Genomic DNA, 71398 nt, shown 5'->3' with positions numbered 1-71398 from the left:
CATTTCTTTTTCTATTCTTTTTCTCTTCCTCTTCCTCTTCTTTGGTGATAAGTTTTCTTTAATTAATAAGTGATGATGAAACATCATTAAGTGGTTTAATTAACTTCTCTCATTTGATCTGAGAGAATAAATCACATATTTATGATTTTAAACACACATTCTTTATTGGGGAACATGATTTTATAAGCATTGTAGCTGTTTATTTATTGGTGTGGCAACACTATTTTTGAGAAATATCATTTTACAGGCCTTTCTAGTGCTTCCAACTTCGCAATCTCTAACTGTTTACAGAAGGTAAGGGAGGAGGCGGCAGAGCGGGGTTGGGGGGAGGTGTGGGGGCTCGCAAAGCTGCGTAAGGCCGGTGCGGCGGAGGCCGGAGAGCGCAAGGTCGACAACACGGCCGGAGCAGCACGAGACCCCGTGCCACGCTGTGCAGGGGTCGCAGCGCCGGGGCTAGTCGCACGCCCGCAGCCCAAGCAACGTGCGCAGCTCCAGCAGCCCCGCCGCCACCGTCGGAGACGACGACACCAACACCGACGCCAACGCCGGAGACGACGAGCAGAGGAGGAGGAGGAGGAGAGTGATAGTAAAGAGGGCGAGGGGACGGAGATGCGGACACGTGGCGGAGCGAACGGTGGAGATGCTGCGGCGGCGGCGGGAGGGTGACCCGCATCCGCGGTGAACCCGATGGGTTCGGGCATGGGCATGGGCATAGGGATGAGGAGGGCGCGCGGGTGACGGAGGAAGAAGAAGAATAAGAGGAAGAGAAAGAGATAAAGAAGAGAAATAGTGCAAAATTTTTCTAAATAGTGTAACTTTGGCCTAAAGAGTGTAAAATTTATCCTAAAAGAGTGTAATTTCTATATCAAATAGTGCAACTTTAATTAAAACAGTGCAATTTTTTTAAAACAGTGTAATCTTATTTTAACAGTGTAATTTTATCATCTTCTTTCTTCTTCTATATTTTTTATCTTTTCTGCAGAAAAAAATATATTTTTTATTTTTTTTTATTTTTTTTTTGTCACCACCTCTCTCTTGCTCTCTATCGCAACCACCACGACCTCGTTGGAGGCTGTAAGACTCGCCTCCGACGACGTCGCAGCATTCTAACATGCGGTGGAGGAGAAGAGCCTGCGCCTCGACGTCGCCGTGCCCTAGTAGAGAAAGAGGGTCGCGGCGCGGCTTCAGCAGGGTCGGAGGTGAGGAGGGCAGGGGGTGCATGGGCGAGGGCGAGGACGTGCAGGGCAGAGGCGAGGAGGGCTGTTTCCGCCTCCGCCTCCACTGCCTTCTTCGGAGAGAGAAAAAAAAGAACGAGAGAAAAAAAAAGAGTTGAGAGAAAAAATAATAATGGTATTTTGGTCAGTTTGCTGAAAAAGCGGACCGAATCTGCAAAAACGAAAAAGGTGGTCCGNCAATTTTGCAAAAGCCCAACATTAGTGGATTTTTTATGCAAAAAGGCCCTATAATTAAGTTTTGTAATCTAATTTAACTAACTAAATATTAATATACTACTAATATAGAAATAATGTAGTAGTATTGTAATCGATTACACGATAATGATTAAAATATCACATTATTTTTGTATCTGCAAATGTCAACGTTTAGTCAACTAAATTGACGTATGTGACTTAAATAAAATAATTTATAAAGTTCAAACTAGAAATTGTAAGAATTAAAGATTCGAAAATCAAAGTGTCGCGCTCCTTATAATTTGAGAACCAAAAGTGTACTTTAGCCTTTCTTATATTTGATCATATTAATTAAATCTTATCTGAATATGATTTAATAAAATAATTTTATATTTTTGGCATAAAAAAATATTTTATAATGGAACCTTAATGGATCACTAACGATGGGGGCTAAAGTGAACATTTGTCATTTTACAAGGGGGTAAAGTGTAGGTTTTTAAATGACAAGAGGGGAAAGTAAAAAATCAGGTTTTGACAGGGAGGTTTTCTGTAATTTAGCCTATATTTTTATCATTTTGAAGGATATTTTTTTTGTATAAATTATAAGAAACTGATGAAATAGTAATGGAACCATAACGGAGGGGGGACTAAATATAATAACTTAAAATTTTAAGGAGGTAAAATTTAGATTTTTGAAGGCTATGGAGGAAAAGCAAAAAAACGAATATTTATAAAAAGATTTTCTATAATTTAGCCTCTCTTTTTAAACATACAAGAGGTAGAAACTCTACGTCTCCTAGGTTAAATGCTCATGCGTCATCTTGACCCACTAGATCTCCTAACATAAAACTAAATTATCTTTCAGCTCAATTATTAACTATAATACATGCTAATAATCCAATAAATTTTTATTGGTTACCTTCTCTTTTTTATGAAGAGAATGGATTTTTTTACTGAAGGATCGAAAAACAGAAAGGGTGATCAACTACTTTTCGGCGATATCCCCTAAAAATAGAATGGTTTATTTAGGATGTGAAAAGAATTTATATAGAAGTTCTATAATAGGACATAAACCCCCTAATATTTTATATTTACAACGAGACAATCCTCAGCTTTTACGCTAGATTTTGAGAGCTTGCCCAATCTTTCAAGCACCCGAAGTTCACGGAGCAGCGCTAGTTCGAACATTTGGACACCCGCTCAGTCCCATCCAAAACATGTTTCGAGCGCTCGAAGGGGAAACTGGGCATCTGAATATTTATTCCCTTGTACAATCAGCTTTCTCAAGTTGAGCGTCGAAAACCTATTCAGACGCCTGCAGGGAACCGTCAGAAAGTTGTCCCGACACCTGTGAGACAATTCGAACACCCAAATCTTTTAATCCTGCATGCACCCCAGTCCTTGAGTTGGGAGTTCGAATGTGGTCGAAACACTCGCAAAGTGAGGTCTGAAACCTATTCAGACGTCCGAATTCAGACACTCGAATGTTGGCCTCCTCATCAACTTGCTTTCAGAAAGAGCATCCGAATGGTTGGGCCACTCTGCCAGACTGTTCAAATCCATTCTGGGCGCCCGATACCTGGTTCTGGGCATTCGAAAAGTTTCGATATGAATTAATTTCAATTTGATCTGAACTTAGTCTAAGCTTCTCCAAAGTTATTTTAACATGTCTAGCATTACTTAGTTCATATATTGTCAATTTAGCTAAAGTTTAGTGCATTACGGTTCGGTTATGCATATGACCAAACATGTTGGAGAGATGAAATAGTTTCATCTTTTGAGTTGTTTTGCAAGATTTTTTTTTTTTTTTTTTTTTTTTCCAGGTGGTGTTAGTGTGTTGTTGTTGGGCAATAGAGGTTGTTCTTGTCCTTATTGTCGGATGGGGTGTACAAAAAAGTTGACTCGACACAAAGCGACCAACATATACATTTGCTTTTGGATAACCTAGAAAGATATTTTGTCATATTTTTACTTACATTTCCCCCCCCTTTTTTTTTCATTTTTGTTGATTACTTTTCGTGGATAATTTGTTGCCTTTTGCATATGTACCTAATTTCCACCTAGGGCACGTTGGTTTCCCTGAAAAGTGAGGAAGGAGCGAACACATTTTCAGTCGTGAATGTCCACTTTTTTTTTGTTGATTTATCGTAAATTAAATTTGCTCGTAATTTTACTTTTTTTCAAAATACCGTAATTGGCTTCGTCCTGTGTTGTGCCGACATTTAAAAGTATAGTTATNTATGAATCAACTAAGATTCGAACTTGGGTCTCAGGTACTAACCACCAAGCCCTTTGCCACTTGCTCTAGGGACGGTTGGTAAAAATGAAAAAAGAAAAAAAAGAAAAAAAAGAAAAAAAGATGTGTCCCATTTCTAGCTAGATGTGTCCCATTTCTAGCTAGAAAGTTGATTATTACTTATGAATTCCTTGCAACTTGTCTTTAGATGTGTCCCATGTATTATCTTGGATTAAGGCCATATTTAGCCTAGTGGATGCAGGCAAAGCGTTTAGAGAGAGCTCTAAAATTGAAGCTTTCTCAAACAGGGTTTGGCCTTGCAGTTACATGCAGCAAAGGCAGGCGCAATCTCAAGGCCAAACAGGCACTACGAGTAGACTCAATCTACCCAACTTACATTCTATCGAAATGTCTACTTCAAAATAGCCTAAAGTAAACCTTATTAACAGCACAAATGTATATATCTAATACATATCATTAAATTTGTATAATAGAAGCATCAAAACTAAAATTAATTCAATTTTTTAATATTTTAATATTATTTATAAATTTTAAATATATTCGTTAATATAAAATTATATTTTTGTCATTAGGCTTGTGGTGCATCTGGTATACTAATAAAATAGACACGTGTCCACAAACAATGACCTCTCTTTATTGGAAATTATTGCATGCAATTGGTTTATATTTATATTTCATATGCCCTAATAATTTATTCGATAGAGATATCAAAAATAAAATATAATTAATTTAATTTATTTTTATAGTATTATAAATGTCAATATATTACAGTTATAAAATTTAAATATATCTATTAAAATAAATTATATTTTTTTATTGGATCTATGGTGTATTGGGTGCACCGAATGTGTGAACAGGACATATGTCAACATACAGAGAGAGCTGCATTGTTGGACGTCCTTTATTTGTACTAGTAGTAGTATACAGTAATTGATAATTGATTGAAAATTGATCATAATTCGATTGATTGATGTCAAAAATCTATTTTATTGTAACATATAGAATGATAAAAAATTTAGGCCAATTTGCATAAAAAATCCACTAATTTTGGGATTTTGCAAAAGTGGGCCATCTTTTTCATTTTTGCAGATTAGGTCTGATTTTTCAGCAAACTGACTAAAATACCCTTATACCTTTTTCTCTCTTCTCTTTTTTTTTTCTCTCGTTCTTTTTTTCTTTCTCTTCCCAGAGAGCGGCGGAGGCAGAAACGCCACCCCCTGCCCCGACGAAGTCGCCCTCGCCCGCTCCGACAACGTCGCTGGCAACGAGCCCGCCTCCCCTGCCTTGGCTTGAATCCTCCGACCCTGCTGAGGCCGCGTCACCACCCTCTTCTCCACTAGGACACGGCGACGTTGAGACGCAGGCTCTTCTTCTCCACCACGCGTCGGAACGCCGAGACGTCGTCGGAGGGGGCAAGATCACCTCCGACGACGTTGCGGTGGTTGCGATAGAAAGCAAGGGAGGGAGAAGTGGTGACAAAAAAAAATTATAAAAAAAAAGAATAATAAAAATAAAAATAAAAAAAAATTTTCCTACAGAAAAGATTAAAAAATATAGGGGAAGGAAGAAGATGATGAGAATTGCACTCTTAGAATAAAATTACACTGTTTTTAAAAAAATTTGCACTGTTTTAATGAAAATTGCACTATTTGATATAAAAATTACACTTTTTTAAAATAAATTTTACACTCTTTAGGCCAAGGTTGCACCATTTAGAAAAATTTTACATTATTTCTTTTCTTCTTCTTTTTTTCCTCTTTCTCTTCTTCTTCTCTTCCTGCAGAAGTAGCTTTTTTTATTTTTTTCCTCTTCTTCTTCTTCTTCTTCTTCTTCTTCTTCTTCTTTCTACAGGAGCAGCTTTCTTCTTTTTTTTTTCCTCTTTCTCTTCTTCTTCTTCTTCCTGCAGGAACACCACCCACCCGCGGGCTCTGGAGGCGGAGGCGGAGGCGATGAGGGTGTTGGTGATGGTGGGGGTGGGGGAGGAGGAGGCGGCGGCTGTGGCGGATTGGCCGGAGTGGGTGCGGCGGCTGGGGAGGGCGATGGCGCTCGCCGTGCGCATCTCGCCCTAGAACGCCGATACCGAGAAGCGCCCTGCGACGTCGTCGGAGGCGTCATTAATTAAGAAAAAACAAAAAAAAAGAAATGGTAGAGATCTAATTTCAATAGCAAATAATCGGATCAAAATAATTTAATTAGTAATGAGGAGTCGTTAATTAAGAAGAAGAAAGAAAGAGAGTTAATTAATTACCGACGAGGCGAGGTGCATGTGGCGGAGGCGATTAATGATGGTGAGCTCGGCGCGCGCGCCACTGCCCTCCCAAGCCACCGCACCCACTCCAACCGATCCGCCACCGCCGCCACCTTCTCCTCCCCCACCCCCACCATCGCCAACACCCCCATCGCCTCTGCCTTTGCCTCCAGAGCCGGCGGGTGGGTGCTGCTCCTGCAGGAAGAAGAAGAAGAAGAAGAAGAAAAAGAAAAGGAGGGAAAAAAAAAAAAACCTGCTCCTGCAGGAAGAAGAAGAAGAAGAAAAAGAAGAAGAAGAAGAGGAGAAAGAGGAAAAAAAAAGAAAAGAAAAGAAAGCTGCTCCTGCAGGAAGAGGAAGAAGAAANAAAATGGTGCAACCTTGGCCTAAAGAGTGTAAAATTTATTTCAAAAGAGTGTAATTTTTATATCAAATAGTGCAATTTTCATTAAAACAGTGCAAATTTTTTTAAAATAGTGTAATTTTATTCTAAGAGTGCAATTCTCATCATCTTCTTCCTTCCACTATATTTTTTAATCTTTTCTGTAGGAAAAAAAAATTTTATTTTTATTTTTATTATTCTTATTTTTTTCTTTTTTTTTTTTGTCACCACCTCTCCCTCTCTTGCTTTCTATCGCAACCACCGCAACGTCGTCGGAGGTGATCTCGCCGCCTCCGACGACGTCTCGACGTTCTGATGCGTGGTGGAGAAGAAGAGCTTGTGTCTCAAAGTCGCAGTGCCCTAGTGGAGAAGAAGGGTGGCGGCGCGGCCTTAGCAGGGTAGGAGGATTTGAGCCGAAGCAAGGGAGGCGAGCTCGTTGCCGGCGACGTCGCCTGGGCAAGGGGGTGGCGTTTCCGCCTCCGCCGCTCTCTGGGAAGAGAAAGAAAAAAGAACGAGAGAAAAAAAAAGGAGAGAGAAAAAGGTATAATGGTATTTTGGTCAGTTTGCTGAAAAATCGGACCGAATCTGCAAAATGAAAAAGGTGGCCCACTTTTGCAAAAACCCAAAATTAGTGGATTTTTTATGCAAATTGGCCAAAAATTTAATTAAGAATAAACTAATAGTTTTATAAAAAAAAGAATGAGAGAAAAAAAGAGAGGAAAAGGACGCAGCCTACTCTCTTTACTGTCACAAAGAAAAACAGTGGCTTGTCAACATATCTATAGAGCATCGGAACGAGTAACAGTCGTTTTGGCGGGAAATAGACGCGAAAACGGACTAAGAGTTGTGAGAGTAGAAGTTCAAATACTGAAATCTGCAAAAGCAGGATTTTGAGTGTTGTGTACTCGTACCTGAGAGGTGTATCGGTACCCTAGAGAGATTACACGAAAGGGGAGCTCTCGGGTTTGTGCATCTTTGTGTTGAGTACCGGTACCTGTTGGTGAGTACCGGAACTGGGATTGAGTACCGGTATTGCTTCGGGCTAGTACCGGTACCCAGCGTGCGGGTTTATTGGCTGAGTGCCGAGTACCGGTACCCAAATTGAGTACTGGTACTCCAAGTGGCAAATTGAGTTTGTAAGGAGTCTTTTGGTCATTTTTGTTGTCGATAAATCCCAACCGACCCCTGTTACTCTCTCAATTGTGTTTGGAACTTGGAGAACACAGGTAGGGTGACTGCCTTTCTCTCTCTAGCTTCTTTCCTCGATCCCTTTGGGAATGTGAGGAACAATCTTATTTTTTCGTTCGCTTTGTCTTTGGAGGTTTGCTCGCGTATCGGTTGAGCCGTTGGAGGTCGAGCTAGCGCGGGGTTTCTCCTATCGACTTCTAGCCGGTGTTGGACGAGCGTTTGAGGTGGGTTAATGTTTATCGAAATCGTCGGAATTTCTTCTAAGTCGTAGCAATGTCAGCATGTATTTTCTTGTTCGATCATCATGTTTAGTAGCTCGAATTCATGGATTTGTATGTTTATATGAAATCTAAATTTGGAGCATAATCTAAGAATTTTAGATAAGTTATATATGTTGAACTGATATTTGACTTAGGAGAAAACGAATTAAACCTACACCTCCGCATGTTAACAGATTTAGCTTTGTAGAACGCAACGGAAGTATTCGTTCATACCTTTTTGCGGAAGCGATTCGTGCTACAACGCAATGAGCCCGGATCGTAGAGGTTGATTCACATGTCCTTGGATCGTCCTTTAAGGTCTTCTAACGCTCCGAACTCGCGGTGGATCGAACTACAAACGAGCACGATCGCAAATCCACCGTTCAAGTCCCTCTAGAATAATAGGTTAATGGAAGATGTGGTTTCTCTCTTCTGTTTTCTTAATTCTCTTTCTTTTTTTTCGTTCTATTATTTTATGTGGGATTGTCTGTATATTTATAAGGGATTCCAAAACCCTAATAGCATAAGAGATAAGGCCAAATTGGTTATTAATTGTTATCCTAATATGATTAGAGAGGATTAATTGTTTTCTTAATCTCGCTTTTAAATTAGAGAGGATTAATCTCGCTTTTAAATTGGAAAGCTAATTAGAGATAAATCCTAATCATGTTTAAATGTGGGATTAATCCTTTCCAATTTAAAAGCGAGATTAATCCTCTCTAATTTAAAAGCGAGATAAATCCTAATCATATTAGGATAACAATTAATAACCGATTTGGCCTTATCTCTTATGCTATTAGGATTTTGGAATCCCTTATAAATATACGGGCGATCCCACATAAAATAATAGAACGAAAAAAAAAAGAAAGAGAATTAAGAAAATAAAAGAGAGAAACCACATCCTCCATTAACCTATTATTCTAGAGGGACTTGAACGGTGGATTTGCGATCGTGCTCATTTGTAGTTCGATCCACCGCGAGTTCGGAGCGTTAGAAGACCTTAAGGGACGATCCAAGGACACGTGAATCAACCTCTACGATCTGGGCTCATCGCGTTGTAGCGCGAATCGCTTCCATAAAAAGGTACGAACGAATACTTCCGCTGCGTTCTACATTGGTATCAGAGCCTTATTAGGTTGATTTCGTGCCCTATATCAACTCTTTAACGAGATTGCATGCCTAGATTTAAATCTATAATTGTTTAGATTTTTTCTTGCATGCTTGTGGGCATTAATGGCGGTTTTTTTCAAAAGTGGATATTTTTACATGTTTTTCTCACATCTTAAAGCACCTATGTTGTAGATTAAATCTATAAAGTTTGATTTAATATGGTTTTGTATTTTAAGAGAAAAACGAAACCCTAAATCGAAACTTTGGGGATTTGCTTGTTTGATGTGTGATGCAGCATCGTTTGCTTGTGAAAATTGCATGATTTGAAGAGTCCTCAAAGCTTTCCATCGATATTTTTCTAATTTTGGAGTTTTAAATCTCAAGAATTGATCTTTTGGAAAGTTTATCTATCTTAAATAAAAAAAAAAAACGGTTCCCGTGCGCGGGGGCCACAGCGGACCGCCGCAGGCTCGGCCACAGGCGCAAGCCTGCTCGGCTGTGCGGCTGCGCGCAGGCCACGAGCGCGCGCGCAGGCCGCACGGGCCGCCCGAGCAGGCTGCTGCGAAGGCCAGCAGGCCGGGGCGCGCCAACGTTAGCAGGCCGAAGCCGCGTGCGGGGCCGCAGTCACTCGAACCTGCAGAGTTTTTTTTTTTTGGTTTTTTGTTTCAATTTTTGCACCATTTTTTTAAATTAAATAAAATTCTTGTTCGATGATTAATATGCTTTTGTGATATATAATGCATGCATTTATCATGATATTTATTATAATGCCTTCTTATGATGTATAGATAAAATCTTTTGGCATAATATAATTTTTTATGCATGCCTCATCTAGTGAGAATTTTTTATTTTTTGGTAGAGTAAATTATATACTTTTACTCCCAAATATTTTGTGCATCTTAATTAAATAATTAAAAATTTTAACATATGGTGTGTGATGTGATTATGAGCATAGCGAAATTTTTCTTTACGCATTTATGATCTAATTTTTAATCTATTTAATTAGAGATGCAGCAAAATTGAATACATGTATCGTGTGCTAATTTTAAAATATCTTTTTCTGTGCATTACATGAACTTAGTGAGATTAAATGGCCTCCAAACAAATTATTGCGCATATGATCAAGGGCGAGAAATTGGATGGTGACAATTATGATATTTGGCACCGTAAAATTCAATATGTTCTCGCTGAACAAGAGGTTTTAGAAAACTTGAGTAATAAAATGGACTAGCCCACAGAGGGCACCAGTGCCCAGGCTCGCCGAGATATGGAAGCCTATAATAATTGGCTTAAAAAGGATCGCATTGCTCGCATCACGTTGCTGAGCAGTATGCAGAATGATCTCTTGTGCGAGTATGAGCAGTATCCGACTGCGTATGACATGTAGTAGGCTCTCAAAGCAAAATTTGGTGTGACTTCGACCACAAGGTTGCGTAGTCTGACTATGCGGTTTGACAGTTATAAGAAGCGTGCTGATCAGACTATGAAACAGCACGTGAGAATAATGTCAAACATGATTCGTGAGTTAAAGTCGGCTGGCGGCACCTTAACTGATGAGCAGCACATCCAAGCTATGATTCGCTCACTTCCTAATTCGTGGGAACATATGCGAGTAAATCTGACCCATAATGAAAATATTAAAACTTTTGAGGATGTTGCACGGCATTTGGAGTTGGAGGAGGAGCGCCTTGAGGCTGTTAAAACTCCAACTGCCAATGCTGCTAAGTCAAATTTTCGCAGAGCATTTGTGTTCAAGCGAAAGAGGACTACAGGGCCTCAAAATCGTACTGGATCCACGCTTAGGAACGCGAAGAACACTAAAAGAAAGAGAAGCAAACGAGGTGGCAAGAAGGACAAGTCGAAGATGACATGCTTTAATTGTAACCAGCTGGGACACTTCGCTCGTAATTGCACTGAGCTGAAGAAGGTATTTCTCTATCCTAATTCTCGCTCTTTTGTTTCTTCTAACATATTTGTTGCTGAATCTCTCCCTGTGTGGATTGTAGACTCAGGAGCAACAGACCACGTAGCGAGGGATCAGATGGGATTCGTCAAGTACCGTTGTGTGCCTGCTGGGAGCAGAAGAGTATACATGGGGAACGATTCTAGTGTCGATGTATTAGGCGTTGGCACATACAAGTTGATCATGTAAGGTGGTCGAACTTTGTATCTACATGATGTACTTTATGCTCTAGGAATTCGGCGGAACTTGTTTTCTATTCTTGATATGCTATAGTTAGGCCTTTCTTTTCGTTTTGAGAATGATGTAGTTAAGATTCATCTTGGAACTATTTATTATGGAAGAGATTTTATTTCAAATGGTTTTATGATTTTGGACATTGATTATAATATTAATGATAGTGGTTCTTTTTCTTTGCTATCTTCTGTTGAGAATTATCACAATGTTTTAATTAAATGGCATGCACGTCTTGGTCATATTGGGCAGGATAGAATGAATAGATTAGTGAAAGACGGGCTATTGAGCTCGCTTACTAAAGTTGACCTACCCACTTGTGAACATTGTTTAGCGAGAAAAGCGACCCGAAAACCATTTAATAAATCTTCTAGGGCAGATTTTTCTTTACAATTGATCCATTCCGACATTTGTGGCCCAATGAGTGTGAGGGCAAGACATGGTGCTTTTTACTTCATCACATTTATAGATGACCATACGCGCTTCGGTCATGTTTATCTGATCTCCCATAAGTCTGAAGCATTGGATTGTTTTAGATGTTATATTAATAAGGTTGAGAATCAGTTAAATATAAAAATTAAAACCTTAAGAACTGATTGAGGCTGCGAGTATCTATCTGAACAATTCAAGAAATTGTGTGATGAAAAGGGAATAATCAGATAGCTGACAATTCCTAGCACTCCGCAGCAAAATGGTGTAGTGGAGAGAAGAAATCGCACCTTACTTGACATGATTAGGTGAATGATGGCACAAACAAATTTGCCTATCTCCTTTTGGGGAGACGCATTGTTAACTGATGCCTACATTCTTAATCGTGTACCCTCCAAAATAATACCTTCCATCCCTTAAGAATTATGGACAGGCAGGAAACCAAATTTGGAGCACCTGCGTCCTTGGGGTTCGGCAGCTTATGTACACAACACTTCTCACAAGCATGAAAAGTTGGGTCATAGAGGAAAGAAGTGTATCTTTATAAGATACCCTAAACACTCTAAGGGATATGTGTTCATCAGAAAGCAGCCAAATGGAAGTTTGACTGAGATTGAGTCACGAGATGTTGAATTCCTCGAGGAGGATTTTCCTTATAGAAGTGAGGTTCGAAATGAAATTGAGTTTCATGAGATGGATAACTCTGACATCGGCGCTTCGATTCGTTGAGTCGAGGGAGAGGAGGCAACTCCGATACCTCCTGGGGATAGTGGGAGTAACTTGCCTTTAGATAAGGAGCCTCAACTTTGTAGGAGCGCACGTGTGGGCATTCCCCGTCGTCCTTTTAAGATGGAGGGGGAAACTTTCATGGTTCCTGCACATGATGATGATGAGCCTAGATCTTTCCAAGAGGCTCTCTCCTTACCTACTCATAAGAAATGGTTAGATGCAATGATGGAGGAAATAGAATCGATGAAGTCAAATCATGTCTGGGACTTGGTTGACTTGCCACCAGGGCGTAAAACAATTAGGAATAAATAGGTTCTCAAGATTAAGCGCAAGGCAGACGGTTCAATCGATAGGTACAAGGCTCGCCTGGTAGCAAAGGGTTTTACCCAACGAGAAGACATTGATTACGAGGAAACCTTTTCTCCTATCGTAAGGTTTGCTTCGATCCGCCTAATCTTGGCCATTGTCGCATATTTGGATTTGAAACTTTACCAAATGGACGTTAAAACTGTATTTCTCAATGAAGAACTGGATGAGGAGATCTATATGGTTCATCCTGCTGGCTTCTCTGTAAAAGGGTGAGGAGCATAAAATTTGTAAGCTCCGACGATCCATTTATGGATTGAAGCAGTCCTCTAGACAGTGGTATATTTGATTTCATCAAGCCATCACTGAAAATGGATTTACGATGATTGAAGAAGATCACTGTGTGTATGTTAAACGGTCGAAAGAATTTTTTCTAATCCTTTTCTTATATGTTGATGACATCCTATTGGCCGAGAATAATAAGGAGATGATTGTCGCCACTCAGACGTGGTTGTCCTCTAATTTTGAAATGAAGGACATGGGTGAAGAGAATTATGTGCTCGGAGTTAAGATCCTACAAGATCGTTCAAAGAAACTTTTAGGTCTGTCTCAAGAGACTTACCTAAGAAAAGTTTTAGAACGATTTCAGATGCACAATTGCAAACCCATTGACACTCCTATTGCTAAAGGTGAGAGTCTGAACCTTAAACAGTGCTCTAAAACTTCTGAAGAAAAAGATAAGATGAATCGGATTCCATATGCTAGTGCGGTCGGGAGCCTAATGTATGCTATGATGTGTACTCGGCCTGATATATGCTATGTCGTGGGCCTGGTTAGCCGTTTTCAGTCCAATCCGGGATTGGACCACTGGAAGGCTGTTAAAAGAATACTTCGTTATCTCAGAGGTACGATAGATTATGTGCTGTGCTATCAAGGTACGGATTTATGTCTCATCGGTTATAGCGATGCGGATTGGGCTAGTGACCTAGATGGGCGTAAGTCAACCTCAGAATATACATTCTTACTTGACAATGGCGCCATATCTTGGAGTAGTAAGAAACAGACCTGCATAGCTCTTTCCACCATGGAGGCGGAGTTCGTGGCGTGTTCTGCAGCGGCTCAGGAGGCTATCTGGTTGAAGAGGTTCCTTCGAGATATTGGGATTGTCGCTTGTACTTCCGTTCCTGTGACGATCTATTGTGATAGTATGGCAGCAATTGAATACTCAAAGGATCCGAAATATCATGGCAAGACAAAGCACATCGACTTAAAGTATCACTTCGTTCGTGAGGCGATGGCGCAGAAGAAAATAATCCTGGAACATATCTCTACAAGTCGTATGGTTGCAGATCCGCTAACTAAGCCTATTGTTAGAGAATCCTTTTTGGCTCATGTTAAAGCTCTTGGACTTCGTAGGATTTGATTGTGTAGACGGTCGATTATTTTTTAGTCTTTTCCTTTTGTAATTTTTGGTTATTTAATTACAAATTATTTATTTTGGCAAAGATATTTGGTAAGATTAGTACACGTGCATATATTTTCTATATTGTTATTGAACGGATTGATAGTATGTCGCAGGCTGATTGGCCCTTTCACACGGGCAATCATTCTTTTTGGCGCTGTAGAAAGCGAGCGAAAATTGAGGCATTAATGGAAGCTGTTTTGGTTGGCACCAAGATGAGGTCATTAATGAGACCGCATACGAATAGTCCCACGATTCGTATGGCCTGTATATTAAGAGCCGGATGTGAGCTCACCGTTTGGCGCTTGAGATAGCGAGCAAATGGAGAACTCAGGTTAGACACTCCGGGAGTGACTGAGGTAAGATCCGTTTGACATTAAGAAAGACATACGCTTATTGAGATTCTCTGTCATAGCATGTATTTCATACTACATGTGCTAGGCGACCAAATAAAGAAGATAAGTGAATGGATCCCTGCTTCCTCATCGTGTGAGTTCTTACGGGTATTATTTTGAGACGATGTCCTATATGCCCTTAGTGACTTTTGATTATGTCATTAAGTGAAAGAATTGATGTTGTTACTTTGGCATGTTTCCTACGGCTATGAGTGATGCGGCTTTACGGGGCATTGCTGGGAAAGCAATCAGTTCTCAACTCGGTGGCATGAGGGCTCAAGGAAGACTAGTTGAATTACATTCAGACACTTTGACTCATTGTCGACAGGTTGTGTCGCTTCAGCATAGCGAAACAATCATCAGTATAGTGTCATAATGTGCGCAATAGAGGTTAGCATGGCTCTTTGAGGGATTAGAGATGTTGAATCTGATGTAATTCAATTGTCTAGGACATCACGAGTCTAACGTTTCTTTTTGAGGGTTGATGTCTTTATGCTGGCAGTATGCGGTTTCTAGTATAGATAAGGCCAAATCGGTTATTAATTGTTATCCTAATATGATTAGGATTTATCTCTAATTAGCTTTCCAATTTAAAAGTGAGATTAATCCTAATCCAATTAGATAACGTAATAACCGTCGGATCGAACCCATTCATGGGCGCACCCGATTCGATTTAACCGAATGCCAACAAGCTTCATGAGCTAATTTTTTTGTTGTATCACCGCTGTTAGTGTGTCGTGAATATTTAGATTAGTGTAGGTTGGGATTACACTCATGCTGAGGGGCCGAGCTCATTTTACAGTAGAGTTTGGATTGTTTCATACTGTCGAGTGCCGTCGGGGCGGACGGTGGACCTAGATGTTTACATCTTATATCAGATTGTGCCGAGGGCACGTGAGCCTTGCTTGTTAGATCAGTTTGACCTGTTTGCATTGACTATAGCCTGTGAAAGCCTGATTGAGCTCGACAGAGACACACTTGCATACTCAGTTGGATCGCTCCTATGAGTGCCGCTCCGGAGTGAGGCTTTAGTTGCGTTAATGTCGTAGCACTCCTGTTTGGACAGTGTTCTTGGACCGGCCACCCCCATGGGTGGTTTGCGGTGTAGCTTGGATACTGGCTGGACTGGCCAATTGGTGGTCCTTGAGATTAGGTCAGTGTGTAGCTAGTGATGTATTTTTATGTCTACATAGAGCAGTGTTTGGATAGCAGTAGTTTAGTGGCATGTAGCTGTAGAGTTTCTTCAAGCTTACTTTGCTATCCTTTGCATACCTTTGCTGTAGACTTAGTGGGTAGGCCGTTGGGGTCGGTGACGATATCCACTAAGGACTACTTTGTTTTGCAGTAGTTCTCATACCCAATTGTTGCCACCTTTTTGCAGAGCCGTCTGCTGCTGCCGCTGCTGTTGATTCTGACTTTGGCAAGGAAGTCGCGAGCTAAATCCCTACCTTCCTTGGTCACTGTGCTAGAGGAGTATCCCATTCAAAGGTAGTTTTGGGATGTTATCATGTACATACTGTTATGTTTTGTTGTACTCTTTGAGTCAAGGTTGTATTTTGGATATTGTATGTACAGTGGGCTTAGTATGTTTATATATATATGTGTGTGTGTGTGTGTGTGTGTGTGTGTACGTGTTTCAGTTTTAGCAGCTCTATACTTCTGGTTGTAGCTATGATTTGTTTACAGGTACAGCTATGGCTTCGTATATACGAAAAATTTCTATGTGTACAGTGGGTCTGTTGGCGTGCCCGGAAAAATGTGGTAATCAGGGACGTAACAATAGAGGCGGTGGAGGAAGGTTGGAGAGACAAAAAGAACAAGAGAAAGAAAAGAAGAAAAAAAAGAGAGTAAGAGTATTTTGGTCAGTTTTCTAAAAATTCGGTCCGAATCTGCAAAATTTAAAATGACGGTCTACTTTTGCAAAAACTCAAAAATAATAAATTTTTTATGCAAATTATCCAAAAAATAACTCTTTAATTAATAAATTTTTAAAAAACTTATGTTATTGTGCTCATGTATAATATGAAAGTCTATAACTAACTACTATTATTTTTATGTATAAATGTATAAAACTTATTTCAATTATCACCCATTTGGATTGACTATCTAACCCTTAAAAATTTTGGCTTTACCACCTCACATTTTAATTTAGGGAAAACTTCAAAAAAACCCCCTGTGGTTTCGTGCATTCTCACTTTGCTACCCTGTGGTTTAAAACGTATCAATTTACCCCCCTGTGGTTTCATTTTTATCTTTTCGGAAGCTTGTTCGTTAATATTTCGTTAAATTATATACAAAAAACTTCAGATAACCATCTATATTTATCGAATAGTCACTTTAGTATCCTTTAATTTTAACTTTGTCACTGATTTTAAAAAAAAATAATAATAAAATTGATAACAAAAAGATAAAAATGAAACCACAGGGGGGCAAATTGATACGTTTTAAACCACAGGGTAGCAAAGTGAGAATGCACGAAACCACAGGGGGGGTTTTTGAAGTTTCCCCTTTAATTTATTTGATTTAAGCTGATTAGTGATTTTTTAACTTTAAAATTTAAATGTATTGTTTATTTTTATGTGTTTAGCTAGTATATTTTATATAATTTATATAACTATAAATTTATTAAAATATGTAATTAATAAAATTTTGCATTCGCAGAACCTTTAAATTATGTAAATCAAATAATTGAAAGATTGGATACGAAAATTCAAATTTTAAAAGATTATATAGTCAAATTAAATAGCCTATAATATATATAATTTTTATACAATTTATAGATATATATGTGATGAAAGAAAAATCTCAGTTTGTGATCTTCCTCTCATGTCCCAAATGTTTGAAAAATCAGAAGAAAAAAAAGCACCTAAAAACGATAAAAATTCTACTTACACACTCCAAAAGAAGTGTAAATCTTATGTTCTTTATCTTAAAATGTATAAAATTCAAATAATTTTTAGTAAAAATAAAAAATTGATATAATAAACAAAGAATTAATGATTTTTAGATAGAGTTTAAAATGTACACTCTAATTTTTGGAAAGGGGAAGATTCGGGTGGAATTAGTGTACTCGTTACTAATCAGCAAGGTGTTTGCCTGTACGTTTCAAATTTTGCTGAAAATATTCATGATCAATTGAAATTGAAGTAGTATTGAAAGCAGCTAAATTTTTCTTGGATAGTTGGATACCTTCCTAAGAGAACGAATTTGAATATTTTCGGACTCATTATTAATTATTAAAGCTATCCACTTCAGATGTGAACAATCTGAATCGTTCACTTGCGACGCTAGAATGAAGCTCAAAACGCTTCAATCCTTCGTCGACGAATGTCACATCTACTCTTTTGGATGGAATTCTCGCTTCTCCGAGAATATTATGCAAGCTGATCAACTACCCAATTGGAATATGTCTAGCAAAAAATGTACTATGTGATTATCTTTGGAGAACTTTTTCAATTATGTATTGACTCATTTTATTTAAATAAATTTTCACTCTCTTTCTAAAAAAAAAAACCTAATAGTGTTGCTTAAAAAAAACAAAAACAATAACAAAAAAAAAGGGTAAACTTCAAATACCACCCCTATGGTTTCACATTCTTTCACTTTAGTACCTTGTGGTTTAAAGTGTATCAAATTAGTGTTCTGTGGTTTTATTTTTATCTTTTTATCAGCTTTTTCGTTAATATTTCGTTAAATTATATACAAAAAAACTTTAGATATCCTACTTAGGTTTATCGAATATTCACTTTAGTACTCTTTAATGTAACTTTGTCACTAATTTAACGAAAAAATTAGTAAAATCGATACTAAAAAGATAAAAATTAAACTACAAAATACTACTAAATTGATACACTTTAAACCATAAGATACTAAAGTGAGAAACTGTGAAACCATAAGGTGGTATTCGAAGTTTTCCGAAAAAAAAANTCTTCTCCTACAAAAAGAAACCCACGTGACCCACGCCCATGGCGGCCACTACGCTCCACCTCCTCTCGCCCCCAACGCTCTCCCTCTCCTCCTCCTCCTCCTCCTCCTCCTCTCTCCTCCTCCCTTTCCCCCACATGCCCCGTCCCCTCCCCCTCCGCCGCCTCCGCCGCCACCTCTCCGCCGTCGCCTCCGCCGTGCGCCACCACGACGCCGCCGCATCCCTCTGGACCCCGGCGCCCCTCGCCCTCGTCGCCCCCGCCTCCGCCGACGCCTCCCTCTTCCACGTCGCCCTCGACCTCTCCGACGCCCCCGACCTAGCCGCCGCCCACACCGCCCCCGGCCAGTACCTCCAGCTCCGCCTCCCCTCCGCCGCCTCCGCCGCCGCCGAGGCCAAGCCCACCTTCCTCGCCATCGCCTCCCCTCCCCCGATGATCCCCTCCTCCGCCGGGACCCTCCGCTTCGAGTTCCTCGTCAAGCGCGTCCCCGGATCGACCGCCGAGCTCCTGTGCGGTCTACGCGACGGGGACGTCGTCGAGGTTAGCGCGGTGATGGGGAGGGGGTTCGCGATCGAGCGGATCTCGCCGCCTCACGCTTTCCCTACCGTCCTCATCTTCGCCACCGGATCGGGGATCAGGTCCGAATTCGTGTCCTTTATTATTCTAATATGTTAGACGCGCATGGAGGAATAGTTGATGCTTAACTAATTGTAGGTTATTCGGGTTAGAGATGAGAGCTATAGTAGTTTGTTCTTAATCTTTTGCTCTATATATCGATTTGCGTTGGTCGATTGATATATTAGCTAAACGCTTTATTATTTTTTTTTTTCCTTTCAAGAAAAAAGTAGAAACTTTAGGGGCACGAGGCAAGATTCTTTTTTTCTTCTTGATTATTTTTTGTTTCGTTTTTTTATTACTTTTCTAATGAGAAAATATAATATATGGAAAATTACCCTTTCTATTGAATTTAGTTGAAATGATTGTGGGATGAAAGAGTTGATGGTTAAGTAATTTTAGTTTTGGAATGAAGATTGAAGATTTAGTATGTTCTGAATTTGTTATTCGGCATTAGCTCTTTAAATGTTATCTGAAGGCATTCAAGTTACAATCATGAGTAGGAGGGAACACCAAATTTTCTAAAGGCATGATGGAATATTTGATGCTTAATTAATTGTAGGTTAGGATCAAAGATTGGAGCTATAATAGTTTGTTCTGAATCATTTGTTCTGTAGCTCGACTGTGGTGGTTCATTGATTTTGTGAACCCGAGGCATTCTTTAGTAGCAATTAGTAGAAATTTTAGGGGCAAGATTTTCTTCTTCTTCTTCTTCTTCTTCTTCTTCTTCTTCTTCTTCTTCTTCTTATCCCTTTTGTTGATTACATTATTGATCAGCAGTCAGCAGAGTAGTATTGTGGAAATTCCTCATTTCTGTTCTAGTGAGTTGAATTGATTGTTTTCTGAAAGAGTTGATGCTTAACTAATTTTAAGATAGGTATAAAGATAGGAGATGTAGTTGTTAAAGATAGGAGATGCAGTTTGTTCTGAATTTTTTTCTCTGTAGCTTTCTTCAGCAACAAAACTCGGAAATTTTCAATAAAGGCATGTGATTGGTAATCATGAGTAGAAGGGAGTACCAAACTTAGGTCTGGGATTTTCTTCCTTGTCTTCGTCTTTTGTTGTTACAATCATTGATGAGCAGTCATTTGTAGAAATTAGATCGTTGTTGAACTTTCTTTGATTATTTGTTCCTTAGTAAATGGAGTTGCATCCTTTACTTTCTGGGATCTGAAACTAGTTTGTTTATCAGATTGATGAGCTCAATTTTCCCATTTATATTTTGGCGCTGTATATCTTGCAGCAAGATAATCTGATTTTTCCCCTAGTGATGTTTAAAACTTGATAAAGGGAACTGAGAAAGGAGATTTTTAGTAGATTTTATTGGTGCTATTCATACTGACTTCCCTTCAGTTTGATTGCATCTAAAATTGTGAACACAAGATCATATATGGTGTCATTAGAGTAGCTGGAGACCTTAATGTGGTTACATGAAGATTTCATAACTTACCATGTAATTGAAGCTTTTATTCGATAAGAAACTAGTTACATTAGATATGATGGTTCATGTTTTGTCTTTATATGACAAAACAAGTTACAGTAGATATGCCCTGTTAGATAAACCACACAATCCATTTCAATATTCTGACACTTCTCTAAATTCGAATGGTGTCCTAGATTGGATTGTTGTAGGATAGGAACAACTTTTATAAAGAATATAATAGGATTAGTACAGGAATGGAATTTTGGATTCTTCATAGGTTTGTTACTAATAAAGACTAGTAATTGTAACTTTAACTTTTGACACAGGGTTTTACTGTAGTGCCCAATGTGGAAATCATACTTGCATTCCATTTGAAAGAAAGTGTATGAAAACCGATCCTAATAAAAGAAATTTAAGGCAAAACATGATTCTTTATCAGAAAACATGTATTATACTGATCTTGATTTTTTTTTTCTTATTGTGACACTCCAATAGTCCCACATCGGATAATGTGAAAGAGCGTGAGGAGCTTATATGCGACGAGCATACTAGAACTGATAACTGGGTTTAAGCATTTTGAACTGGTGGTATGTAGCCCAGCGAGTTATTAATACTAGTGGGCCTGGTCGTTACAATTAGTATGAAAGTCAGTTTGCTAGCCGAAAGTGTGAGATGAATCTCAAATCGTCTGGTGATCTTGAGCTAGGAATAGAACCTGACGAGAATGTTAGGGTATAAATGGAGGACTAGGAACCTTAATAATAATAATTGGGTTTAAGTATTTTGGGTTTGTGGTTTGGGTCCAATGAATTATTAGTGCTAGTGGGTTGAGCCTTTATATTTGATATCAGAGGAGGTTGGCTAGTTGGAAGTGTGATTCGAGCCTGACGAAAACGTCAGGGCTTAAAAATAGGGGGAGTCTGTGACAATCCAAGTTTAGTTCCACATTGTATAGGAAACTTGTATAGCATGGATATATCTGGAGGGTATCCTTAGAAGTAATAATTGGGTTTATGTATTTTGGGCCGATTGTTTGGGCCCAGCGAGTTATTAGTGCTAGTGGGCAATTGTAACTTTAACCTTTGACATAGGGTTTTACTATAGTGCCTATTGCGGTAATCAAACTAGCATTCCATTTGAAAGGAAGTGTATGAAAACAGATTCCTAATAAGAGAAATTTAAGGCAAAACATGATTCTTTATCAGCATACATGTATTACACTGATCTTGATTTTTCTTTTTCACTGATCTTTATTTTTCTATGACAGACAAATGTCTTAATTATTTTATCCTATGAAACCTGACCTAATGCTCAAGGTCAATAATTAATGATCAAGCAAATATTGTCCTACACTATAAATAATTTGACCTTTCTCCCATTTTAGTAAGTAGTTTGGATAGGGTCAAAAGGATTCGACATGAATGACTAGAATCAAGTTTTGTTCATTTGAGTATATGTAGGCTTGATTTTGTCCATTTTACCATGACATATTATCATGAGTCATGACTATTGAAAATGGTTAAGGTTCATTGTTGTTCATATGAGTGCACCAAAAAAAATATTGTCATGTCACCTGGTTCATTTTTCTTGTTTGGCATGATTGATAGAATTGGAGAGAGAGTGTATATTTTTTTTGTGAATTAGAAACATTAATGGTTAAGCAAATGAATAAATTTGGTCTTAAATACATTTATTTACTCAAAAAAATAAAGAGAAGAACTAGGTTATTAAAGGCAGAAAATTGGAAGAGAGACCGTCACTTCTTAGAACAGGCGTTACTAGGATCCTATTTTGTTTTTTTTTCTTTTGTAGGGGGTGGCAGGGGTTAAGAATTTTAACTGATAGACTATTTTTTAATTTAATTTTTTCTACTTAAAAATTTTACTTGATAGACTATTTTTATTTAATTTTCCTGATGAAAATTTGAATCAGGAAATTATGGATTGTTTAATCTGGCTGGAGTTCTGCAAAAGTACTGTTTTACTGTAGCTTAATTTTTTTTTGCAGTAATAGCTTTTCATTATAATCCTTCTACAAACTTCCTGCTGTAGCTAGTAGAAGCAATTTCAAATTGGACAACTGGAATCAATTGGTAATGAATGCAATGAAACTAATAAAGCTAAAATTTGGAGGTGGAAAATGCAGGTAACGTATGTTGCTTTTATATCTTTCCATTACAGAAATCTTATTACATCATTTACCTTGAGGCAATAAATCTTCTTCCAATACCAAGCCAGGCATGGGCGAAGAGTACAGATCTGCTGGATCTTTCATTATAGCACAAAAAAATGTAGAAGTCACAAATTGTTGTTAACCAGGTAATAAGGTGTCGAATGTCACTTGCTAGGTAGAGCATGCTGAGGGAGGAAGAAAGGTGTTTTGTGGCCCTAAGAAGTATTATAAGGATGCCACATAGAAGTAGGAAGGCCTTCCTAGAGGTCACATTCATAGTCAATGCCTCTTCAAAAATAATTGCTCTGCTGAGCAGCATGGACCCTTTCAGCTGGTGTAATAATTCAATTTTGAATTCTGCTGGCTTGATTATAGTTAATAACATCCTTAGCTTAATTATCTGGAACGTTCGTGATTCTCGCTTTCTTCTTAAATATAAGATACATTTGATCATGGTGATTATCCAGTTTATGATTCCAGGCCTTAATTATGATGATTCAACACTCCCATTTCATAAAATTTTACTCTGCACTGCCTGTATAATGATATTATTGCATTATTCTTATTTTTTGGTTTAATTTTTTTTTTCTTACCTTTTTTTTTTTCACTTTTTCTCCTGTAATTTCTATTCAAAATGGAAATGAAGTTCCTCTTTTTGTACTTTAATGATAATTTTTTGTTGGATGAAGACTGTCGTATTCATAGTTTCCTGCTAGAAAAGTAAGCATCCTTTTTTTGTTTAGTGAAAAAATCTTTAGCAAACAATCTATATAACTATATAATCGAGAGTTTGTACGGCGAGCTCCCCGCGTTTTGCGGGAGCCTCGCGCGAGAGAGAGAGAGAGAGAGGGAGAGAGAGAGAACAGAGAGAGAGGGAGGGAGAGAGAGCAGAGAGAGAGAGAGATAGAGAGAGAGCAGACAGAGAGAGAGAGGGAGAGAGAGAGAGGGGGGACAAGAGGGGTCCCAAGGGGCCCGCGCCCGCGCCCGCGCGCCTTCCGCGCGAGGGTCGCGCGGGAGAGCGAGAGAGAGATAGAGAGAGAGAGGGACCGGGGGTGCCGGGTACCCGACCACGCGCCCCCCGCGGCACGGCGGCTCTCGTCTCCTCTCTCCCAGCTCTCTCCCACCCTCCCCTCCTCTCTCTCTCACGTGCCGGACCCTCACCGCGTCGGGTGCCCGCGCCCGCGCCCTGCACCGACTCACGCACCGCGGTGCTTGGGCCCGCCCCTCTCTTTCTTCCCATAGACCGTCTTTTCTTCTCGCCCCCTCCGCTCTCTTCCTGTCCTCCCTCTCCCCCCTCCCCCCCACCCGTCTCTCTCGATCCCCTCGTCCTCCCTCCACCCACTCTCTCTCCTCCCTCCCCTCTCCCCCTCTGCCCTCAGGCGCGAGGGGGGCTGCGTGCGCCGTCGCGCGCAGGGCGGCTCCCGCCGCTGACTCCGGCGCGGGCCGATGGCCTCCCTGCAGCGTGGCCCGGCGGCAGCGTGCGTGGCAACAGGGCGGAGCGCGGCGCTGAGGGGCACAACGCCGGGGCTGGTTAGGCGGCAAAGCGGGTGGGGGGGGTGGGGGAGACGGACTTGAGTGAGATAGGGAAGAGAAGAAGAGGGAGAGGGGAGCGATGAGGGAGAAAGAGAGAGAGAGAGAGCCAGAGGGAGAAAGAGAGAGAGATTTTAAAATTTAAATTTACAGATTTTATATTTTTATATTTAGATTTTAAATTTAATAGTTAGCATACAGCGTTTATTTTAATTTTAATTGGGTGTTTCAGATTTTAATTTTTTTTATTTCTCTCTATTTAAACATTTTTTTAAATTTTACTCTCTTCATTTTTGAAGTTTAAATTTTAAAATTAGATTTAAAAATTAAAAAATTAAAAAAAAGTATTTAAATATTTTAAAAATTATATAAATGTCCCGCCGCGAAGCGCGGGCCTTCACTAGTATATTGATAATGACTTGGTACTAGTTTTTTTATTATAACCTCTTCCATTTTACTTATTTGTGATAACGTCATCGCAGCCCAATCCGCTCACTCATCGAGTCAGGATTTAATGCAAATAAAAGAGCTGACGTGAGGCTTTATTACGGAGCTAGAAACCTTGATAGAATGGCATATCAGGTTCGAGAAGGACATTTACTTAAATAGTTTACTCTTGTTATCTTAATGTTGAGGGTATTGTATTAGTCTAAACTCTAAAAGCCATTTTTTGTTCCACTATTTCCTTAGGACAAGTTCAAGGATTGGGAGTCCACTGGTGTTAGAATTTTACCTGTTTTGTCAAGACCAGACAATAGATGGAAAGGCAAACAAGGCTATGTGCAGGTAAAATTTTGTGTATCTTTGGCCTGGATTTTATATAGCTTCTCTATTTAGAAAGCAGCAGTGAGGTGTTCGGCAAACGAAGAAGTTTGGAGCTTTTGTTGTGGCGGGAAGCTGAAATGAGCTTATTAGCCCAAAAGCAGAAGCCTTGGAAACCAATTTTTGGGGCATGCGATTTATAAGTTTTTGGTGCCTTTTTAAACAGCTTCAGCCAACAGCACTTCTGTGGAAGCTTCGGCTTAGGCCCAACAGAGACCACATCTTTCAGTTTTAGATTGTCCTTGAGAGTTGGCTTCCTTTGTTTATAAGAATTTTTTGAATCATTTTCAGAATGCATTTTCAAGAGCCGAAAAAATTGTAGATCCTTCTTCAACAGGAGCTGTGCTCTGTGGCCACAAGCAAATGACAGAGGTGTGCAAATGTTTATTCTTAATTCTTATTTATTACTAATGTTACTGAACTATTCTATTCTGCAATGTTTTCTGTCTTGGTTACTTTTGATGTTTGGTATGTCCCTTAAAGCTTTCACTGGTTATTTCCTTTACTAATATCAATTGTTGTACTGATATTATGATATTGATCTGAAGTCATCAATGATTCTTCTTATAGTTTATATTTGTTTTCTTATAGTTTATATTTGTTTTCGACATTTGTATTTGTAAGATAAGTGACAAATTTGGTTCCAGAGATAGCCCAGCATTGCAGTTTCATCCTCAATATTTAAATTGTAACAATGTAGTCTTTGACGTTTATTCCATTTTGTAGTTAAGTACTTCCTTTAATCTATCATCTAAAGGAGTGTCACATTGCGTCATTATTAGGCTTTTCTTTTGATAAAAACTTAATACTGAAGTTCTGAAGACAGAACTGATGGCTGGTGAGGAATGTGCTTGTCAAATGTTGTACGCTAAAGTGATTACTCCTCCACAATTACTTACAAAAAAAATCTTAATATGACCTAAATAAAAGTTCTAGTCGAGTTCACCTCTAGGTCCTGAGTTCTGTAATCAGATCCAAAATTTTATAATAAAAGCCTGTTTAGATGTCAGCAGAAAGAAAAACTAGGGATTTAAAATCAAAACAATTCTCTCTGTTTCCTTTCTTGTTATAAATCTGTATCAGTATGATCTATGGCATATCACCTCCAGGTCTAATCAGGCAATTTACTATCTTATTAAGCTATGATCAATATCTAGTTATCTATCCTGGGCTAATAGTCTGGAAGTTGGATCCATCATGTACTCGTGTCTCGTTTACTCTGATAGAAACCACAATGTATTTGCCGCTGATTATTGTGGAGAGTTTCAAATAATTTATGCTATTGTTACTTACCTCCTTCAAGATCATTGCTGGTTTTATGTAATTACCTATCGTAAAAGAAATTTCCAAAACCACATCCAGGATGATATATGGACCCACATCTTATCCTAGCAACCCAATTAGGGAAGTTTAAAATTAAAGATGGGTGTATACAGAAGAACACCAAAAGCAGGAGATGTTTTGAATATTCAGGAGGTTCTTGAAAGTTTAAACAATAGACTAGGTCAAGCATTTTTGTTTCTCTCTATATTATCTGCGCGAATCTCTGCTTGAAACTAAGTGGTTGGTGTTTGTTTGAAATAATCATTTTGTGTTTAGCGTATTAGTGCCAATTCTCTAATTATTTATAATACCGTGTTTAACAATCCCAGCAATACCTAAGTGCTTAGAAGGACTACTGATTATGATGTTGATCTCCACTTTCCAAATTGCAGGAGATTACATCGGTGCTTGTAGCTGATGGTGTACCCAAAGATAGAATATTGAAGAACTTCTAGCTGTGGGATGCTATGCACTTAGCTACTTACTATTTTTGTTGTATCATTTTTTATCAAACACCCTGACATCTTATTCTTTTTGTTGTCAAGCAACACGATATTCTAACAAGCTTGAAATAGAATAAGAGATATTTATTGAAATTGGCATTGTTTTTTCCGATGCATTAGCCATATATCTCCAGCTGGAGTTGTATGTTGGAGTATATTTGTTTAGTAAACCAATTAAAAAAGAATCAAGATATGCGCAGCTGAGATTGTATGTTGGATTTCTTTTTTCTTTTTATATCTAATAATCCAAGTTGAGAGCATCACTTTGACTGAGATGTCATTGGTATAATTGTGGCTTGTGCTGTATATTTGTATGTTTAATAAATGATAAGGTTTTGTATTATTATTTCTGGAAATTTCCTTCTTCTTTTAATATCATAACCACAGAATATTTGCCATAGTCATATTTGGTTACAAATATATTTAATGTGTGAAAAGCAAGTAGAAATCGATTACATAAGCTGTGTGAATTTTCTCCTTTGGTACCAAGTCCAGGTAAAATTAATTTGATTTGTACTTCAATGAATTGAAATGCATTATATTTGTGCTTTAAATCAGTTTTTGGGAATGAAATGTAATCAAACTGTGAATTCACCCTGCAGTTTGTTACACTGGTTTCCATGCTAATCTGATATGTGTAGACTCTCCTTGGCAATTAGGACAAAAAATTTCGGTGGGGTGCTTTCCAACGAAGCACGATTAACTAACTGTTGCATTCTAAAAGTTTAAGCTTTTAGAGTATAACGATTGCTTAACATGGTATCAGAGTAAAAGATCTTGAATTTAAGTCACGTCAGGCTTCTAGCGTTATTAATTTTTTTGCATTTAATTCAAATTCACGTCATGGTCTCATGGGCCTACAAAAAGTCTCGAGCCCAGACGCGAGGGGGAGTATTAAATATTAAAATATAAAAATATCATTCTCTACTAGTTTAAGTTTTTAAAGAATAAATGTTGTTTTGTATTATTTAATAAGCATTGTTAAGAAACTTCCGATTCTCTGCTATGTATTAGTTTATCTCTTAAATTTTTTTTTTTGAATTTTATTATTAAAAAGCATTCAACAAATTCTTGGATGGAGCAAACTGACACATTGGTGCAGATTAGAGGCTCCGCAAAGAGTTGTTGTTGGGGAGCTATTGGTTTGGTAATTGTTATATGTAGTTGGAAATGTAACAGTTATGTCTTTTACAAGTTAGCTGTATATAGTTAGAAGTGACTTATCTATGATTTCTTGCTTGATTGCGTTTATTTGAAAATTGCATTTCAGATATTTATTTTTTTTTATTAGTGGGATGTTGTGATTACCTCAAAATGATGATTTTATTTCTATTTGCTTTTGGGCCTGTTTTTAAACTTGTAAATAATTTTAGATTTAGGCCAATTTGCATTAAAAAATTATTAGTTTTGAGCTTTTGCAAAAGTAGGCCATCTTTTTGGATTTTGTATATTCGGGCCGGATTTTCAGAAAACTGAAAAAAATATCCTTTATTCCCTTTTCTCTTTCTTTTTTTTTTCTCTTGTTTTTTTTTTTCTTTATCTTCGAATAGGACGACGGAGGCAGAGGCGGCCCGCCTTGCCTTTGTCCCTTGCACCCTCGTCCACGCCCGCCTACCATCCCTCCCTCCGCCTTCCTCGCCTTCGACCCCGCCGAGGCCGCGCTGCGAACCTTTTTTTTTCCTCTCCGACCCTTCTCCACCGTCTCTGACGACGACGCCTCTCTCGCCTTCGCCGGCGCTGGAGAAAGAGAACTCGGAGCGAGTGCGGATGAGAGCTGAGTCGAGAAAAAAAATGTAGAAAATAAAAAAAAAAAGAATAAAATATAAAATATAAAGAAAAATACTTTTTTNCGCCTTAGCGATCCTCCACGACAGTAGTAAGGACAGCACTGCATCCTCTTCCTTCGCCTTCGCCGGCGCTGGAGAAAGAGAACTCGGAGCGAGTGCGGATGAGAGCTGAGTCGAGAAAAAAAATGTAGAAAATAAAAAAAAAAAGAATAAAATATAAAATATAAAGAAAAATACTTTTTTCTACAAGAAAAATGAAAAAATCAGAAGGAAAAGAAGAAAATGATAAAGTTGCACTGTTTTAAGGGAACGTTGCACTATTTCAAGAGAATTTTGCACTGTTTTAGAAGAAACTTACACTATTTGAGAGAAAAATTCATCTTTTTTGGATGAAAGTTGCACTATTTGGGCAAAAATTACACTGTTTCTTCTCCTCCTTTTTCTCTTTTTTCTCCTTCCCCTTCGTTTTCATTTGTTTATTCTGCGCCCATATCTTCTTTGCCCTCCACTTCCGTCGGGAAATCCTCCGCCTATCTCTCTCCGACCCTTTTTTTTTCCTCTCCGACGATGGAGGGTCGGAAAGAAAAAAAAAGAGGGTCGTGGCGCGACCTTGGCGGGGTTGGAGGCGAGAAGGCAGGAGGTGCGTGGGCACGGGCGAGGGTGCGCGGGGCAGAGGCAAGGCGGAAGTGGAGGGTGAAGAAGAGATGGGCACAGAAGAAACACACGAAAACGAAGAGGAATGAGAAGAAGAAGGAGGAGGATGAGGAGGAGAAATAGTGTAATTTTTGTCTAAAGAGTGTAACTTTCGTTCAAATAGTGCAACTTTTATCCAAAAAAATATAATTTTTTTTCTAAAAGAGTGCAAGTTTTTTCTAAAATAGTGCAACTTCATCATCTTCTTTTTTTTCTCTTTAGTTTCTTTTTTTTTCTTATTAAAAAGTATTTTTCTTTATATTTTATTTTTTATTCTTTTTATTTTTTATTTTCTGCATTTTCTTTCTCGACTCTGCTCTCGCATGCACTCTCTTTGAGTCCTTCTCCGACGTCGGCGTTGGTGCATGCGCTAGCAAAGATGGAGGAAGGGGATACGGCACTGTCTTCGCTACCATCATGGAGGGTCGAGGAAGCGGTGGAGGACGGTCGAAGAGAAAAAGTCGCAGCGGGGTTGGAGGCGAGGAAGGTAGAGTGGGGAAAGTGGAGGGAGGGTGCGGGTGAGGACAAGGGCACGCGGGACAAAAACGAGGCGGGCCGCCTCCGCCACCCTCTTCGGAGAGAAAGAGAAAAAAAAACGAGAGAAAAAATAAGGAGAGAGAAAAGGGAATAAGAATATTTTGGTTACTTTTCCAAAAATTCGGTCCGAGTCTGCAAAATCTAAAAATGTGGCATACTTTTGGTAAAACTCAAAACTAATAAATTTTTTATTTTATATAAATTGGCCTTAAATTGAAAATGACTTTTTCTTCAACAGTAGGAATTATTAAAAAAAATCTCTCTTTTTTTTGAGAAAAGGTAGCATGCTACCGCTTCATTCATTTAGGTTATGAACTCGTCTACAAAATAAGGCATCCAGGCCTCGGAGAACAAATGAAAAAAAAAAAATCTAATAAATCTTTTATTTTTCTAAAGCAACAGTATTGTATTTTTTTCTATATATGTTAAATTAGTCTAAATACGTGTACTGCATGTGCTAAGAAACTTGATAAGAATTATAACCTTATAAGTTCCAAAATTCAAATAAAAAAAATTAAAGAAAAAAAATAGTTAAGAAGATAATAAGTAAAAATGATTAAAAGAAAGACATAATTTATTATTATAAGTGCATATTTTTATATTTTACAAATTTTAATTAAAAAGGTATATTTAATTATCAAATTAAACTAAAAGAGTTGAACATCGCATGGTAAAGCAACTTTCCAATAATTAAATATATAAGAGTTTCACCAAATTATGGAATTCTCTTTAAATCTTATTACAAAAATAAGCATATAAAATATTATTCATCTTCGTCATCAATGAACACTTTTCGTTTGTGAAGAAAAGAAATCGTTGACTTGCTAAGATCCACATTAGGAACATCTTTATTTTCTTAAAGAGAGTCTTTCAAATTTTGAGCAATTTCTTGAACATCCTCTAAATGAAATTGAGAAAATTATAGAATCAGAATTCATTGAAGAAAACCAATTCAATTTCAGAAATATATGAGTATATTTTTAAATTATTCTTTCAAATAAAAAAAAAATACATAATAATTATAATATAACATGAGGACGATATATATTATGTGTATTCCTACATAGAAAATGTTCTATAACACAAAAAAATTTTGAACTTCTTTTTCTCTAATTGCTGCCAACTGAATGGTCACATCACTAGTTTTTTGAATATTCACAGGATTGAGTACATTATAAAATAAAAAATATGTAGTATTTTATTTTCTTTTTTTAAAACCTTGCGGCAAAAGTTATATAGAATTTTAAAAATTGGTAGATTCTAATAGGAGTTTATTCAACGATCAGAAATTAAGTGAAAATTTGTAACATATAAGTTTTGAAGTCTACTTAAATTTTTCAATTTTTATTAAAAAGACTTTAGAAAAAATAGACAGATATTAGGTTATTTTTTTGTTATTTATAATATAATGAACTCAAATAGAAATTATAATTTACTGCACTTCACTTTTACAACTATATTGATAATTCTCATCAAAATCAACAAAGATATGCAACAAATTAATTTTTAATTTTATAAAAAATATGAAAAAATAATAGTAAAATTTAAAAATAAAAGAATAAAGCAGATGGTAAAAATAATTACAGATGAGAATAAACTTACTCTTCAGTATTTGTAGGAAGAGATCAATCCAAGACGAAAATACCCGTAGCAAATTTTTTCCACCTCCAATCGCCAAAGTACTCTTAGTATCTTCTCCTCTTTTGTTTTTTATGTTCAAATTTAAGAGCTAACTGATATCATTGGTCATGGCAACAAAGGCTTCTTATATAGGGAAAAAAAATAAAAAATCAGTTAATTAAATAATCCATATCATAAAAATATTTAATGACAATTATTTATCTAGAATAATTACCTAGAATTGAAAAAAAGAACGAAAATTATATCCATCATTTATTTAATTTNTTAATTCTAACATAATGTCTCGGAAAAAAAATAAAAAAAATTTAAGCAGTCTTCACGAAAAAACTAAAAAGGAAGGCTCAAAAATGCTCATAAGCATAGGAAAGTAATAGGAGCAATACATTACCGTAGGAGGAACATGTGTGCAAAGACCAAGTATAAGAACAATAGGAAGTGGTTGCCTATGAATAGACTGTCCAAACTTCCGCTTGTTCGAAGCCATCATTTTCCACGTTTTTCTCTTCTTTATCATCATCGCCTCAAAGAAGAGATAGAAAATAGCAAGAAACAGAAAGAAATAAAGGAAACAAAGTATTATTAGTAAAACAGCAATGTATCGAAGCAGTCGAGTCCATGCAAAGCTACCACATTTAATCCCAAACAAAGACAAGAATAGCATATTTGAGTACAACCAATTATCTGTAAAACTGACTATCCCAAGCTACTACATTTAATCCCAAACAAAGGTACGAATACCTGATTTGGATACAAAGAAACATTTGTAAAACTGCTTTCGCACAAATAATCAGACAACCAATCACGTAAAGAATACAAATAAGAGAATTATTGGCAAATTTTGAATCAGTAGGTTAGAATCACATGTGTACATCAAAATTTGAACAACATCATAACACTAAATCACAGTTGATTGCCCAAGGATTATGTTGCCCAAAAGGTAGAAATCGCAATTTTCAGTACAACTAAATATCAGCACATTGTTGTACCAACTACCATCGGCAAATCCAAGCCACCTCATGCATTGAGTATATAGAAGTTTCTTAATTTAAAACAAAGGTATCAACTTAAATTTCAAATAAATTAAGTAGCCACCGGTTGCCTATGATGCAGGCCATCCAAAGTGCTCTAACCACCAGCCAAGAAGGCCCGGGCCCCTCTCAATTATCGCAATTATTTCACATTCAAGGGAAGGTCAGCATAGTATGGGACAACAACAGGCGAAAGCTCAATTGTCGCAGTCATCTAACATTCAAGGGAAGGTAATCATAGTATGGGACAAAAAGAGGCGAAAGCAAAGTACCCCCACAAAGGACAAAACATTATTATAAACTACACAGGACACAGCTATGAAGAACAACAAAGAGTCGACAGCCAGCAGGAAGACATAGGGAACCTGTAGAAACCAAAAAAGGGACTTGCGGATTCCACGGCATATAATTTTTTTGTTTCGAAAATCAGGCTGAAGGAAAAGCAAAAGAACAGAGTTTTATCTGTAGAAAACCTTGAAACAATGATGTAAAATAACTAAGTCTTCAAAGGATGTTGAAACAAAAAGGGAAAAAAAAATCGAATGCAGGTAAAAGCAAGGTGAAAACACATATTTGACAAATCAAAGCCAAAGATGCAGTTTGGGGAAATCCCAATAGCTTAAAAAAACATGAAACCAATGTTTACAAAGAAGAGAAAAGTGAAGAGGAGCAGCAAACATGAGTAGGTATGGAAATAAATAAATAAATTTTGCTCACACTCCCCTAGTGATCTAGCATTATTAGATTGGCAGCGAAGCCTTCCTGATTAGTAGTGCTGACCGAGCTAGAAACCATGCACACGCCGGAACTATTCTTAGCACAAATGAGAACAACTGGTTGCTGACGACGTAAGCCATCCAAAGTGAGGAAAGCAGGGAAGACAAAAGTCTCGGGGAATTTCAAATTCTTATCACATTCAGGTGCAAGCAAAGTAACCAACAATAGACAAAACATTGCCCCAGAAGCCTTTTGTATTGAGAGCTTTGAGCTGCTTCTGTGTTTCTGCAGAAAAAAGTACAATGATAGGTCATTCGTCGCAATGCATAGGTTAGCTCTTTAAGTCACAATTTATCATTTAGCACTGTCACATAGAAGTTGAACTACGACATCTAGATTTAATGGATACTTGACAAGAGAAAGAAGTGTCATGAAATTCTTGACTTGCTTATATGACACGGTTTTTTTTTTTTTCTCAGTTTTGCTCTTTAATTATAGAATTCCTCATGAATAATGCAAACAATGTAGGTCTAATTTGAAGCAAAGTGGCATTATGTAGGAAAGAGATTTGTTATATCAAACATAACCCTCCTCAGATATCAAATTAAATAAAAATATCAAATTTAATTAGAAGCAATAATACCTTTTTCACTTCAAACCAACCTGATCCCTGATCATCCCCTGCTTCATCCGCATTCTCCATCATCAAATCTTTCTCAATCTCTCACACATTGCTGCAATTGCTACAACATTAAATAAAACACATATAAATTCCCCATCTTTACCAGCAACGCATACTGCACGAAACCCCTAGAGCAAAACCCAACAAGCTTTCCCTAAATTAAGAAGCATCAAAAAGATCCAAACAGATTGAGTGAAATAGTTGCTAAATGCTAGGGAATATCTGTGGCAGTATATATGGTACTATTGATTAATAGTTGATATGCTATACCCAAATTTATATATGTGTGGGAATAACATGGGTTCTTTTTTGACTTCCATGCCTTTTCAATGAAAGCCCAAATATGCGGGGGCAATCATCTTATCTTAATTTGTTACTCCATCCACTAATATGTTTCAAATAATCACAATATGATAATTTAAAGATCGAAAGCTTCAGATATAGTAGCTTATTCATGATATCAACATGCAAATCATTACTTTGTTAATATACATACAGACGCTGCAGCTTAGTCATATAGACCGACCGAACATATTTAGAAAAAAAAGCATTCATCTTTCTTCATTAATTTTGGTGAACAAAATAAAATTTCAAATGCCACCACTTCCTACGCCAATTAACTAACATATCAAATACACACCCGTGCTCATTCTTCTCCGACGCGACCTCTCTGTATAGAAGCAAACACTTCTACGTGTGAAGCTCCCATCAAGGCCGCAATCGAATGTGGAGAAGAGATCGAAGGAAGTGCTTGATCCCTGATCGATCCATTTACGTAGTAATTTCGAGGTTTTTGATTACCCAGCTTCTGAATTTCTCCAAATTTAGGAGGATTTTCCTGCATGCCGCTAGCCGCCGGGCACGCCTTGATGATCGCCGACGCCACCGATTCGGCTATGAAAGATAAAGCCATAATCCTCCAGATAATAAGCTCAGACCAAAGCAACTTCACCACTGCAGAGGCAATTCATCAAACACTTGGAGTGCAAGAGACAGAGAATGAGGAAAGGGTGACACTAAAAACAATCACTCTCAGTTGTTTGTTAACTCGATGTTTCTCCGGAGATAGGTGGGGGAAGAGGGAGAGGGAGAGCTGCCCGCCTGCGCCGCGCCCGCACGTGCTGCCCCCTGCGAGCGAACCACGCCCGGCACCCGCTCGCGCCCTCGCACGCCCGTGCTTGCACCTGCTGCCCTCTGCGACCGACCCGCTCCGGGCGCACGCTCGCGCCCCGGCTCGCTCCCGCGCGCCGCTCCCGCACGCGCCCTTCTCCGCTCGCTTGCCCGCACCCCTTCGCACCTGCGCGCACCACAAGGCAAGAACGACGAAACAACAGCGATCAAAAACAGGGGATAAAAATCAGGGGAGATTAGAGAAAAAGACGGGAAAAAAAAATGTCAAACCGTTTAGTATTTATAGTAGCTAGAGAGAGGTAAAGCAGAAGAGACAACGAGGAAGAGCCCGCGAGTGCCATGCTTATCAGACGGGAGAAGGCGGATGGGATGTCGGACGAGACAGGCAACAAGGCGAGAGAAGGCGGAGAGTACGGCAGAAGGCGGACGGGATGTCGGACGGGACAGGCAACAGGACGAAGAAGGCGGAGATCCGTCGGATGGGACAGGCAACAGGGCGAGAGAAGGCGGAGATCCGTCGGACGGGAAAGGCAACAGGGCGAGAGGAACGGCCAGATCCGTCGACCCCGGACCATGGCAAACAGGGGCAGACGAAAGGGCAGGAGATCCGTCGGACGGGACAGGCAAAGGCGACAGAAGCGCGGAGAATCCGCGGATGGGAACAGCAAACAGGGCGAGAGAAGGGCGGAGATCCGTCCGGACGGGAACGGCAACAGGGCGACCAGACAGGCGGAGAGGCGCCCAAATCGACGGAGAGGCGGTAAGAGGAGCGAAAGAGGACGCCGAGGGGGGGCCCCAACGCCCCGCGTCGTAACGGAAGAACGCGGCTGTGCTTGCCCCGAGGGAAGGAAGCAGCGAGTGGCGTCGTGGCTACGAAAAGGCAGAGTGGGGGGGGGGGCAGGGGGGGGGGGCGGGGGGGGCGGGCGGGCCGGCGCCGCGTACGGGTAAGGGCGGAGAGCGGCGAAAGCGTGGGGGAAAGGCCCCCGGAAAGCAGCTCGCGCCTTTCATGCAAGTCTTATTGATAATGAAAAAAGAATAGAGGTTTATCAAGTCAATGTATTATGACCATGCGGAGCGACAAATGTTCAACATAAATTCTAACACTAATCTTTGATTATAATTCTAACATAAAATTCAACTGTAAACTCAAATTTTGAATTTAATTTTTTAATTATAATTTCAAATCTATAATTTATTAAATTTAATGATAGGCTGAGAGTTTTTACCACCATAGTTATTTTTCTAATAAAAATAAATAAAATTTATTTTATGTAAGTCTGAGAGAGAGAGAGAGAGAGAGAGAGCGCTAATGAAAATTTTCTAATAAAAAGCAAATAAAATTTATTTTATGTAAATCTCAACAAGCTAATTAAATTTTTGAAAAATAAAAATACACCAATACTATATAATTTAAAAACAATACGATGTTTTTTTTTAGAAAGCCACTCTATGTAAGGTACCCTAAGAAATAATTTTAGATTTCTAATTTAAGAAAGATGTAATTAAACTAAATGAGTTTAAGATTTTGATCTATAAGTTTAATTCTATTCTAAATTTTAATTGTAAATCAAAATTGAAAATCTAAATTTAAATTTAAAATTTTATTTCAAACTTTATTCACATTAAGTTTAACCGTCCAAAGTTCTTTGAATTAAAAAATTAAGCTCATGATCAAATTAATTGAATCAAATTTTAAATTTATAAATGTGAACTTAATTTGTTAACTGTGAATTTAAAGAACTTAGTTCTTTTTAATTCAAAGTATTTTTAGTAGTAAATTTGAGTATATAATTTGAATATAAAGCTTTCTTTTATAATGAAAATTTAAATTTAACATTCAAATATGGTTAAAATTTATCATTTATTAATTTGCAAATAATTGATGCGAAGGGTATTTTGATAATTTTAAAAATACCAATAAAATAAAAAGGGTGAAACGGAAACCAACAGACATATTTGCTTATAATAATAAAAATAAAAACTTCAAATACCACCTCTTGGTTTCGCATTTTTCACTTTAGTACCATATAATTTAAAGTGTATCAATTTAGTACCATATAGTTTCACACTTTCTCACTTTAGTACCCTGTGGTTTAAAGTGTATCAATTTAGTACTCTGTGGTTTCATTTTTTTCTTTTCGTTGGCTCCTCTGTTACTATTTCGTTAAATTATATACAAAAAACTTCAGATACACTATCTAGGTTTATCGAATATTTACTTTAGTACCCTTTAGTTTTAACTTTGTCACTGATTTTTTTTTCTCCGTTAATAGTTTGTTAAATTATATATAAAAAACTTCAGATATCTTACTTAGGTTTATCGAATATTCACTTTAGTACCCTTTAGTTTTAACTTTATCACTGATTTAACGAAAAAAAAAGTTAAATGAATAATAAAAGAGAAAAATAAAATCACATGGTACTAACTTGATACAAAAATGAAACCACAGGTACTAACTTGATACACTTTAAATCTTAGGATACTAAAGTGAGAAAGTGCGAAACCACAGGGATTAACTTGGTACACTTTAAACCACAGGTATCAAAGTGAGAATGTATGAAACCACAGGGGTATTTGAAGTTTACCCTAATAAAAATAAATTATCTCCCTCCAAAATATCCTCTCAACTGTAACGGCTCTTCTACAGGGGCAAGCTCCACGCCAGTTCACAGCTCCCAAAAATGGCTCATTTCCTCTCCCTCTCTCCCTCATCTCTCCCTCCTCTTCCCCATCTTAAACTCGCTCCGAAGCTCCTACACCCACTCCCAATCCCTCCTCTCTCCAAAGCCCTAAACTCTAACCCTAACCCTAATCGCCCTGGCCGATCGATCTCCGCCTCGGCGTCCCCTGAAGGAATCGGAGCCCTCGAGAAGGAACCGGCCCCACTGACTCCTCCGTCCCCCTCCCCCTCCCCCGAAGAACTGGTCGGTAGGGTTTTCGAAATCCCCCAATTTTTCTCCTGCGAATCCGTGCTCTTGATCCGGTTCTTCGCCCTAGGGCGTGGCGGAGAGCGTTGCGATGCTGAAGGCGGCGGCGAAGACGCGGCGTGTCCCCGCGGCGCAGGTGCTCGCCGCGCTGGCCGAGATCAAGAAGGCGAAGGCGGACCCGTCGGGGTTCTTCGAAACCCTGGGCGGCTCGGAGTCGCCGGGGAGGACGTGGATGCTTATCTTCACCGCACAGGTGAAACCCTAACCCTCTGTAGAAAAAGCTCTCAATTTCGTGCTTTTGATTTCTTATGGTGCTTGGATTTTTATTTATTTTTATTTTGCCTGTTAGGGTGGATTGGAGAAGGGGAGGTATTTCCCAGTAACTGCTGTTCAGAGATTTGATGCTGCAGTGAGCTTCCTACTTTAAATTCCTGTTTCAATATATTGCTCAAATATCAAATTCCTTCAATGATTTTCTTCTTCTTTTTTTTTTGTCCATAAAAGTTGGCTCATTTATGTGTTTTATTGAGTGTTAAAATTGGTGATGAGAATCTTATGTCATTGATCTACAATATTGAATTGGGATAACTTTGGTTTACCTATATAAAAAATAAAATAGCCTTTGAATTAAAATATTAGGAGTTTGACTGTTCAAGGGGTATTTCTAAGGTTAATGGAGTTTGTAAGGGTACATGAGGGTTTTTAAAATTTGTAGGACTATTTAGTTATTTAAAAGTTTTGCAGGGATTGACTAGTGATTAATCCCATTTGATTTGATAATCTTGGGTAAATAAAAAAAAAATAGATACAAAATTCTTTGGCTAAAATGCAGTTTACCCTAGAGTGGATCGTGTTTTGCACATAACTAGTAGAATGAAAAAAAAATTATTTTATCCTTCTAAATGATATAATAATTGCATCGAGTGGGCCGATGCTAGCAGACTTTTGCTATATGATTGACATGATTCATAACACAAGTTTTATTAGTGTTGACCTTTGATCATTACGTCTATCATTAGGTAATGCATTAAATATATATTCATTATATCTTCTATTTATATATTCCTATTTAAGGGTTTATGTGTAAAACTCGATGTTCTAAGGGGTAAACTGCATTTTAGACTAATCTTATCATTGCTTCATTAGAAAAAAATATTTATAATATATTGGAGCACATTGTTTTGGCACGAAATTACAAATGTAGTATGCAAAGAAGGCTACCTTCCCATGTTTTAAGAGCCAAGCTAGATATCAAATTGAACTAGTATTCACCTTGGTTTTTTTTTTTGTTTTTTGTTTTTGGGCGGGGGGTGGGGTTGAAAGACAATTGTTAGTTGAACTAGCTTTTTGGAAAAAAAAAATTATTATATATGTAATATAAGTATTGGTTCAGCTAGACTACTTTTACAAGTGCCTTCATACTTCCACTTTATTTTTTGATTATGAGGGGCGTTAAATGAACAATTGGCACTGACTGGTTGAATTCTCTAGTAACTAAGCTTCATGATTCAAGTGGACACAAAATAAGTGGTATGAAACCAAGAACACTATAAGAATAGATGATAGAACTCCTCAATCCAAAGCAGAGAGTTGTCAGTCACTCTGTCTTGATCTCTAACTAGATACAATTCCAATCAAATGCTACTGGATCTAGTATAGTATAAAAAGAATTTCCTATCGATATATTCAACTTATTTAGATTGTTCTATACCATTAGGTGAGAAAACTCCTAATGTCAGCAGTTAGAATTGTCACTATTGAGAACATTTGATCTTTAGGTTGAGATGCTGAGAAAGTCATAAAATTTGGTTATTAGGTAGTTCATATACCCTAATAAATTATGTTAACAGTGTAACAAATCATGTTAACAGTGTTAGCCGTCTATTTGAATGCCTTATGATAAAATGAAGTAGAACTATGAAGGAGTTGTTAGTTCTAAAAGTATTTTACTTATTGAAGAATACTCTCTGAATATTATTACCATGAGGTGTTCTAAAAAGGAGAGAAATAAAGAATAATATCAGTCCTTTAAGAAACTTATGAGTAATTTGATTTTGGACCACAAACTGCTAGGTTTTTCTAAAAATCAAGAACATATCTTTGGTTGTCATAATTGGTTGGTTTATTATAAGCTAGATATTTTATTTGGGTTTGATGGTTGAACTCTGCGTTCTATAGAAACCAAGTCATTAAAGAGTCAGACCTAGGTTCAACTAGTTATTTTGATCGAGTATGAACAACATTGTCTATTAGTTGCTTGACTAAAGTTAGCGGTTTTAAATTAGGAATTTATGCCATAAGTGAGGCCATAATTCAAATGTTAATATGCATGTTACGCAATGACAATGCACTTCATTGCTTCTCTATCATATTATGAAATACCGTAATTGTGTTCTTTTTCTAGTATTGAAGGTGCTTATTAGAATTGGGGAAATAATTGTTACTAATCTTAAGGCTTTTGGGTGGGATGTAGTTGTAAATACTGTGTAGTTGGAGATGCATGCATTTGGAAATATAGCAGTTGCAACTACATCTATCTTGTTTGATTCTGTGCGCCTGCAGCTGCTACAACTACATTTCTTATTTTTGGCAGCTTGAAGCTAATAGTTGCATTTGTGGATCATAGACATTTAATGTAGAGTGGTAAGCTTCTAGTGCACATAAGATAGTTATGCAGTCATTTTAATTTTCTCATATATATATATATATATAGAACTAGGCTGGAATACTATTAATAGCACCAATGACTTGGTGCTATTAAGTTTTCTGCCCTTGGATTAAAAGATGTGCGGTTAGGATGATGTGGGCCCCCTAGGGTTGAGTGGTCCCCTAGGGTGAGTGGTCCCCACTGGGTTATAATATTTAATCCGATAGTTAGAAATGATCAAAGAGAGAGAGAGAGAGAGAGAGAGAGTTGGGCTAGAATACTATTAATAGTATTTGTCCCCTTTGTTATCAAGTTTTTAGCCTTTGGATCAATCTCTTTGATCATTTCTAACTATCGGATTAAATATTATAACCCAGTGGGGACCACTCAACCCTAGGGGACCACTCAACCCTAAGGCTGCGTTTTGTTCGAGAACTAAATTGTGAGGGATAATTTTTGTTGTTCCTGAGAATAGGGGATATTCCGGTATAAGCTGCAACAACGATAAATTTGCATTTGGATGTTAATTGCTTGTTCTTGGAGGATATTCTTGATAGTGTTTGGATGTTTATATTGGAATAAGGCATTGGATTGATAAAATTTAAGTAGAATGACAATTTTGCCCTTGAATATTTTATGGAATATTTAATAAATATTTCAATGTTTGAGTATGGTGATAAAATTAATATATAAAGATATAATTATGAATATAGATATAAAAATATAATTTCAATTATATAATATAACAAATAATTAAAATTATATATAATTATATAATTTTAAATATAAAAAAGTAGATTACTTCAAATATTTATTATGTAAAAAACTCACCTTAGAAAAATTAACTTAGTAGCATCCCATTTTAGCATTTGTTTGAATTTATTTAAAATTAATAAAAATAGAGTATAAATATTAACAAAATATACATCAATTATAAAATATAGAATATTGTAATTTGTCTCTTTTATCAAGTAGCAAAATAATAAGACATAAACTAAATTAAAATTAGCACAATAATACAACACAATAATGAGATATATAAAATAAAATTGTTTGAACTACAATCCTGGCCATCACATTTAGGGCCCGTTTGGTCTAGCTTCTGAAAAAGTAATTTCTGCATAATTGATTTTGGTTGGGAAAAGTGATTTCTGTTAAAAGCTGTAGAGCATTTGGCTGAGTCTAATAGAAAAGTGATTGTGCTAAAGTGATTTTAGAAAGCTGTTTGGCAAATTTTTTTACCGAAGTGATTTTGTAATGCTATTTAACATTAGGTATTTTTAAAACTAATTAAATAGCATTACAGAAGTATCTTTAGAATCCACTGGCTTAGGGTTAGATTGTTCAGGTTCAACATCCTTCGGTGCATCAGTTATCTCAGAAGCCTCCCTCCTTGCCTCCCTGCTTCCAAAAGAATTTTGTTAAGAAGATTAAACCAGTTTGAAGACGTATATTAAATAAGCTACTTTGCATTGAAATAAACTTATTATAGCCATATGCATAAGAAACCAGTCAACAAGTAGAACAACATTTACAACAACAGTAGTGAATTGCATATTTAATATAGATGCTTCAGTTTGTGATTGTTTATTTACTTCAATAGTGCAATTTCAAACTCTACAGGACAGGTCATCAGATCAAACTATCTCACATAACTAAATAGGTTATCGATTTCACCAAGATTGTGTATATCTAAAATTAAGGCACTATCTGATACAATTTTTGGTAGACAAGTTAAGACTAGAATATACCTTCCAGATGACGCATTATTGCTAGTAGCTCCAACATTTTTAGTCTGAACATTAGCAACAACTTCCCCAGCTTTCTCACAGCCATACCCACCGTTCCTTCTCTCAGCCCCATCATGCGGGCCTTACCTACGCCCTTCTCCGCCTCTAAAGCCGCGATTCTCACCGACGTAGTAACCCCTTCCATCATGCCCCTCACCATCCTTGTATCGACAGTAATCACCACCATAACCATAACCCCTCTCCTCCCAGCGGCCTTGGCCTCGCCGGTGCTGATCCGGGCCCGGATCCGACTCAAAGGCGGATCCGGGACTAGATCTGGCAAAGCCGGAGCCTGTTGGCGCCGATCCGGCCAAGTCGACGGGATCTGTCTTTGCCGGATCACGCTGGCGCGGATCTGGGGTCGGGCTGAGTGGTTTAGGGAGAGAAATCAAGAGAGAGAGGGAGAGAAATCTGTGTGAAAAATAAAAGGGAGTACCTTGGAGGTTCGCCGGAGAGAAAAAACTCGCCGGAGGGAAAGGCGTCGCCGGAGAAAAAGCGTCGCTGGAGAGGAAGAAGGGAGAGATGAAGAAAAGAGAAGAGGAGAGGAGAGATTTTTTTTTTTTTTGGAGTGGAGAGTTGGCTGTGAATGGGTAAATGGGAGAGAGTAGTTGGGAAGATATTATTAAAAGGGTATAGTAGAATTATATTATTTGTTTGGGGTAGTTTTGGTATTTTAATAAAAAAATTTAAGTGGGATTTCAGCTTGTGCAGGAGTTAGTTTTGAGAAGCAGATTTTTTTAGATTTTGCTTTTGGGGGTTGAAGAATCGATTTTCTGATTTTAAAAAGCAGAATCAGATTTTTCAGGCCCCTTTACCAAACACCCTACTGAGTCCGAAAGTGATTTTGAGCCCAAAATCACTTTGAAAAAGCTAGGCCAAACAGGCCTTAGAAATACAAAATAAGCCCCATACGATTCTCTTGACAGCCATCAATTTAGTATATGATATTACATCACAACTAATAGATATTAATTAAAACCAAAAACCACAAATTACATAGGTACTAAGCAAAATTTATAGAGTGAGTAGACCGATATCTATCGATTGTTCCATAATTGCTCGGTAATTGCTGATCGAAGGGTATCACGTTGTCGCGATTCATTAGGATCGACTAAATGCATCAGATCAATTCCATCATCATCAATTCCATCGTCATCAACTGAAAATTGATCCATTCGCATGTTGAAATATTTATCGTTTCCTTGATGTCGCCTAATAAAATTATGTATTATACAACATGCCATTGCAATGCGGCACTGCACTTTATAAGGGTATGGAGTAGCTTGGCGAAGGACCTTGAATCTTTTTTTTAAAATACCAAATGCCTTCTCAACAGCATTTCTTAATTGTGTGTATCGATGATTATAAAGATCTTGAGGACTTCGATGTCTACGAGCATTTGTATTACTATCAAATTGGCTCAAGTGATAACGCTATCCTTTGTATGGTGCTAGAAATTTGTCGGTATTTGCATATCCAGAGTCAACTAAATAAAATTTACCTATTAGGAAAAAAAATTTATTAACTAAAAAAAATAATTATAACAAGTATATCAAGTTTGAATATCTAACCCTCAGGAACTGTAAAGCCCCCTTTTTCAAGACACCATCTCAAAATCCTCATGTCAGCAGCAGATCCTTTCTATCCAGTACATACAAATAAAAATTGATGGTCAAAACTACAAGCAGCCATTATATTCTGAACCCTTTTCGGTGGCTATATCGTGGTAGTTTACTTTTCCTAACAACCACGGGTAAGTGTGTCCCATCTACTGCACCTATAGCATTCTGCAATTAAATTAATAAACGACATAATTAGTAAGGTAATGAATATCAAGTATAAAATATCTTATATTTATAAATATTTTTACCTTAAATGGGTGACAATTTGAGTTGTCTCTAATCCGAGGGTGTGCTCCAACATTATTTGATGGAGTACACAAGTACTCATCTTTTAGGTGCATGACTGCCCGAAGCACATTATTAAAATGTCTGCTGATAGTCTCTCCCGAATGTTGAAATGTTTCTGCTAAAATTCTATTAGTCACCCCATGCCCTATCCCATGCAAAAATATTGCCAATTGTTCATCAACGTTGATATTTTTAGTGCTTTGTATTAGACCCGTCCAACAAGATCATCCCGGAGTGCTGCAAACATAATGTTAGTCATTTGAAAGTGTTGATAACCTCTATCAAGATGGTCAAGTACTATGTCTTGAGCAAGTTGGTGTCCACTGAATGGCCTTGTACGACATGCTCTTTTATGTAAGCTACTATTGACCTCGTACGACATGCTCTTTTATGTAAGCTACTATTGAATTCTTCATATCCCTCCTCAAGCATAACTAAAAGGACTTCATCCCAAAAATCATCATCCTCATCCATCATTTCATGACATCGGCTAATGTTGAGGATGTGAAAACATAACGATTAATCGAATTTTCCATAACTACAAAAAAAAAAAAAACATCATTCTGATAGTCTGTTATTATAGTAAAACATTAATATATGTCATAAGAAAATATATAATAATGTAGCAATGTACATATATACTAATCATAAAATTCATGCAAACCTACTCATAAAGGTTATACAACACTGAACAATTTCAATACCAATCATAAAATTCATATAAGCTATTCATAAAGTTATGCAAACAATAAGCATTCCAATACTAATTATAAAAATGCATACAAGCTATCTATAAAGTTCATATAATAGTAACATTCCAACACAAGAGATTACTTGTTAGTTTATACAATACTAGTAAAGTTAAAACAACACAATACTAATAAAGTTCATACAATACCAAAACTTGTTAGTTCATGGTCTTGAAAACTAACAAGAAAGTTCATACAATATAGGACACCATCTAGAGTGCATAGTGTTATCGCACAGCTAGCAAAGCAAAACTATTCAAACATCATAGATAAAAAGATGTCCAAGTTAGTTGGGTTTTTGTGGTCCAGCAAAACCCTGCAAAACAGCCTGTCCATCAATCCATGCAAGTGTGATATCATCACCCAACGCTAGGAAGATAGTCTTATTCCTCTCATCTTTGAATGCTTCTAATGCTGTGAGGCAGCGCTCAGGCGTGACACCATTAATCATTCTTAGCCGATCCATACATTCCTCAATAGAGTGAACTATCGGCCGTGCAGTAAGCTCCCGATTCACAATGACCTTAGCTATGTCCAGTTTTTGCCTCCCAATATCTGCCAACTCACCAAGCCTGTCATTTGAGATAGTAATTTTTTTGTTACGTCCACCTCGAGTCTGTTGTTTATGTTTGCGAGTTGGCAAAGGTGACGAATGAGCTCGTTTTCCAGCAGAGCTATGGCCGGGTACACTATCAGTATGTGGAGTGGAAGGGTTAACAGGATCCGGACTAGGAGATAGTGAAGTTGCTTCATTTATCATGCCTACATTCATATGTGCCTGTGAGCTTTGTCCTTGCTCTGAATCATTGATCATTGAATTTCTAATGGCTTTTAAAACATCATCATGGCCAGGAGAGGACGACGGTGAGCTATCTACCGGTTCATGACCAATGGGCATTTGTGAAGTAAAACCATGCCTGCCAGTAGCGGTGGTCTTTCCTGTTAGAAATTCGATGTCCTTGTAAGCAGGAAATGGTTTTTCTCTACACTTGGCATATGCAGGGTTCTCCTGAAATTCGTTGAATCCAATAATTAATGGTTAATTCTCATGTTAAATGGTTGTAAGAAATTAAAAGTAGCAATATGACTATTTTTGCTTACCTGAATAACAGCATCCCAATCAGTAGGATCACCTGCAGTAGGAATGTTAATCATATAATCCCACCCCCATCCGTTTTTATTAGCAAGGTACTGATTAGTAACAAATATGCGCTTTAAAACTTCTAGCCGGTTCTGCTGCTGATTCTTTTTGAAGTCAAGTTTTGCTTTTTGGTTAAAAGCATTCACAATCCTAGTCCAAGCAAGTGCTGTGAAAGCTCCATTCACAAAATTTCCCAATGCATACTCAGTCATTTGAGCTAACATAATAGAATCTAAGCTATCAGTCCAATTCGAGGTCCTTCGGTAATTGTTGTTTCCCTCACGCGGGCGGGATTCATGATTGTCACTTTCACTCATTTCTATTTGTGATGGTAGGTATGTATGTTTGAGAATAGACTTTTAACCTCTGTTTTGGGGAGCCATCTGAAGGAATAATTTTGAAGAAAATAAACAATTGTCTAAATAGAACCAATAAAAATTTAGCACCTAGCGAATACTCACTATGTCAGTGACAATTACCTCGCATAGTTTTCACAGCAAAAGCACAGTCAATCAATCTGCCTATCTCTATCAAAAATAAAAATAGTTGCAAATTCAATCATTATGTCAAAGCAAACAACCAAACTTAAAAACATCATATAAAGAGCACTTTTGTGTATATCTGTACAATCATCAGAGTTTAATTATTATCTTTGAAATAAAACAGAACAAGAAGCTATCAAACTTTTGACACATACAAGTAGGGGAAAGCAACTCGAAATTCACACAACACCACAACAAATACCTATACTCCTGATGAATGACTCCAACGAATATATATATAATATGTGTATTTATATAAATAGTTTTTCATTTGTCCACCTTTTACTAATCAGGACTTGGCTCTTCTCTTTTTGTAAAAAATGTGAAGAACCTTAATCTGAACCTATGTTGCACGGATACGGATACGGAGATACGAATACGACACGATACGGACACGGCGATACGGCATTGTCCCAAAACTCTAGGATACGATACGCCGGGAGTACTTAAATAAAATATTATTTTAATATGTATAATAAATTTATATTGATAATATGTATAATAAATTTACATTGATAATATGTCATGACGTATTGAAATATAAAAAAAAAAAAAGAGTAAAAGTAAAACAAATATAGTATTTCCATTCAATCATTCACTTACCGGTTACCACAAAACATCATGATATTCATCTTTACATCTTACTACTTACATACATGCATAGTCCACATCCAAAACAACACTTACATACATGCATAGTCCGCATCCAAAACAACAAAAAGAAAAGGAGAGGGTTTTCATCAAAAGATTTCAATTTGGTTCAGTTTCATTCTCATTTGAATCATCAATAAATACCACACTCTCCAAATCTGGCTCATCAAGTGAAAGATTTGCAATTTCAAGAAGACCAACACTATCAAATGTATCGAAAGAATCTCCTCCAACATCCCACATCTTAGTCTCTCCTTTTATATATTCTGGAGCCTTCCTTGATAAAAGGCGAAGATTAGTATATACATATACTAAATCTTCGGCTCGTTGTGGCGTAATCTTATTCCTCTTCATGGAGTGAATAAATGAGTAGGTACTCCAATTCCGCTCGCAACATGAAGAGGAGCAAGGTTGGCCAAGTAACTTTAGGGCCAAATTTTGGAGCATAGATGCTGCCGCACCATGGATGACCCACCACTTCTTTGGGTCAAGAACTCCCCTATCTTCAATAGAGTCGTGCTCATCAAATCCCTCTCCGGCAGTGGAAAAATTTGCAAACTCCTCATTTACAACTCTTCTTTCTTCATTATTTGGAAAAAAATCTTTTTAAGCACTTGTTTCTCATCTTTGATATCTCCAAATCCCTATGTGGAGGAACTCGATTTGGATCCTCATTAAGCCATGATGAGCTATAGTATCTAATGAATATAAGAAAAATGAAAATTAGGATATGATAGTTGTATTACAAAATACAAATGAATAAAAATATACATAAGGTTTAGGGAAAAAAATACCTAGGGTTCAAAGAATGTGCCAAGCAATGAAGTGGAGTATTGCTTTTAGCCCATCGGTCAATCAAAATTTTGTGCACAACGGAATAAAATGATGATTCCTCGTCTTCTTTCTTTCCTTCACGCCTATATATAGCAACTTTCACCTTTTCTATCATGGAGTCCCAAGTTTCATACATTAAATGTAAGCAAGGTTTGTCGGTATCGGCAATCCGAAGCATCTCATATATAGGTTCGGTAAAAGAAAGAATATAGTTAATTTGATCCCACCACAAGTCATTGAGAATTCTATCTTTTACAAATTGCGCTTTCCCCACATCATCCTCCCTATAGCTAGCCCATTTGTCACTAATGACCATATTTTGGAGACCCCGTTTGATTTGCTTGAATCTTCTTAGCATGACGATTACCGAAGCGAATCGAGTCTCGGCCACCGCAAGCATTTTCAAGTTGACAAACTCATTAAATATTGCCAACCTCATGGAATGATTCAAGATAAAATTCTTGATGCATGCTACATCCTCCGCTATGATAGTAATCCAACTACATTCATCAAAAGTAATTTCATTGGCCTCGGTATTCTTAGCCGCACAAATATTTTTTAATGCAAGGTTCAATGTGTGCACAACACAAGGAGTCCAAAATATTGAAGGAAATTGCGCTTCAATCAACATTCCCGCCGCTTTGCACACGGGAGCATTATCCGTTATCACTTGAACCACATTTTGGGGTCCAACCTCTTCAACAACTTTCGAAATCATGCTAGCAATAAAATATTTATCCTTATATTCCCCCTCGCAATTGACCGCTTTTAGGAACATCGGTCCACTCTCTGTTACGGCCAAAAAGTTGATCAACGGCCTTCTTTGTGCATCGGTCCATCCATCACATACAATGCTTAAACCCTTCTCCCTCCAAGTGCTTTTTATAGGCTCCAATAACCTCTCAATATTTGTTCTTTCTTGTTGAAGAAGACTAGTTCTCAACATATTATAATTGGGAGGTATATAACCTGAAATATTATGACTAGCCGCAAAAGTATAGGAGCTAACATAATAAGGATTTCTTGCAAGATTAAAGGGCAAACCACCGGAATAAAACATTCTAGCAATCTCACAATGTAGCTGGTTTCGAGCCGCCACGTTGAAAGACTTCTCTAGAGCTGTTTCACGAGTTGATGTTGCCCTTTTTTTTCTTGGCTCGAAAGATTGCACCCCCATACTCTCTATACTTGTGTCAAAAGATTTGGTAATAGTTTTTGGCAAAGGAACTTGTTTAGGGATAGAATTCTTTAACCTTAATTCTACCTCTTCAACAAGCCTTTTCATTTCCGCAATATTATCACTAGTAACCTTAGAGCAACCTTTGATTCCTTGTCCTGAAATTCTCAACAAATGGGCTTTGACCCTATAATACGATCCATTATAAACTTGTTTGCAAAAATTGCATTCGAACCTCATGTTTCCTCCACCATCCCCTAACTTTTCCACCTTTTTTACATACTTCCATAATGGAGTATTATCATTAATACTACTTGAACTACCACTAGCACTACCTCCTGTACCGCTACCGCTACCATCGGTAGAAGCTTGACTCTCACTATTCATTTCCTCTAGGCTCTAATCCTATGCATGATAAGATAAATAAATACATGTAATTAATATAACATTATTGATAACAAGTTAACAACATAAAGCACAAACAAGTAAACAACGAAATACAATTTTAATGTAGAAAAAAATAATGCAATTACTGGTTAAATATACACCTAAGCCCTAATAAACACCTAAGCCCTAATAAACAAAAATAATGCAATTACTGCTTTAAAAAAAAAAGAAGCAAAAGTTAAAAACCCTAATAAACACCTAAGCCCATAAGATTTAAAAGAAAAGGAGAGATTTAAAGCTCAATAGGGTTAACTGGTTAAATATAAAAGAGAGAGACAGAGAGAGAGAGAGATGAAACTTGAAACTTTGAAAGGTTTGAACAGAGAAGAGAGCGGAGGGGGGAGGAAGCGGAGGGGGGAAGGGGCAGAGAACCTACCGGAGGCGGGAGAGAATGGAGGAGGGAGCGGAGGGGGGAGAGGAAGATGTTGCTGCTCCCTGCGAAGAAGGCGACCACTGCTCGCTGCGAGGAAGACGACCGCGCGCTCCGCTCTCTCTCTCGCTCGGTATTTCCGCTCTCTCTCTCTCTCTCTCTTTTGGCGGTATTTCTCTCTCCTCTCGTAACAAAGAAAAAAGGCTGAATAGGGTGTTTTTAAGGGTTTTGGATGCGGATATTTTTAAAAATTTTTAAATCCGACCCGTTTAGACCCAATAATATGTCTCACGTATCCCGCCTGTATCCCGAAACGTATCCATCCGTATCCCAAAACGTATCCCGCCGTATCCCAACGTATCCGACCCGTATCCGATTTTTTTTAATTTTTTAAAAAATCCAGATACTTCAGTCCCGTATCCGATACGTATCGGGCGCGTGTCGGGCGCGTATCCGTATCCGATACGTATCGGATACGGGTACGGGTTATATTTTGAAGTATCTGTGCATCATAGATCTGAACCATAGCACATTCTTCAAATAGGAAGCTGAACTTCAAATGTCACGCCCCCGCCCCGAGACCCCTACCAATTTGGCATAGTTCGGGCGCGCCGGGCGGACCGCCGAAAGGACAGCACCTCTCCTGTCCGCCCAAGGCTCAACAATAGATCGAGTACAAGAATTTACCCAGGATTTTAAATTCCATCAGTACACAATCAACGGGGCACAAACAGTGCCAACAACAACAAAGAGCAAGTAATCCACTAGATATACAAGTGAAATAAAGAGAGTACTTTACTAACTATTACAATAGTTTGCTTTCTTTTACATTTACATCTTTCCTCAAAATGAATACATTTTGCTCATCAACATACATAGCTCTCCAAACCTCACCTACATGAATCTCTCTCAATACATAGGTGTGCTAATGCAAAAAGGAAAGCTACTATACTACCACGGTCTCACTGATCGGGCGCGATGCCCTTGCCGCGGTCCTCTCTTGGCAACCCTGTACCTACCACTGAATATAGAATGGGGTGAGAACTATCTTCCATAGTTTCCAGTGGGCTCGGTCGCCGACTCCGCCGGTCTCCCTACTAGGTCCAAGTAGGCACAGGTAAAAACAAGATAGATATATAGATGGATATCTCAAAGCTGTAAATGACATAATAGGAAATCTATGCTACTATGCCCATAATCATGTGTAATGAATGCATGCATCATATAGTAAGGGTTTACTACCATGCTAACAAGTTCGATCCATGTTCGAATAATAATATTCAATGACAATACTTGTTTTCCATTTGCCCAATCTATGGCGAAACCCTTGGGTTTTGCCCTCAACTCACCTTTCCATCCCAATTGGGTAGGGGAGTTCCATGTGCCCCCAAACCCGGGACTGTCTGTGGACCTCCATGTGGTCCCTATCGCCCGACACTCTGGAGTACTCGACGACAATCCTCTTCATGTGAGGATATGGATGGCTATACCACCCCAAATAACAGACCGTGAGCTTAATCTATCCTCTCCACGTGAGGATACCCTACCATCTAGGGCCAACATCACAATCAAAACTCGTCTATGTCCTCTCTATGTGAGGATACCCTACGATCTAGGGCCAACATCACTCGGAAGTCATTTATTCCGATAATCCTGCAAAACACTTAGTTTTACTAAATTCATTGTTCACAAGGCATTTTCTAAGGGACCCACCCATCCCTAGGTTCTCAAACCTCTAGTGTCAAGTACACTACTTTAATGCCACTCAATATGTTCTTTAAACACTTAGATGCCATTTTCTATGTCACCAAACACCCATCGTGTCCATCTCTTTTTTTAGCATTATAGGATCCATGTTTCGACCCAATCCTTACCTATCCATTTTCATCAAGTATTCTATGTACACTAGGTTAGCATTTAGAAGCATAAGGAAAAGGCATTACAATGCAACATGCAAGAGATGAGATTATGCTATTCTAAGATATAGAAAAGAGCCCGGTTGCTTCGGGATGACACCCCCCACATTTTCTTGTTGTAGAGGTTCTAGAAACGCTCTTCGGCGAACTTTACGACGAAGTCTTGGCCTCCTTGGTCCAAAACAATGCTCAATCTGCCTTATTTTGCCGATTGCTCTAAATCCACTCGACGAATCGTAATTCCGACTTCGCCCCCGCGTTTAGACACCTAGCAATTAGGTTTACAAGGCCTCAAACGAGATCAATCTCATACTTCACCAAAAACCCCATTTTGGGTGCCCTAGGGTTCCATCTTGTTATTTGCACTTTGGAACCCTAGCTCTAGCTCTAATCCACCAACAAGGGTTCTAGAGGTCCATTTGACCTCATTTCCAAAGCTCAAAACCCAAAAACCCTAAGTTCCATAAGCTAGGGTTTAGTAGCTTATCTCTAGTGCTACTCCAATGGTGAGGAGAGGAAGAGGAAGATGCTCCAAGCCTCCTTGAGCTTGATCTCCTTCTTCTTCTTCTTCTTCTCCTCCTTCTCCTCCTTCTTCTTCTCTTTTCTTCTTCTCCTTCTTTTTTTCTTCTCTTTTCCTTCTAGAGAAAGAGAGGGGGAGAAATGAGAGAGTGTGGGAGTGTGAGGGGAAATGAGAGAGAGAGAGAGCTCTTCCCTTTCAATACCCTCCAACTAATGCCATTTTGCATAAAAGCCCCTCCACTTTTCTCCTCTCAAGTCACTCTGCCTGGGCAGAGTTCGCGCGGAGGGACCGGTCTCCCCGACCTGGGACCGGTCCCCGAGAGCCTCCCCAGCTATCACGCGTTCGGGAACCGGTCTCTCCTCGAGAGACCGGTCCTCGGGAGACCGGTCCTTGCCTGAGAGACCGGTCCCCGAGAGCTATATCTTCAGGACTTAGCCATTTTTTGGCTTTTCTCGCTGGTGCTGCGTTCGGGGATCGGTTTCCCCAAGTTGGGACCGGTTGCATCAAGAATCCCCAACAACCACGAGCCTCGGGGACCGGTCTCTCCCTGCCAGGGACCGGTCCCCGAGAGCAAAAATCTGCCCAGTGCAGATTTTCACATCATTGCTCTCGTGGACTCACTTCCAATGCACTTTTTGTGCTTTGGACATCTTTAGCTTATGCGAAGGGTACTCGCTCGACAATTAGTCGATCCTGAACGAAGTACAACTCTCGGATTTCGAGAGTTCGCTTCCTTACATCAAAGTTTCCATTTACTACATAACCTAACCTTACCATATTTGTGAAATAGGTACATGAATTTAACAAATTTTAGTTTTACATGACTGAATATTCTTTAATATAATAAAAAATTCTGCTATTTGCTGGAATATTATAAAAAATGTTACAGATATATTAAGCTGAGGTTGTAGAATTGAAACTTTAAATTGCAGGTATCTTTTTCAAAAAATACTGTAAGGTTAGGCAGTAAATAATAACATCTAAAACTTAGGTACCGATTTCAAATTGTGCTATAATTCAGGTTAGAATCTATTCCATATAATTAATGAATGTACATCAAATTTAAATCAAACAGTATAATAATGTTCTTTAAATTGAAATCTAAATCAAGAGAGTAGATGAAAAAAAAACAGAACAAAGCAGCCTAATAAACACATTTAATTAAACATTGAATATATATTTTATTCAACAAAAAATCACTTGGTAGCCACCAAGTTGACTTTGAATGGCAAGGAAATATCAATTAATTGAAATTGCAAAATGGTATGTGACTCAAATCAAACAATTTCTCGTAGAAGACTGAAGAAGATAAAGAAATAAAGCAAGGGTTTGAAGATCACCTGTTGCTCATGCATGAACAGAGAGTTCTTGTTGTTCTCCTCTGCAGAAATTGAAAGTAATTGAGATCATAAGTTAAAGAAGAAGAAGAAGAACAAGAAAACGAAGAATAGAAGGATCTCCATGTGGGAGTGGTTGGTGACTTGCTGGAGAAGGCAAAGAAGGCAGATCTAGTTGGGGTGGAGCCTCAACATGGTGCCGTTGGAGCGATCTCCTCCATGATCGGCTTCGTCTTCAACAGAGCTTACGCAAAGGGGGTTTTTTATTAGTGGTTGATGACTTGCCTGAGAAGGTAGAGAAGGCAGAGAATTTTTTTTTATAAATAATCCTATTGATTTTTATAATTGTAAAAATAAATTTTTTTAAATAATAATTATAAAAATATACCTCTAAATGTGGTGAATGATTCACCGCATTCATAACTTCTCATTAGGAGTAGAAAAAGAATAAAAGCGGTGAATGGTTTACCGCTTTTACTATCGTAGAAATATAGAAAAAATTGAGAGAAAGAAAGAGAGCGGTGAATGGTTTACCGCTTTTAAAAGCGGTGAACCATTCACCGCTTTTATAGGACCATATTTATAAATAAATATTTAACAGGTTTGTTTTTAGAATAAAATTTTAGGAGAAGACTATTGCACTAAAAAACCCAAAGGCAGATCTAGTGTGGATGGAGCCTCAACATGGTGTCCTTGGAGCAATCTCCTCCATGACTGGCTTCGTTTTCAACAGAGCCTACACAAAAAGGGTTTTAGTGGTTGGTGAGTTACTTGCGAAGGTGAAGAAGGCAAATCTAGTGGGTGTGGAGCCTCAACGTGATGCCCTTGGAGCAAACTCCTCCATGATCGGCTTCATCTTCAACAGAGCGTATGCAAAGGGACTTTTTTTTTTTTTTACATTGAAAGCAGCCTTCAATACAGAACCTACTGAAAGAAGATATTTTGTTATTATTTTTTTTCAAGTTCGCATGATGAGAGAGGAATTAAGATGGGCAAATTAGAAAATGAAAAGGTCAAATTTCTTTTGTCCACTCTTGTTCTGCAGGATGGGCGGAACTGGACTTAACAGGTTATCCTCGAATAACCCGTTAAGCCCAGAACAATCGATTCTTGACTTTTGTGGTGCTGTTTGGTTGAACAAAGGAGGATATCCCTTCTTGTTCTGGGATATCCTTCTAACCAAACGCAGCTTAAGGGACTAATATCATTCTAACTCTATAATTTCTCATTCAAGGGTTAAAAACTTGATAGAAGGGGCCAAATACTATCAATAGTATTTCAGCCCAACTCTAGAGAGAGAGAGAGAGAGAGAGAGAGAGAGAGATAATTGTGATGGAATGCTCAAAAAGCATCAAGGCCTTGGTGCCTTTAATTTTTTTGCCTTTACATCTACCCTTTCAGCCATTGAGTCAAAAATTAACAATGGTGGTTACTTGTGAGACCCATCATTATGCATGATCCAAGGGCCGGTAGGGTTGATGTAATGGTCAAAAAGCTATAGCACCAACACCTTGGTGTTTCTAAAAGCACCTTAGCTCTCTCTTTCTTTCTCTCTCTCTCTCTACACACACACACACACACACATGTAGGGCTACTATACTCTTATGAATATGGAGGTCTTCGTTCTCTTTGTTGTGATTTCTTTTTCTTTTATGTTGCACATTCCATTGACTCGTTGGATGCCATGAAGTTTCTTGCACCTTTTCTCTCATCTTTTCTCCTCACATTATACTTGACTGAGAAGGTTAACACTACTCGACAAAGCTTCTTTGTCATATCCATTTTAACTCAAGGTGTGCAGCATGCACATTGGTTTAAATTACAAACAGTTAGAAGCTTCACTGTTCATCAGTCAATCATGAACAAAGTGGCAAAAGCTTGATGGTTGGTATCTGAGGTCCGAAGTTCGAAGCCTAGTTGCTTTACTTTTCCAGCTAAGTTCATTTTCAAGAAAAATCAACGAGGCAGTAGCATGCTACCATTCTCTCTTAGAAAAGAACACATGAACGAAGTGGGTTGAAATGTGTTGCTGTAAATTCCTCTCAGAAAAACAAAAGAAGTTTTTTCGCCATTAATTATGCTTAACATGTGCTTCCACATGCTTATAATTTCAATCTTTTCCTTATTTCTCATAATATGAACAGATACAATTAAAGAAGTTTCAGTACTATTTTCTTGGATTACAGGCAAAGCGTATCGAGAACGGTATCTACCTAGGCCCAATTGGATACTTAACCTTTGAGGGAAACCTTTCTTGGAAGAACAGAATACTTGCGTTCATTTTCAAGTACATCAACGTTAAGATTGGCCCCTTCAACTCGATCCAAATCAGACTGAACAAAGAGGAGAGAGAACCAACCACCAAAGATCCCTTTTTTGTTTGGTTTTATGTAGATGAGGAGATTGCTGTTGCTCAAGGTCGGGGTGGGGGCATTGCGTTCTGGTGCAGATGTCGTCGCATTACTTAATTCGCCATTATTGAAAAATTCAATTAACATTAGTATGGGATAATTTAATTTTTGTTGGCTTCATATGAAAAAGAATGGCAACCGGGGGTTATTCTTTGTTGATGTATATTACAATGTGCTCTGCTTGAATTAGTAAAGGTAAAATTTCATAGGATGTATTATTCCACCATTCTTATGGCGTATAACAAAATAAATTCTTTTGTCTTTGTAATGTTTTCAGTTTTGTAGGATTTCCGATTTTTCATATATGTCTGCTGTAGGATTTGTTAGTTGCTTGTTGGAGCCAATGCATTTTGGCTTTTTTTTTTGGTAGCAATTTTACTTAACTCTCCTTGGATTAAGCATTCAAAAGAAAATTTAGCATGGTTTTATTCTAATTTCCATTGATTTATTTGAGAAGAAACGACTCATTGAGGTTGTCCTTAATTGATTTATATTGCAATGTATATATGATGATTGAGCTAGTTAATGTAAAATTTGACCATTTCTTTTCCACTTTTCTCATTGTGTGAAGAATCTGTTTATTGTAAATTTATCAATTTTATTGTAGGTTTTTAAATTTTGAGCAGATTATTGCTATATTTATGTGGAAGTGTGCTATTTTAGGACTTTGTATGAAGATTCCGATCAGGTGGGGTTATAATTCTCTGATATATATTGATGCAGAAATGATGATTAATGTAGTAAATGGGCGATTCGTTTACTGCATCATTCCAAATTTTTTAGTTCTAGTAGAAAGAAACGTTTTAGTGTACATGTATGATTTCACTGTAGGTATCTATTATTCATTTTATTCCACATTTATCATCTCCAGGATTCTTTCAAGTTTGTGATGCTTTTTGTAATATCCATGAATAGATTTAGCATCCACATGTGTCCTTTCATGGTACATAAAGCAGGCAAGGAGAGAGCTATTTGATAAAATTTTTTTTGCCATTGCGTTTATATAATTATGGACAAACAGAGCCTATGAATTGACTGTGTACTGTGTAGTAAATTTCCTTCTTGTGTAATGTGTAAAAAGTTGTTATATATAAGTTTGGAAAATTACATATAAATGTTCTTTTTGTTGAGTGATGGCGCTACATGAATGCCATGTAAGCATCACATATAGTCAAACTTAATCCAGTGGGACTTTAACGTCAGCTTCATCTCCATTCAGCTTAAGATAAGATGGCATTATGTCTGCTTCATCATCACTTTTCTAAACAGAGGTGAGCTTACATTGATGATCCTCTTCAAATTCTTGTGTTGGATGATCAGTGTGGGTCAGCGGCAGTTTCCCTGTTGGGCGTGAATAACCAGGTAAGAGATCTTTCCTAGTGCTATTTGTCCTGTCTTTTATTAATATTCTTAATGATGTTTCACTCTCTGCCTGTTAGTTCCCCTCATCGTGTTTGCTATATCCTTGGGTGATGATTTTGTAATGCACTGTTACATCTTACTGGAAATACCTACAGTTTTCTCCCTACCAAACAACAAAAAAAAAAAAGGAAAAAGAAAAAAAGAAAACATAATACTTGGTGTGATGAATCTTTTGGGTTACAGTGTACGTAAGTTTTGTATTAGCTAGAGTTGATCACCTAACTCTTGCAGAGACCTTCCACATGGCACTCACTAAGACAAATAATTAAACCTAGCTGATCAGGGTCTATATATCAGATAATTTCATGCAAATATTGTTAATAGTTAAGAGTGCTATATTAAAGGGTGTTAGATCTGAAAATAATTCCTATGATTTTTCAATCATCCCTTTTACTTGAATACAAATAATTACTGTTTCCATTGTGTAAATTGTTGAATTAATACTGGAACAGAATGCAACAAATTGATCAACTTTTGAAGACTTACTGCTGGACTTGAATTTTGTCAGTCAGGTGCCAATTTAAATTTTATACTACTTTGGGATACTCCTCATGATGGGTTAAACAGAATCAAATCTAATAGTGCCTCCAGAATTTCGGTCAAGCAATCATATATATGCAGGTGTCCAACCATATGGAGAAAACTAGGGTTTAAGCCATAGGATTCTGGTAATTGGAGTCCCGTCGGAATTGCACATATGTCCCTACAAAAGTACGATGTTATATGTTTCTGAACTTAATTGCTTGATCAGAATGCTAGACTCTGAGATTGATGCCTTCCTTCAAAGTTATATGTGAAAAGTTTGAAAACTGTTGACTGCTAGATATATGAAGATAGTGTATATATTTTAGAAGAAAACTTAATTTGTGTATCTGCCTTTTATGAATGCTGCATTCTAATGTATGGTGAATCTTTACAAATAAGTTAACTGTTTAAATCCGTTGTTCGACCATCCGACTTAAAGATCTGCTTGTTGTTTTGTAATAAACATTTTCATATTTGGTGTCTTTTAATCTTGTATCATGGTAACACATATGTATGGCACCAAGGTGCAAGCACTTCGAAGTTATGATAACGCTTCCAATTTGGAAAACTGCATAGATCATCATGATCTGCAGCTTTTGAAACCCTCACAAAAATTTTATATTGGAATTAAATGTAAGAGGAGTCTTGAATTTATTTCAACCATATATACATTTTTTGATACAATTAATGCATAAACTGTAAACCTCCAAATCAAAAATGACTTTCTTATTAATGAGTAAATTATATTTGATCATAATGTATGGCATCAATCCTTATATTCGTGTGTAGCAACCCCTATTAGTAGACCAGGGGTTGGACCAAACTGAGTATTATATGCCTATCATGCCTGTGATAGTTGTGCCAAAATTGTTTAGAAGCTTTTTAAACTTGTGCAATACTCTTTATCGTCTGTGTGGTACTCTTAATACTAAATGCTTCCTAATTCCATTTTGTTGTTATTAATTTCTTAGTGATGCCTGCACTATTAAAATCAGTTGAAACTAAGTTTTCAAAATTATTTAACGTTGCTTGCTAACTTTTCTGTTGCCTATCGTTGCATCTAATCTTTCTTTATACGACACCTTAATACAGGTGGTTGCTGTCAATTTTTCTTTGGACTCCATGAAAACTCTGGACCAAATGTTCTTAAATTAGTATAAACACTTGGACTTTTGGTGCATAACTTACAAGAAGGACAAATACATAAATACAAAGAGATTCTCTTGGTCACCCCAACCCAATGATAGAAAACACTATAAATATAAAGGCCAGAACTAGTAACAAAGCTGCTTCTTGATGTCTTCTATGAGCATTGCAACAAAAGCCTAGAAACATCAAGTTTGTCAAGCCTTATCATAATTTAAGTAGCTCTTTATCTGAAGCTTGAAGGTTTGAGGTGAATTTTATGAACATGGGGTATGAGAGAAAGAAAATGAGGGGCTTTCTAAGAAAGGAGCCTTCGAAATTTGGATTTCTCTTGCTACTGGGCTGCTTTGTAATCTCGATGGCCCTTATCGGAATGTCGAGACATTATGTTGTTTCCTTTCCAAAATGTAAGCTTTCAAGTAATGTATGAATTTATGTCCAATGGCTCAGCCTCAGCATAAGCTTTAATATAATCATTTCTAGAGATTGTAAATTTGGTCGCTTTGAGATTGATGTACTTAATATCCCATCCAAATTTGGTTTTTTACAGTGAATTTCTTGGTATCGCTTCATGCAACCTCTTCGGGTTTGCTCGCGGGAGATAAGATGATTTCTCGTCACCGCGGTAAGCATATGATTGTATTTTACTAAGAAAGTACAGTGGTTAATTATATTGTAATAATATTTTCTGAATCGGCGACTTATTTTGATCTTTTGTTCATTGAATGACAAAATTCAGGGTTTAAAGTATAATTGTTCAACCATCATACTTGGATTACCAATACTAAAAGAACAATGCGAACTGTAATATAGAAAAAAAAGAAAATCAATAGAGACAAATGATATAATGAATCCTATATTGTGGTAATTTTAATTTTTTTTTTTTAATAGCATTCTGTTTTTATTCTAAGTGCAGAATATATATTTCTGTAACATACTCATTACTTTCGGTATTTTTACCCTCTGCACAGAGGAAATTCTCTTGTAAAATTGCTACTACAATAAACTCAGGTATTTTTGATGTCATTATAGATGGTTAATGCTCTTATCAACTTCTGTAAGCTAACTATTCTGGAAGTTAGTATTGGTATTGACCTGCTAACCAGTTTGGTTATACTTTTGTTCATCAAGTGAGACAAGGTGATCATGCACCTTTTGCAGAGCTAAGTTTCAACAGTTGGTGAGCCAACACTATATTATTAAATTTTCCATACATGTGTGTATGTTATGTATCAACTGATTTAACTAACTAATGTGATTATTTACAGTGGATGCACTAGATACGCAAAGAAATTGACCCATTCTCTACTGGAATATTTTAGATGCAAATTAAGTTTACGCATAAATTTGAATTTAAGCAAGAAAATTTTCATGACAAGGACTAGAAACAGCTAAAGGAGATACATGACATTTCATGAATGTGCTCTACGAATTTTTATTTTAATTAGCATGACTAGTTTGATTCAGAATTCTTTATTAACATGTAGGAAATCTACCGACAGAGCATGCAGGAAATATACATGACATTTCATGAATGTGCTCTACGAATTTTTATTTTAATTAGCATGACTAGTTTGATTCAGAATTCTTTTATTAACATGCAGGAAATCTACTAACAGAGCATGCAGGTGAGCCGCTTTGTGACTTTTCAGGCATAAGATCAAATATCTGTGAAATGAAAGGGGACATCAAAATCCATGGCAACTTATCATCAATCATCTTCATCACTTCTTCGAAAATCCACGAATCCTATCGCATGAAACCCCATGCTCGAAAGCAAGACAAGTATGCCTTATCTCATGTGAAGGAATTGTCTGTAAAATCCGTGTCTGCAAATGATGACACACCCAAATGCACAATGAAACACAATATCCCTGCGATCGTCTTCTCAACCGGAGGATACATGGGGAATATGTTCCACGACTTCACCGATGTTTTGATCCCATTATTCATAACTACGCACCGGTTTAATGGAGAAGTGCAATTCCTCGTTAGTGACTATCGGCCATGGTGGATTCTTAAGTACCAACCTTTGTTGAAGCAACTCTCGAGGTACGAAACTATAGACTTTAACAAGGAGAATGAAGTTCATTGCTTTAATGAAGTGATCGTGGGTCTGAAGTTTCACAAAGAGATGAGTATTAATCCCTCCAGAACTCCAAATGGCTACTCCATGGTCGACTTCGCTAAGCTTATAAGGCGGTCCTTCACGCTACAGAGAGAAAGTGCAATCAATCTCCATGAAAATCATGACAAGAAACCTCGACTTTTGATAATATCAAGAAGGCGGACGAGGTCATTCATGAATATAAATGAAGTGGTCCAAATGGCTTCGGAATTAAACTACGAAGTGCTTGTGGAGGAAGCCGGATTGAATTCGAACTTAGGGAACTTCTCACAAGTCGTGAACTCATGCGACGTGCTTATGGGAGTGCACGGTGCGGGTCTAACGAATCTCGTGTTTCTTCCGACCAATGCAGTTGTCATACAAGTAGTCCCTCTAGGCGGACTGGAAAGTATAGCATATGAGGATTTTGGAGTGCCTTCTATAGACATGAAGTTGAGATATTTGCAATATAGTATAAGTGAAGCAGAGAGTAGTCTAATAGAACAATATCCAAGAGATCACCCAGTGTTCAAAGATCCTGCCACTATAAGGAAACAGGGGTGGCTTGCTTTGAGATCTACATACTTGATCAACCAAAATGTCAAGCTTGATGTTGGGAGGTTTAGGGGTGTTTTATTAGAAGCCCTTGATCTTCTCCATCAGCAAGTAGAATAGATATAATTTAATATTTTTTAGTATCTGTTGCATTTTATAATCCTTTCTCTAGCAAATTTATATGAAGATTAATTTGCTGTATACTTCTAATTAATCTGTAATTTGCAGTCATCTTGCAAGATTAATGTATTTGCGGAATCATTATTATTATTATTATTATTTGGTGGTGTCATTTAGGTTTTACAGCTATATGTTCACTGGAAATTAGATATTACAGGAAAAAAGCAGAGTGACCAAAACATAAAACAAAATCAAATCGTGATTCAATTACAACTCAACTCAAAACTCCTATACACATAGGAGAATGAGCTATCCCATGGACTTAATTTTAGTTCACTCACTCAACAATTAGAAACTAAATCAACTCAATATGTTAATTCCCTAATGTTTAGAATCCATCATTAGCATAATTAACTATGGTGGTCAAACATAATTCTGGTGATAACTAGAGATAAATAATGTGTTGATTGAGCTATGTTAGAGAGATTCCAAAGGATAGATTCCAACTAATCGAATTGTAAAGGGACCCTCCTTGTTTGGTGTTGTTTTATCGTTATTGTCCAATACAATGTACCATTAGATGACAGATTGCTTGAAATTTATGCATCTATAGATTTGTTTGGCAACAATAAAAGAAACCTTAGGAATAATCTTTTTTTTTTGCTTTTATTTATTTTTTTGTGAAGATATAGTTCTACATTGTTAAGTACATTATAAGCTAACAAAAAATAGTAGAAAAATACGTTTGCCGTAACACTAGAGTTTATAAATTTCACAGCAAATGATCCCAAAAAAAAAAAAAAAAAAATTCAAGAGATAATATACCAAGCAAGCCCTGAATTTTTGTTTGTTTTCACCTGCTTTTAAATGTTTACTTAAATTTTATTAAGTCAGCTTTCTATAGCTGGCATTTTAGTTGTTTTTAGTAAAACTATGGAATCGAGAGATGTGAAGACAACAAACGTGTGGTGCATGCATATTGGAATAGTTTTTTAATATCTTTGAGGGGCGCGCATGCATGTTCTCGCAACTCTTTTTGGCACAGTTAGAAACTTTTTATTTTTGCAGTATCATGAGGATGCATTAATGCATATTTTGTTCTTTATTATGTGAACATTTGACCTATTATATCTTTTGTCCACATAATAGAAAATTAGATCACAGTAAACGAGCGAGAGTAATTTTCACATGGTGGCCCATGTGGAGTCGTGCTATATATATATATCCACTCTCCATTCACCAGTGGTCTACTCCCCGAAAAAAGAAAAAAAAAGGAAAAAAGTTGAAGAGTACTTTAAAAAAAGTTAGAAGAGTTTATGAATAAATTAAGTCAAAATAAATTAAACTTCAAGTTGAAGCAGAACCATTTTGAAATACCTGGTGAAATGAAATTCTAATAAGATGAGAAAAGAAAACAAGACATTTATTAAAGAAAAATATATTTCGTTTTGTTTAATTTATATCATTTTTATCACTAGTGTCAAATGACACCGAAAACTTATAGTATTGAAGGTTTTATTTTATTTATTATTATTATTATTTTTTTGTAGAAATGGTGTAATATTTAAAGAAGGACCCATAACTAACATCTTCATTTAACCACATTGCATGTGAAGCTAAATATGGACTTAAACCTTTAAATCTTTACTCAGAAGTCATTTACATTGAGAGCCTAATTATATAATTTTAACCTTAAACCATAAATATAAATTATTTAGGAATTAAAGAAAAAAGAAATTAGTCAAACAAAATCGTTTGAATCATCTAAGAGTATAGTAATATTAATAGAGCAGGTTGTGCAATTAACATAACAAATATAATAAGTTTGGTCTTGTCTATTATGCGAATAATACATATGATCTATTAATAGCAACATTTACTCTATCAATAGTAGTGGCGCATAATGTAATCACCTCCTCAAATTAAGTGACCTCTATATACAGAGAGAGAGAGAGAGTTGAGCTGGAAAGCTATCAGTAGCAAATGGGTTCTATTACCATCTATTTATTTTTCATAATGAAGTCTCAAAATCGACGATCGGTATCGTTGAACATGATTTATACCATTTGAAGTATCTAAAAACTAAATTTCAAATCTTTTCGACATCATTGGCCTAATGGTCAATACATTTTAAAATTTATAATTTTAATGGTCAATATTAGACGTTTTTTCATTTAACGGCGTAAAGATATTCAAATTAATTCAATTTTGATTAGAAAATTATTTAAAATTATTTAAACAATATCTAAACTCTTGATCTTGATTACAAGACTCCTATTATCAATTTTTAAAAATATTTATTTTCAGCCGTTCATTTTTGTGTCTACCTGATGGACAAGAGAACAATATAAAAAAAGTATAAAATTTGGTTTCTAGATGTATCAAATAGTATAAATCATATTCAATAGTATTGATCGTCGATTTGTAGGTTCCATCATAAAAAATAAATGGGTGGCAACGGAGCTCGTTTGTTAGTAATAGCATTCCAGCTCCTCTCTCTCTCTCTCTCTCTCTCTCTCTCTCTCTCTCTCTCTCTCTATATATATATATATATATATATATATGCACACTCATTGTGTCTTGCTATGTGGCAAGAGCTGTAGGGCTTCCATGAGAGAGTTCTTGAGCCTGCCCAAATGGGGCTTCACGTTTTGCTTGTCCAAGTAAACAGTTTTGAGTGCATCCCACCCTTGCTTGTGTATTGAGTAGGGGTCCTTCAACACAGGGTGATCAGGTGGGTACTGCTCACTCAGTGTGGTCTCATCCAACTGTATCATGTACTCCATGTAGTGGATCTCCATCTCCTCCGAGGGCTCCTTGAATGTGGCTTTGGCTAGCCACTCTAGTCCACCGTACGGCACCACCTGCATGCTCGATCGAGTCACAAAATGTTAAAATATATATTATTCTCTACGTTGTCCTGTTGCATATAGTGATCCATCGAGTTGTTATTATAATAAATCAAACTTAATTAACTCTCCCGTACGTGCTCTATTAATTAATATTCCTATCTTAATTTTTTAGGCCAGGGCAAAAAAAAAAAAAAAAAAAAAGAAAAAAAAAAAAAAAAAAAAAAAATGATTGTTCGAGTACATGCGTATATACGTACCTGAATAAGTACTGCTCCAGCGGGGAGGAACACCATATTAGTTAGGCCGGCACCATGGACGCCAAGCATCACGTCGGCGGAGTTCACAAGCCGCGCGAACTTGGCGACGTCGGTGTTCATGTCGGGCTCCCCGACCCGGACGTCGAACCCGAGGCTCGACGCCATGTCTGCCATCCGTTGCTCGTTCAGGAACGTCCGCGAGTTCTTTCGCGAGATGATCAGCAGCCGCGGTTTTCGCCTCACGTCCCACTTGTCTTCGCTCGGCGCCGCCGCCGCCCTCTCCAGACCAAATGCATCCCTGAGCACCTTCTTAAAGTCCACGACGGAGTACCTGCATTAATTTTCGCAAACAGATCGATCCCGTAGAAAACACACCCTAACAAGTCTTCGAGCAGGTACTGATACCATGTTACCAAAAAGACTCAAATTCTATATATACCGGCATATATATATTATAATATATATCGTACGTACCCGGATGGAGCTTTGGATGGATCCACGCCGAGCTCCTTGTGGAACGTCGGCCCGACAATAACCCGATCGAAGCACCGCACCTCGCGATCGCCGTCGACGTCGATAATCTCATAGTTGCTCAGCTGCTTGAAGATCAAGATGAACTTGTTCACCCACCAGGACTTCAAGCTGCTGACCAGGAACTGCACCTCCCCACGAAACTGATAGGAGGTGATAAAAACCGGAACCAGAACGTCGGTGTAGTCGTGGAAGAGGTTGCCGGTGAAGCCGCCGTTGGAGAAGACGAGCGCGGGGACGGAGCTGTTGACGGTGCACTCGGGGGGCGTCGGCGTCGCGGCGGCGCTCCCGGCGCCGGAGAAGAAGGGCTTGATGGACCATTGCTTCACGTAGTCGAGGGCGAAGGGGTCGTGTTTGCGTGCGTAGGGTTTTATCTTCCACTCCTGCTGCATGGGGTATACGTACACGGTTTGCGAGGCGCCATGCACGCGGATGTCGCCCCGTGCTTCGCACGTGTCGGAGCGCCGGCTCGATTCGTAGCACACGGGCTTGCTCAGGTCCACCACGTGCGAATTGGACGCGTCCGCGTCCTCTGGTATCAATTATATATAAATATATTCTTCATCAATTATATTGTGGCATGTTTGATGGTAAAAATTTGTTTAGAAATAATGAATGAAGCGGCTAGCAATGCTACCTTTTTTCGAAAAAAAAAAAATTTGTTTAGAAATAATATCGTAATTTCACATTGAAATGATGGTTCAAAGGAAAAAAAAATCATTCTTATATTTATATGCAATGCGAATTTATTTGATGGGATGTTATTATTCTTGCATATATAAAATTATTTTGATAGAAAAAAGAGTCACAATTTATTAATTAATGAGATAGATTTACACAATTTGGTCACTATTTAGTTAGTGAATTTGACTAAATTTAGCAACTCTAATAAGCGAAAAATTCTAGAATGCAACGGGTATATTAGTGACGTGGCATAACAAACTAATCAAATTAATCATTTTAAGAATATATGTCCCATCATGATTGTAAAAAGTATTTTTATTGTACTTTTGTTTGAAAAGAAGGAATGTGATTGGCTTGTTATTGATGACGTGGTGCAAGTGTGACAGCGTAGAATTCCTCCTAATAAGCACTGCTACATATACAGAGAGAGAGAGTTCAGCTAGGTATTATTAATAGTACATATTACTTAATTACTTTTCCACCGTTGGATTATTAGTATTACACCATCCACCCACTCAATCCTAGACATCTAACGGATGCCAAGTAAATAATATTATACTATTAATAATATTCTAGCACAACTCTCTCTCTCTCTATATATATAGTCCGACTATGATACTTTCGGAAGCATCATTCATATGGTGTTTTTAATTTTTTAACTCTTAGTCAATCTTTTTTATCATTTCTAGTTCTTGGATTAATATTAATCTTCTAGCAGGACTAGTAAATCCTAGGAGGGACTACTATCATCCCAACTCTAAATTTTTCATCTAAGGGTCAAAGAGTTGAAAGAACCAACTCTTTTTTTATACTTTTGAAAACATCGTAGCTCTACACCTATATATANATATATCTTAATATTATTTTCCTTGTATAAAAAGTTGTTTATAATAATATTGTTGATGTGTTTACAGACTAACATGATATTTTATAAATTGTGAATGTACTAATAAAAAAGGTCAACATTGTGAGCGAAGCATATTTTTTGTGGACTAACACTATCCAAAAATAAGTAATGCTTATCGTTGAGTCTAGTCAAAATCATGCAATGAACAAACATAATTAATTTGCTATAAATTGTGATTTGTTGACAACACAACCTTAATTTGTTAAAAACCAATGGGAAATGATTTGAAGAGGTCTATTAATTCTTCTCGATCGGCTATGTTAAATATCCACATCCATTAAATATTGGCCAAACTTAGTGATTAAATAGTAATTAACTAAATTCAATAAACCCATCCATCAATGCATGCTAACTAAATTCAGCATCACCACTTCTTAGCTACTAAATTACGATGCTTTTATAAATCTTTCTCTTTCTAAATCAATTAACTATCCAGATAAAGTATGGGTGCATGATTAACTCTTGAACCAAATAAATTTTCATAAGTATATATAATTACGAGGTCGCATGCATGTATTATTCCAAACTTCATTTACTTTTCAATGTACACTAGGCCTATAAATTAAAGCTATCGAGGCATGTTGATTATTCCACGGGGACAAATCACTGCAAAGGCATATGCTTATCGCATTTTGTGCGAGGCGTTGCATTAATTAAGGCGCGTGTAGCCGTTGTATTAATTAACTAAGGAATGCAGTAAATAATAATAGTTAATAAAAGTTCAACGGCTACACGTATTTGAATCTCGAATTCAAATAATTCATATTTATATTTATGGTATATTTTATCTAATCAGTCTTTTACTCTTAGATCGAGCTTGTTTGGTTCATCTATTTTAGACTCTGGAATCTAAATGACATTCATAGATTCTGATAGTTGTTGTTTGTTTTATATAAATTGAATTCTGATTTTCGATTTACTCTACAATGGAAATGACACAATCCATTTATAGTCCAATTTGTCCTTGACTCGTGGATTAGCTCATTTCAGAGTAAACTAGTCAAAGCCCCTCTCTCACAAACACCTCTATTGATCTCCTCTTTTTTTCATCGCTCTTCTCTCCCTTAGTCAAAACTCTCTGTCAAAATCCTAGATGTCCTATTTGATCATTATGATTTTCATTTTTATAATATATCAAATACTTTTAGATGATTCATCATTTTATTTCTCATTCCAATACAATCCAATTTTATTTTCCATTCTCATCCAATCACGAACCAAATATGCCCCTTAGTTATGTATCCAAGTTTAATTTATTTAATCATAAATGAGAATTTTGCGATGTTTCCTTAGGGAGTGCTTGGTTTTCCAGAAAGTATCCCACAAAATAAATTTCTAGTTGGAAAAATATTTTTTCTCTATTTCGCAAGACAAAAGCCGTGGAAAATGAATATTTTTCATGAGAATTTGTTTTTCTTTTTTTTGAAAATAGCTTTTATACTTTTCCGACAAACTAAACACACCCTCAGATGAAAGGTTTCAGGCACAAACCTGTTTCTGTAGATTCATCTGCGTCATCTGTCGCCATCTTCAAGCTCTCTACTGCAAACTTCATATCCCCAGTAGTCCCTGCAGTTACTCGTAGTACATCATCCTTAATTAGGAACTAAACTTAATTACGACAATTTAAAAAATTAATTATTGAATTTGCATCTCGATCTAGTAAATCATGCATGCTTATAATCCTGAATCGTGATTCACACATCTTTACCATAGAGGATTGTTAACAATTAAATATTATTTTTAGTTTTCTCAAAACAATGGATATATGGTAATTCCAAATATCAAAATTGATAGAAAGAAAATATTGTTGATAGCTTCTTATCTCATACAGAACTCTTACAAATTCTCTATAAACTATTATATATATAAAGACTATTTTTTTCCCTCCAGTAGTTCAATTCATTCTGGGTTTAGAGAGCACAGTATTAATGATAGCTTGTAGAAACCTAATTTTGGAGCGCTTATGACAGGTTATTATAAAATATATTTAAATTCGACACCATGCCGCAAAAAGCAGCTCTCAAACAAGATACTTTTGAGCTAGCAGGTATACTATTAACCGTTTGTTTCTAAATATTTTAACACATTCCAGGGTTTAATTGTAATGGAGGTCAGAGGTGTCTGCGAACTTCTCTTAGGGAACCGCTCCCAAGGGGCAACAATAAAAGATATGACTAAAATCGCAGCCTATTGGTAGATGATGTAGCAAGAAAAAAAATAACGTAATTCTTATAAACCAATCTTTTGATCCCCTAATATCTATTAGACGAATTTGGGCGTGGATAGAAAATGGGTTGAGTTTTGTAGCTCTTAGTGACTTGATTTGATTGAGGAATGTAATCAATTTATTCTTTGTTTCTGTTTTTGTTTTTGTCTTTTTTGTTCTAGTTGCTTTTATCTTTTCTAAGGCCGTATTGCCTTTAACTTCTATAACTAAATTTATATATCAAATGAATGAAACAAATAACATGCTACTTTTATCTAAAAAACAAGGACATTTCTATTTAACACTTGTATATTAGAGAGAGAGAGAGAGAGAGAGAGAGAGAGAGAGAGAGAACCTGTGAAAAAACGGGACTTGATGATCGAGAGGACGCAAAGGAACAATAGCATGCATCCTATGATGACCAAATTCCCTGCCCTTCTAGGCTCTCCCCTGGAGTAACCCCTTTGGCTCTTCATCTCCCTTCTCTCTCTCTCTCTCTCTCTCTCTCTCTCTCTCTCTCTCTCTCTCTNTCTCTCTCTCTCTCTCTCTAAAATTTCTTGATGTTCTTCTTCAACCTATTTTCATCTTATAGCTTGTAAGCTGGATCTCCAGTTTTTTAAATGTGGAAAGCATATATAGAATATAGTGACTCCACAATATGATTGACATTGTGGCAGCCACTACCATAGCATGTTGAACCCAGAATTTGCATCAACAACTTGATCACCATATATATAATAATATGTATAAGCAGGGATTTATATATATAGTTTCTGGTTTGCTCCTGAAATTAAATATATTTTAATATATAGGTATGTCCTATCGATATATTCTAATTAAAATGATATTTATCTTAATTATCTTATGTTTTGTTTTTAGCACGCTATCCGTTTCGTTTATTTTTTAAAAAATAAATTTAGCTAAAAATATGAATCAATTAGGATTCGAACTTGAAATCTCAGATATCAACCACCAAGTACTTTGCCACTTGCGCTAGCTAGAAACGATCAGTAATTATCTTATGTTTTGTTCCCTCGTAAATTCTTTGGTTTAATTATTAATAATTATTATTTGTTGGATTATATGGAGTTATATTCAATGGAGTTTTTGCCACTAGCTACAACCAAAAGTTAATAGTGTTAAATATAAAAATATTTAAACATCGTTCTCTATAAATTTAAGTTAGAGTATAGATGTAGCTTCGTATTATTTAATATGGTATCAGAATAGAAAATTATGATGGGTTCGAATCACTCCAGACTCTTAACATTATTAATTTTTTTTATTTAATTTAAGTCCACCTCATGAGCTTAACGAAAAGTCTTGAGTCTAGACGTGAAAGAAAGTGTTAAACATAAAAATATTTAAACACCGTTTTTTACAAAATTAAACTTAATTTTAGAGTACAACGGTTATTTTCTATTATTTAACAAATAGGAGGATTTGTATACTATTGTACATAGCCTGTGTAAAAAAATTAATACCTTCGCTCTTGAGATGTACATCTCTGTCACGATTTTTCTGCCATGTTTTCCAGAATAGGAGGGAGCAGACCTCTAAAGTACTTTTGAAAACTGTTTAGAGAGTCTTTTTGTAGCGTCCTCACATCTGGTAAAAAACTAATTCTGATTAGAATATATGAGGCCTACACTCTAATAAAATTAACTGAACTTAAGTATTTTGGGCTTGTGGTTTGAATTTAACAAGTTATTATTGCTAGCGAATAGGGATGCAAATGGATCCGGGTTGGTGGAGCTCCCACCCCGATCCGCCCCGACTGGGGCGATAAGTGGGAATAAAAAATATGAAAAAATATAACT

The 71398-nt window shown here is 37.3% G+C and overlaps 4 protein-coding genes and 1 long non-coding RNA gene across 8 annotated transcripts; 3 read left to right on the top strand and 2 right to left on the bottom strand.

Annotated features, from left to right (window-relative positions):
- Window positions 18300-26952, top strand: LOC109718613 (fruit protein pKIWI502). The gene is made up of 5 exons (XM_020244920.1): window positions 18300-18927; window positions 24512-24611; window positions 24720-24815; window positions 25143-25223; window positions 26567-26952. Exons 1-5 carry the CDS (start codon window positions 18332-18334, stop codon window positions 26627-26629), a joined length of 936 nt encoding a protein of 311 aa, XP_020100509.1. The 5' UTR covers window positions 18300-18331; the 3' UTR covers window positions 26630-26952.
- Window positions 32316-35439, bottom strand: LOC109718851. The gene is made up of 4 exons (XR_002218531.1): window positions 35164-35439; window positions 34403-35059; window positions 33724-33823; window positions 32316-33365 (listed from the first exon to the last, which is right to left on the bottom strand). It is a non-coding gene; the product is annotated as an uncharacterized LOC109718851 (long non-coding RNA).
- Window positions 37513-56474, top strand: LOC109718547. 2 transcript variants are annotated; one of them, XM_020244829.1, is made up of 4 exons: window positions 37513-37818; window positions 37892-38074; window positions 38171-38230; window positions 56039-56474. In XM_020244829.1, exons 1-4 carry the CDS (start codon window positions 37576-37578, stop codon window positions 56318-56320), a joined length of 768 nt encoding a protein of 255 aa, XP_020100418.1. In that variant the 5' UTR covers window positions 37513-37575; the 3' UTR covers window positions 56321-56474. The 2 variants fall into 2 exon arrangements, with proteins under 2 accessions (XP_020100418.1, XP_020100417.1); XM_020244828.1 differs by having other exon boundaries at window positions 56018-56474.
- Window positions 56638-62297, top strand: LOC109718546 (protein O-linked-mannose beta-1,4-N-acetylglucosaminyltransferase 2-like). 3 transcript variants are annotated; one of them, XM_020244826.1, is made up of 4 exons: window positions 56638-57625; window positions 59303-59763; window positions 59907-59981; window positions 60961-62297. In XM_020244826.1, exons 2-4 carry the CDS (start codon window positions 59616-59618, stop codon window positions 62136-62138), a joined length of 1401 nt encoding a protein of 466 aa, XP_020100415.1. In that variant the 5' UTR covers window positions 56638-57625; window positions 59303-59615; the 3' UTR covers window positions 62139-62297. The 3 variants fall into 3 exon arrangements, with proteins under 3 accessions (XP_020100415.1, XP_020100416.1, XP_020100414.1); XM_020244827.1 differs by lacking the exon at window positions 59303-59763 and having other exon boundaries at window positions 60961-62267; XM_020244825.1 differs by lacking the exon at window positions 56638-57625 and having other exon boundaries at window positions 57643-59763.
- On the bottom strand, window positions 64656-70101 carry LOC109718788 (protein O-linked-mannose beta-1,4-N-acetylglucosaminyltransferase 2-like). Its single transcript, XM_020245186.1, has 5 exons — window positions 69934-70101; window positions 68861-68938; window positions 65722-66310; window positions 65248-65578; window positions 64656-65002 (listed from the first exon to the last, which is right to left on the bottom strand). The coding sequence occupies exons 1-5, from the start codon at window positions 70052-70054 to the stop codon at window positions 64709-64711; spliced, it is 1413 nt and encodes a 470-aa protein (XP_020100775.1). The 5' UTR covers window positions 70055-70101; the 3' UTR covers window positions 64656-64708.

The sequence above is a fragment of the Ananas comosus genome, linkage group 12 (assembly GCF_001540865.1).
Source record: "Ananas comosus cultivar F153 linkage group 12, ASM154086v1, whole genome shotgun sequence".
Classification (NCBI taxonomy): domain Eukaryota; kingdom Viridiplantae; phylum Streptophyta; class Magnoliopsida; order Poales; family Bromeliaceae; genus Ananas; species Ananas comosus.
The sequence above is the reverse complement of the archived record's forward strand: the minus strand, read 5'-3'. Positions and strand labels throughout refer to the sequence as shown.

What these genes read in the sequence shown, in the direction of transcription:
- LOC109718613 (XM_020244920.1), top strand. Translation starts at nt 18,332, where the DNA reads ATGGCGGCCACTACGCTCCACCTCCTCTCGCCCCCAACGCTCTCCCTC. An exon ending in TTGATAGAATGGCATATCAG is followed by an intron (nt 24,612 to 24,719) that starts GTTCGAGAAGGA and finishes CTATTTCCTTAG; the next exon opens with GACAAGTTCAAGGATTGGGA. An exon ending in GCCACAAGCAAATGACAGAG is followed by an intron (nt 25,224 to 26,566) that starts GTGTGCAAATGT and finishes TCCAAATTGCAG; the next exon opens with GAGATTACATCGGTGCTTGT.
- LOC109718788 (XM_020245186.1), bottom strand. Translation starts at nt 70,054, where the DNA reads ATGAAGAGCCAAAGGGGTTACTCCAGGGGAGAGCCTAGAAGGGCAGGG. An exon ending in AGATGAATCTACAGAAACAG is followed by an intron (nt 66,311 to 68,860) that starts GTTTGTGCCTGA and finishes AATTGATACCAG; the next exon opens with AGGACGCGGACGCGTCCAAT. An exon ending in CTGGAGCAGTACTTATTCAG is followed by an intron (nt 65,003 to 65,247) that starts GTACGTATATAC and finishes TCGAGCATGCAG; the next exon opens with GTGGTGCCGTACGGTGGACT.
- LOC109718547 (XM_020244828.1), top strand. Translation starts at nt 37,576, where the DNA reads ATGGCTCATTTCCTCTCCCTCTCTCCCTCATCTCTCCCTCCTCTTCCC. An exon ending in CCCCCTCCCCCGAAGAACTG is followed by an intron (nt 37,819 to 37,891) that starts GTCGGTAGGGTT and finishes TCTTCGCCCTAG; the next exon opens with GGCGTGGCGGAGAGCGTTGC. An exon ending in TGCTTATCTTCACCGCACAG is followed by an intron (nt 38,075 to 38,170) that starts GTGAAACCCTAA and finishes TTTGCCTGTTAG; the next exon opens with GGTGGATTGGAGAAGGGGAG.
- LOC109718546 (XM_020244826.1), top strand. Translation starts at nt 59,616, where the DNA reads ATGAACATGGGGTATGAGAGAAAGAAAATGAGGGGCTTTCTAAGAAAG. An exon ending in TGTTGTTTCCTTTCCAAAAT is followed by an intron (nt 59,764 to 59,906) that starts GTAAGCTTTCAA and finishes GGTTTTTTACAG; the next exon opens with TGAATTTCTTGGTATCGCTT. An exon ending in GATGATTTCTCGTCACCGCG is followed by an intron (nt 59,982 to 60,960) that starts GTAAGCATATGA and finishes ATTAACATGCAG; the next exon opens with GAAATCTACTAACAGAGCAT.